Raw genomic sequence first — 72,089 nt, 5'->3', positions numbered from 1 at the left:
TGAAGAGGGTGCTACAAGGAGAGTGTATTCTACAGTGCTGATTGCTATTTAGAGTTCAAAAAAGAAGAAAATTGAAAATCTCCTTTGGATTTTCTGACCTCCTTGTGACCTTAGTGAGAGTAGTCTTGTGTACATAAAGAGGATGGGAGCCAGATTAGAAAAAGTGGTCAAGAAAGTAAGTGGGGAAATGTACAAAGTAAGTGGGAATGTGTTGCAGGAGAAGGAAATATCACATCCTGGGACCCATGTGAGTCCCCAGGACAGACCTCCAAGTGAGAGTCCTTGGCTTCACGCAGGAAAGATTTCAAGAGCAATCCAAAGTAAAGTGAAAGCAAGTTTATTTAGAGAGATACACATTCCACAGGTAAAATGCAGACCATGTAAGAAAGTGAGATTGACCCCAGAGCATGGGATTGTTGGTTTCTATGGGTTGAATAATTTCATATGCTAACAAACAGGAAGAATATCCCTGCTATTTCTGGTAAGGGTGGGGATTTCCAGGAATTGGGCCACTGCCCACTTTTGCCCAGATTTGGGGGAACTGATCAATCATTTAATTCTACAGGCATCCAGAAAAAGGATAAATGTAATTTATTATACTTTGTTTAAGATAGTATTATTTATTCACAATTCTTCCTTCCCTGTCCTTGCTATAGCTTTTTTAAGGACAGAGCATGCTTTCCTATGCTATTGATTTTAGGGCTTCAGGTGACTCGCTTTGATAAATGGCATGTGCTCAGATGTGATAGAGTGCTAGTTCTGAGAGGACACCTTAAGATTCATTGCAAATGTCCACTTGAGATTGTGCTCAGTACTCTGCACAAGAGTAACAAGAGCATCACCCACATAGATGCTCTAGAATAAGAATATAGGCACAGAAGGTTTAACCTACCCCACAGTCTGGAGCTAATCCCTTGCAAATGTAACCAACCCACAGCCAATCTGTAATCAACTTGTAGACTGTGAGTGGGAATTGTTTTATATCATTATTGATGCAGTGACTGGACAAATCACTGCTTGTTGATTATTTCACTCTGAGTTTATGAAGAGATAATCTATGGGGTTTAGGGTTGCCTTAAAAATTCTTTTAGAAAAAATAATCCAAATGCCTTCGTCCCAGCATAAAAGCCAAGAGAATAGACTTAGTCTCTTCTGTTCTGCCCTATAGTATGAATTTCAGGAAGGTAGATATGAGGGAAATACCTCAGGAGTTTGGTGACATTAATGGCAAAAGAAAATTGCTAAAATGAAAAGTTCCTTCTAAGAACATCAGTGTATTCTAATCTTATATTCATATTAAACAAATTGGAAAATGAAAAGAATCACTTAAGATGGAAACAGTTTTGTTATTTTCTTAAGCAACTATCTAATCATGCATACTAAAATATAGCTGCAGTTTTAATCAAGCATTGGTCACATGACTTCACTGAAATTCCTACCGACTCATGAATGAAGACAAAAAATATGTCACTAGGGGCTTCCCTGGTGGTGCAGTGGTTGAGAATCTGCCTGCTAATGCAGGGGACACGGGTTTGAGCCCTGGTCTTGGAGGATCCCACATGCCACGGAGCAACTAGGCCTGTGAGCCACAACTACTGAACCTGCACATCTGGAGCCTTTGCGTCTGGAGCCTGTGCTCTAAAACAAGAGAGACCACGATAGTGAGAGGCCCGTGCACCATGATGAAGAGTGGCACCCGCTTGCCACAACTAGAGAAAGCCCTCACACAGAAATGAAGACCCAACACAGCAAAAAAAAAAAAAAAATTCAATAATTAATTAATAAACTCCTACCCCCAACATCTTCTTTAAAGAAAAAAAAAAGTCACTAAAAGAAGGTTTCAAAAAGTGTCCACACTAAAGATTTTAAAATTAAAATATAACACTGAATCTTGGTTCAGGTAGGCACTGTATGATTATAAATGAAATATTTTTTTATTTGTGATGATAATCACCTCTTGTCAGTTTTCCTCCAAAACTTATTATACACTTTTATTATCATTTATTTTAATTTATATTATTATTTTCTATAGTCTCAACTTCTATCTTTGTCTTTATCCACATTTCATATATTTCAAGAACAAGTTTTGTTTTTTCAGTGTTTTTATTTGCTTGTTTTTGTTTATTATCCATAATTGACAACTCTTACTGGATTGCAAATGTAAATTGAATCTCTTCAAGTCTCCAGCAAATGTCTTACTGGTGCTGGTCTATCCTTGGGCTCCCATAGTCGGGAAATAATTTATCACCATATGATTCCTAGGTTGTAGAAAAACAAACAAACAAATAAGTAATAAATAATACAGAGAATTAGCAGCCACAGTTTGAAATAATTTGGTAGTGTACCTTTTAATAGAGGTACTTGTTTATGAAATGAGAACATACCATCTCATCATAGATTGTCTATTTGGCTAGGTATTAGAACTGAGGAGAAATGTACCTAAAAATTCCCTTTTAAGTTTGTTTTTGAGGAAGAAAAAGAAGACAATACTACAGAAGGGAAACTATCTATGCCTTTTTTAATCTATACATTTCACCACTTTACTATGTTATTTTTTATTATTCTACAATGTGGCCCATTTCCACAAAAAGAGAACAAAAACAATGGTGAAATAACATATGCACTGTGAGTTTGGTTAGAAAATGGCTAAAATTCCTTCACACTCCTGTTTTATCATCTCCAAAATGGGGCTAAAATTGCTTCTTTGGTAAATCATTGTGAGGACTTAATAAGAAGAAAACATCTAAGATGGAGTCTGATACATAGCAGGCCTCACAAATTGTGGCTGCTTTTATTTACATAATTTTACTTGAATTATTATTAAAAATGGGAGCACAATCAGACACATATGTTTGCAGAAACAAGTTATTAACTGCTTGAAAAAAAGAATTCTGTAGTTAAAGGAGCTATTTAATGTTGAATTGGATCAACAGTGATAGAAATATTCTTAGCAATAAGTGACATTATTGCTGTTAGGATGACTACTGCTCTGTGAGAAACACAAGTTTCTGCAGAATTGTGATGGAAATTCCAAATCATCACAACCTCAATAAACTACATCTAATGTTTACTTTATGTTTTACATGTAACTGAAGCCAAAAGCTATAATATATAGTGTTATAATGTTAGTAGTACTGGGCATATTTTGACAGTCACAACATTCAATGTTCAGACCATTCCAAGTGGTAGAATCTGGACAGAGTTTATTATTAAGGAATAAAGAATGAAAAATTTGTAAAAGAAGATTTCCTGTTGAATAAACTGGACTGAGCATTTCATCTATTTCCGCTTCCCTTTGAACTTTCACTAAAACAACAGTAAAGAATACAAAGGCTGAAACCCACAAAGACAAAGGATAAAAATTAAAAAAAAAAAGAAAAGAAAAAAACAGACAAGGTGGATGAGGGATTCCACAAATTCTGGAAAAATGGATAGTTTGTACTCTCTTTTGATTAGAGACTCTCATTCATAGCTTTATGTAGAGTAATTAAATTACATGGACTTTTTAAAAAATTGTATGAAAAGAGTGTGTGTATGTGTATGTGAGAAAGAGAGAAAGAGAGTGTGTGTATGTGTGTGTGTGTGTGTTTGTGTGTGTATGTGTTGTGTGCTGGTTACCCAAAGAAATAGAGTGGTAGTCAAAAGTGTAATTTTATTTCTTTTTTTGGTTATACTCAAGATACCGTAACTCAATAAATAATTGTTGCTAATAAAACCCACAGAAAATTAGGAGTTGCATCACTAGGCATGTTAATTCTTTTCACAATGAAACTTTATTGGATAATGTGTTTCTAAATTTCTCTGAGAAGCTAGATGTCTATATAAGTCATGGCAATGTTAAAGTGTATATTACTTATGATGTAACAAATGAGGCAATTAATTTGGATTTGTTTCTACAGGATAAGCCATTTTATATTTCTGTACTTTTTGTGGCAGATTAGTTTTGATCATGGTAGATTATTATATTCTTTCTGAGTCATTAAGAGCTATTACTGACATGTACCAAACTGTGTTTTGAAGCATTGCCATTATGTTTAAAACATATAATTTGTAGATAAAAGCAAAAGCATGAAGCCTGTCAAATATTCTTTTATTTCATATTGGAAAGAGTAAGAAAATTTTTCACTTCAATGTTGAATTATTACAAGGTAGGGAAATCAGTGTAAAAATTTATATTTAAAATAGAAAATGTTATCTCAATATTTGCAAGGGAACTGTGATAAAGTTTACTAATGTTTTTTAAATCTGATTATTCTCTCCTTCCTGACAGCACAGGAAGAATCTGCTTCCCAGATGCCTTTGCAGTTAGGCAGGGCCATGTGACTAGTTCTAGCCAGTGGGATATAAGTGAAATTAATGCATCTTATTATCAGCTGAAGCTTTTAAGAGCAAGTATGCCACTTCCATCATCCCTCTTGCCCTTTGGCAGTGCCCATGAAAGCCATTTATTTAAGTGATCATGCTTAAAAGCAGCTCTGGAAAGACATTTGACTGACATCAGGCTTTGTGTGTGAGAGAAATAAATTTTATTGTTTAAGATATTTTTGCTGCAGCTAGTGGTTAAAATAGGAATGTTTCATTATGCAAAATCTATGTATAGATTTTAATTTTATTAAACAGAAATATATTTTCATAGAACAGAGATGTTTACTATTTAAAAATACTCCAAGGTACATGCACCTTTAATCAAAAAAATTGTTAAGTGTAAATAAGCACCACTTAATTCACATGATTTTAACTGATTAATCAGATCATAAAATTATATGATTAAAAATTAAGAGGTTATGGGTATGAATTTTACTCTTTATTGTTCAGTAATAGAGCTGTGTGTGTGTGTGTTTCTGTGTGTGTAGAAAGGCAAATACTTCTACGTAGCAAGATATTTTGAGCCATTAAATTAGGTCATATACATGAGGAAAAGTTATAAGCTGAAAAGTATCATAAAATATAAAGAAATTAGTAGCATAAACACCATGATTATCATCACCATTAAAATCTTGCTACATTAAGAGTCTCAGGGCTGGTCATGCACTTAGGAGGGGTCTACATATATTTCTCCACTGGATGGTATAATAAGCTAGTTATTTAGTCAATCAACTAATGTTTGTGCTACGTGGTACTGAGCAACCTATTTAACTGATTTGCATGTTAATTGACAGTTCATTACCTTGACTGATATAGTAAGTTGTTTTGGTTTCATGCAGAATCTTAGACAGTTACAAATTATTGTCTAAGAAGTTAAGCCCAAGCTCCAAATGCCAAGTTGGACACTCTGATGCAGAACTCAGTCTCACCAGAGGGGACATTCAAAGATACCAAGTAGACTGGCAACGGCTCTGCCCAGAGCATTGGCCATGTGTATATGTGAGTATATGTGTGTGTGTGTGTGCACACGCATAGCACACATGTGCCCTCCCCACAGTTTTTCATATAGCATTTTTTAAACATCCTGTTCTCACCAGACCTATTTGTCTCATCAGGTACATCTAAGTAATTTAGGCTAAAATTAAATTCTGCTGTGGGATTATCTTTTTGTTTGTTTGTTGTAGAGAAACAGTAGTCCTTGTATCTCCTATAATTTTATCTCATCTATTCCTTTTTTTCCTTATGTGCATGCTCCACCAATTATCACCTCTCTCTTCTGAAGCTTCAACTTCTTTCCCTCAACTACCTCCCTTATAGCTTCATGAAGTCCTCAGGTCTCCCAAATATCTTCCATCCACTGCATATACATATATATGTGCATACATTAGATTTGTTTTCTATTTCCTTTTGTATTATCCTGCAATTGTGATGTTAGGGACATACGAGCTTTATAAAATGAATTGAGGATCTTTCCCTCTTTTTCTATTCTCAAAAATGGTATATATCATATAGTAGTTATCTGTTTCTTGGAGTGTTGGAAAGATGTATTTAAAATCTGCTGGGCTTAGTATATCTTTTTGTGCAGGAAAAGAAGATTGATTACTAATCATTTCTTTAATGGTTACTGGTTTATTAAGGCATTCATTTCTTATCTTGTAAATATTAGTAAAATATATTTTTCCTAAAAATTGACCATTTCATCTTGGTTTCAAAATTATTAGGATAATCATATATGTTTCAAATTTTAAAATATCATTTGTATCTGTAGATACATCTAGTTTTCTGTTCCTGTTATTATTTATTTATGACTTTTCTCTTTCCAATTGGCAAGTTTTTCCAGGTATTTATTTTATTAGGTTTTTTCCTTCCAAAGAAAATGTTTGTTTTTGCTGATCCTCTCTATTTATTTTCTATTTCATTAATATATCTTCTCATTTTATTGTTGATATTTCTTTATTTCCTCTTTATTTAGGTTTATGATATTCTAATCTGGCTAGTATGACAGTGACTTCAAGATTTTAATAAACTCACTGAATTTTACAGAAGGGAAAATTGTCAATTTTAGGGCATGGATTCTGACCTTCTGAATTCAAGGCCAGGACACTGTCTATTAGACCCACAACTTCCATCAGAAAGAAAAAAAAAAAGAACAAAACAGTTCAGTGCTGTAAGCTATCTTAATAAAATGTTACATTTTGCTCTTTGGCTTACCTAGCATTAATTGTCATGCTCAGTGTGTGAGATAATTCTATGTTCATATTCTCCATACTGTAATTCAATTGTCTCAATCATGTTTACATAAAAAATATGCTTTACTTTTCTGTCTTTTTAGATTTCTATTTTCATTTTCAAGCAGATGGAAAGGAAAATTAGTTATGAACATTTATGATAATGGGATACTAACAGAAGGATTGGAAATTCCTTGTATTTCTTCCCTGTTTACTCAGATGCCCTTAATGTCATCCTTGTCCTAAATTTCTAGCTGCTGAAGAAGTGTGTTTATCTTCAGGGACAATCCATTTTTAAACTTGGTATTAAATTAAATTAAATGTATTTAGTAATCTCTGTCAGTATAGGGAACATACTATAGAAATGTACTGGTTTTATTATTATTATTTTTACTTGTATAAAGGCTCAGGGGAAAGGGTAATCCTTGGAAAGGGAACTGTGGATGTGAGGGCAAATGTGAGTGGGGCAGGCAAGGCCTTGACCAGCAGTAGAAGCATAGAGCCCCTGAGGTTGGGGACTGTTTCATTCACTCGGCTCTGCAAGCCTGGTCCATGGCCCCATACCTGATACACAACATCCAGTCAACAAGCATGTATGAAATGAATGAATACAACAGATAATGCATCAAGTGTGATATCAGAGGCATAAAAAAGATGAAATATGTTTTTAAATAAAGTCAAAATCAGTTACCAGAATATATTTAAATAGAAGAGACAGAGGTCCTTGAAAGGAATAAAATATTGGCATTTTGGAAAAGAAAAAAGTAAATAATTCTCTCTGTTTTCACTTATTCTTACAGAAAGAAATTGTTTCTTCCCCTCAGAGACGTTTTCTTCATTGGCATCAAGTGGTGGCAATAAAATGAGATCCAGGAGCTTGGCTTTGTTGGTACTTAGTGTACCAGTTGGGCAACGTAACTGCTATCGAGTCCATGTTTGTACTGATCACTGTACTATAGGCCAATAAATCTAGAGAAAAGGTGTTGGGGCAAGAGGTAGCAACTTTATTTGGGAAGCTGGCAGATCAACAGGATAGTGAGCAAGAAAAAGAACCATCTTACCCAAGTTAGAATTCAGGCTTCTTGTGTTCTTGCAGCTGTCCATGTAGGTCTGCTAATGATGTTCCTGTAAACCTCCAACAAGACGAATGTTCTCTGTTCTGCAACTTTTTATCTGTATATGAATGAAAAATGTTGTACCTTTAAAGGTTGAGCCTGGGAGAAAGAGCCTGGAGAAGAGCTCTTATGTATATTCCAGGCTATAGGCAACATTCTTTTACTGATTGACCAGATAGTGGTGCAGAGCCAGCAGGACTAAGGACGGGCAACAGAGTACAAAGGTTAGAGCTAAAGGAATAGATCCAACATGGTGTCAGATTTGTTCTTCTCTCTTATATAACTGCATTGTAATTCTATTGTTGGAAACACCTACAGACAACCTTTTCCTTGTAGAATAGTTAGGGACTTTAGGTTTCTTATACAATGAATTACCCAAATGGAAAAGATAGGAAATTAGAAAGAAAGATAATCTGTTCTCTATTTCAAAGTAGAATCACCACCACCCACCTCCTTGACTTTCACCTATATCTGGAACCTTCTTTGCATCAGCCAATGACAAAGTTAATACTCATACAGACTCTTCACTTTCCCCACACAGATCTATTTCACTCTGAACCTGAGGACTAGAATATATTGCTAAAGACATAGAAGATAGAGTTAAATGTATTCTACCATCTTAGCCTGATTGTCAGAGTTTCAGGGCTATCAAAGAAGAGTAATAATAATAATTAATATTTATTGAAATCCTAAAATAGCATTTTATATATATTTATACAATATATATACATACATATAATTGTGTGTTGTATGGATAATATTTTGGTCTTTAAAACAATTTCACCAGGTAGATAAAGCAAGTGTTATTTTCCCCATTTGAAAAAAGAAGCTTAGAATGTTTTGGTGAGTTTCTCAAGGCGAGTCATGTATTGATTGGTGGACCCAGAATTTGAACCCAGGTTCTATGGTCCATGTTCTTTCCACTAGATTTTGCCAACATAAGGATCTGCAATAATAAATACTATAAAAGACACAAAACTAATCAGCTTCTCTTCTCTTACTGTGACAAAAAAACATAGTGGTCCCTGTTTCATTGGCCAGAAGGCTGAGCCCAGAAGCATTCAGACTCTGGGCCTGGGGTCTAGTCAGCATAAGCTATCAGGAAATAGTGCACAGTTTAGCCAAACAAGGACATGGGTGCAGATGTCAGCAAGTGGGCACTGACAAGAACAGCATGACACCAAGCTGTCACATTAAATAACCCAGAGAAACACCCTGTTATTATCTTCTGCCTGGATCCCAGTTCAAAGGCATTGTCTACCACCACTGTAGAGTAAGTTCAACAGAGGCATGTAATTAATTATCTAAACTCCATTTAAAATATTAACAACATCCTTAATTATAGAAAAGGGCCCAAGCCACATGCTATTTTCTAACTCAATGATTTCTAGTTATGCTGAACATTTAAATGTGAAATTGTCTGCCCTGATCTGATTCTCTCATTTGCTATGATGGAATTGGTGTCTAAATTTCTGGAGCAGTATCCACTGACTTTACTCCTTTGCCCCAGCCTTCCCCAGCTTCTCTAATCTGAAAGTTTAGTACTTCATCTTGCCTCTGATACAGTAATTTCTGAGATGAGGAACCTATGGAGCACTTTTGATCCGTCGCATACATGCATTAGAATTAAGTCAACTTGTGCATTCTCCAAAATCTCTTTGTTGTCAAAAATACTTGTGATCCAAGGAAGACCTGGCACCAGTGTTGCCCCCCAGAGCTCCCTTTTTTTTATTGTACCAGTTACCTGTTGCCATATAAAAAATCATCCCTGAACTTAGTGGCTTAAAACAACTGTTGATTAACTTACAATTCTGTAGATTGAAAAATGGGCTTGGATCAGCTGAATAGTAATCTGCTTGTCTCATATGGCTGCACACATGTAACTGCCTGTGGCTGGCAGTTGTTGGCCTCATTCACATGTCGGGCAGGTGACTGCTTCATGGCTGGGGGCTGGCTTACCATTGAATGATACCTAAATTCTCTTCCACGTGGCTGCTCACCCTCCAGCAGACTAGATTGCGTGGTGGTCATAAATATTCATATTTATTCACATGCAAAATATACTCATCTCTGTCTTGGGCTCTTAAAAGACTCATCCAATTACGGAAATAGGCTCAAAACACCACAATCTTGATCCTGTAATTTCCCACATATCTTGGATATGGTTACCATTGATCCAGGAACCTATGATGTAAAAAAACTAGTTATTTGTCACTTACACAGCCAGCATACAGTAGTGACACAAAAACAGTATAACAGAAATAAACTCTTTCATTGGAAAAGGGGAGGAATGGGAAACACATAATCGTCACTGGTTCCTTACAATTCTGGGAAGACTGGAGGTGAGAAAAGCTTTATCTTCTGGAATTCTCTGCTGGTCCAGTAATTAGGACTCCACACTTCCACTGCAGGGTGCACTGGTTCAATCCCTGGTCAGGGAACTGAGATCCTGGATGCCATGTGGTATGGCCAAAAAATTAAAAATTAAAGCTTTATTTTCCAATAAAAATCGTGGCTCCTCTATATTTCTTTTCAACTCTTCTTGCAAACTAACCCGTTATTTAGCTTACCTTTGTATTCTCCTACCTTATTGATCAACCAAAAGATACTTTCTTTATGCTGCCTGGGGTTCTCCTTAACTACATCCAAAATTTCACTAGGTACACTTTCTATTTTCCAAGTTATCACAGACAATAGTTTTTCCAATTGTTTCACAACTGCCTAATGTGAGTCCTCATTTTCCAACATGCTATAACAACTTCCTCAGAGTTTTCTCAGCCTCCACTGTTTTATCACTTTTCCAGACTTCATTAATACTTTTCTTGTAGCCTAGTCTCAGAGACAATGATACATATTTCAGTAAAACATGTTTGGTAAATAAGAATCCCATTTCTAGCTAAAAAATTCTATATAAATCATTTTTGCTAAATAACAGATTAGCTCATAATGGAGTGGCTTAAAACAACAATCATTTATTAGCTAATGATTCTATTGGTTAGCAATGGAGTCTGGGTTCAGCTGGGTAGTTTCTTGCTGGTCTTAACTAGACTCACTCATGCATGTGTGTTCAGTTGGTGGCCAATGGCCTAACTGATTACCCAGCAGTTGACTAGGGCTTCAACCATGTGTCTGTCAACATTCAGCAGGTTAGTCAAAGTGATTGATGTCCTTCCAAAGGCAGCATGAAAGGACAAGCCCAATGCAGAAGAGTTTTTCAAATTTTGTCTTTTGTCACATTTGCTTTTGCCCCATGGACTAAAGAAATTCACACAGTCAAGCTCGTGTCTAAATGAGTGGAAAGGAGCTTCAAAGTCACACAGCAAAGGAGCGTACATCCACGGATGGGAAGATTGTGAGCATTCTGCAATCCATTACACCCTCTCATCTCAGTTTGTTCCAATAGGTGGCTCTTTTTCTTTAGTTCTCGGTCTTAGTTGTCATTGGTCACTTTGATAAGCCCCTCTGCTTTCTGCAGAAAGGGTTTCCTCTAAACCTGTACCCAATGGCTATCTTGCCCTGTGTCCTTTTTGAGAGTAAAATTTCACCCCATGATCCAGGATATCAACTGTGGACTTGCCACACAGGCACAAAACCCTTTTTTCTTCATATCTTTTGTCACATGCCAGACTGTCACATCCACAGCATTCTGTGAGCTTGGTGGAGGGCTAGCAGGGGCAGGTAAACAAACTAGGGAAAAGCAGGCCAGTACTGAACATGGCCCACTGTCCAAATCTCACTAGCCTTGAGGGTCTAATAAATGTAAAGCAAATCTGAGATGGATCAAAGAATGTCAGAAAGTGACATGGAATATTTGTCTATGGATAGAAATAAAACTCTGAGAAGAGCAGTTTCTGTCTTTATTTAAATCAGTACCTTAGGCCAAAATGAAGGTACAGAATCAAGTTCTTGGGGAAAGATCTGGAAGTGGAGGTTGAATATGTAACTTATATAGAATGGATACAGCTGCTTGCTGCATTGTTAGCTTGACCACTATCTGAATCCAGTCCAACTGACTGCATGTCTGAACCCTGTCTTATCAAAAACTCAGGTAATTTTCTCATATCCTGACCTGAATATCCAGGTATCCCCTTGGCCCTCAAGGCAGTTATTTTGAGCTGGGGTAGCCTGAGGTCACAAGCCAGTCATCAATGGCTATAAGTAGATTTTCCCCTTTACCATGGTGTGTGGTACCAATATTAGCATTATTTTATTTTATTTTTCCTTAGAAAAATTTTGAAAGGTGTTGGCAAGAACTGATTTATTAATTTCAACAAAATATATTGGCTATTGTTATAATTTTTTTCATAGCCTTTATTTCTTTTAGCATGTGTGTGTGTGTGTGTGTGTGTGTGTGTGTGTATCATCTTCCCATTAACATGTAAACTCCAAGAGGACACGGGCACTGTCTACGTTATTCACCCCCGTATTCTCAGACTTAAACAGTATGTGACCCTTGCCTGGTACTCATATTTTTGTGAAATGAAGCACTAAGACATGTACTAGAAGTATAATCTTGAAATCTTGAATATAACGTGTCTCTACCCTTGAGAAGCTTGCAGCCAAGAAGAAAAACTTTCAATCTATACCATTTTCTGGCTGCGTATATGTCTGGGAGAAGCTCATTGTTTTCTGTATCCTCACACTCATACTTCTGTGACTAGATGTATGGGTTTTTCCCACACCAACCAATTCTCCAACACCAGCTGGCTAAAATGATTGTCCTTCAATTCAATTCAGTTCTAGCACTTTCTGCCTGGAGTTAGCATCAGATGCCATAAGTTAAGGGCTCAGTCCTACAAGACTGCCCCCACTTCAGATGCCAATTACAAGACCCAGGTTGTCACCTGTACTTCTGACTGACCAGCTATAGATTGATGTTCCCATGCCCCTCTCAGGTTCAGTAATTTTGTAGAATGACTCGTGGAACTCAGGGAAACACTTACTTGTATTTATCAGTTTATTATATAATTAAGGATATGATAAAGGATACAGATGAATAGGCAGATGAAGAAACACATAGGATGAAGTATGGAAGGGTCTTGAACATAGGAGTTTTGTCCCCTGGAGTTGAGGTGTGCCATCTTTCCAGCTATGTGAATGTGTTTAACAACCCAGAAGCTCTCTGAGCCCTGTATTTTGGGATTTTTGGGGAGGCATCATCATGTAGGCATGATCAATTATTAAATCAGTTTGCAACCCCTCTCCTCTCTCCAGAGTATGAGGGGTAGGGATGAAAGTTTCAAGTTTCTAATCATGGGTTGGTCGTTCTGGTGACAACCTCCATCTAGGAGCCCACAAAGAATTGCCTCATTAGGACAAAAGACTCTCCTGTCACCCAGGAAATTCCAAAGGTTTTAGAGTTCTCTGTCAGGCACCAGGGTCAAAGACCAAATATTAGTGGAATCTAGAGACAGAGACATATCTACATACATATATGAATACATATAGATATATCTATATCTTTGGGACATCTGTGTGAGATAGAGCAGGGGATGAGTTTTAGAGTGATTCTCCTGTCACTCCGTGGTGTCCTTAATAGATCTTCAAGATAATTCCCAGGACAAGAAGAGGCTCCTCTTGGCTTTCATGAAGTAGCATTTATGTAGCTTTCTTAAAGGCTCAGCTAGGTGTATAGAAGATGTTCCAGCCTACATGCCTGATGGTCATCCTCTATTGAGTTAAGAAGAATATATCAGGTCTACATTATTAGAGATTGGAAGTTGTACTTTCTCCACCATTACAGAATCATTCACACAGAATCATTTTAGTCAGGCCAATTGCCTGCCAAGTAGAATGCCTGGGACTGACCGATCTGAGCAGAAATTATGGTCTATAGTATTTTTTCTGCTTCATGTGCAGAAACAGCCTCCAGCTGGATCTAGTTGAGTCAGACTAAATTGCATTTGATTCATTGACTTTGCTGCAATTGGTTTGTATAACAGTATGGCAGGGACCCAGAACTGCAATCCTTTTGTTCACATGGCATTAAAATGGTATGTAGTAAGTTCGACAGACTCAATCTTTTGGTATCATTTGCTCAGATAAAAATGATAGGACTTTCAAATCATAGGAATACTGTTTCACATGCACACACACACATCCACCCACAAACACACATCAAGGAATTTTCACACTTTCTAAACAGGTTGAATCACAGCATCATCTTTAGAGACTGTTTTATCTAAAGTTTATTTTGTTCATTAGATTATAATAGTGGTATATTAAATAATGTGATTACTGTGTGTCATATTTATGCTACATGATTTCAAACCATTAGTTTTTAGATCTCACAGAAAACCTCTCAAAGTAGGTACTATTATCATCATCCTCATTAACAGCTGATGGCCCTGGAATTGGGAAGGTTAAGTAACCAGCCTATTGTCATACAGCTACTAAGTTGTAGCTGGGATTTGAGGACAAACAGTCAGAATCTACAACTTGTGCTGCTACCCATCCCACCTTACTGTCTCCTCCCTCCCTCCCTCCCTTTTTTCCTTTCTTCTAAATTCAATTGGCGTCCCTTGAGTACCTATTCTTTATATGAACTTCAATACAAAGAAGCATATATTTCAGGCTCTTAGAGGTTTTACAGATGAATGAGGAAAAGAATTCTGTAAAGATAATTTACATCAAAAATGGTGAATGCTCTAATAGATTAGACTATCATTCTAATATAAGTCTCAAATATAATACATAAGGTATTACAGGATTAGAACAATAAATCTTCATGAGGTCATTGTTAATGTTAGTTCTGTTCACCTCTCTAATCCTACACTGAAGACTCTACTTCAAAAATGTCAGGTGTTCAAAAAATACTTGATTGAGGGCTTCCCTGGTGGTGCAGTGGTTGAGAGTCCGTCTGCCGATGCAGGGGACACGGGTTCGTGCCCCGGTCCGGGAGGATCCCACATGCTGCGGAGCGGCTGGGCCCATGAGCCATGGCCACTGAGCCTGCATGTCCGGAGCCTGTGCTCCGCAACGGGAGAGGCCACAACAGTGAGAGGCCCGTGTAACGCAAAAAAAAAAAAAAAAAAAAAAGAAACAAACAAACAAAAAACAACAACAAAAAACTTGAGTCCCTGAGAGCAGTCTCACAAAGGAGATGGCATTTGACTTGACCCTAGCCTTTTATAATGAATTTCTGAACATGTCAAGTGTTTAACTTAATTATAAACACTTATCTAGGATAGGGCTTTATCATGTGCCAAATATTCTTTTAAGCACTTTGCAAATATGAAAATCAATAATCCTCATAACAATTGTCAGCCCTATTTTCCAGATGAGAACAAAGATCTGCAGAGACATTGAGTGACTTGCTGCAGCTAGAATGTGGTAGAACCAGGACTCCAACACCTGCAGTCTGGCTCCAGGATGTGTGCTCCCTACTCCCACCCCTTGCTTTTTCTTAAGGGACATGGGCATTCCAGGCCACATTTTTCAGCCACTTGACATTCAAAACACACGTTTCTCTTCTCTTTCTAAATGTTCTTTCCTTTTATATTGACGTATATGAAGAGGAATTTTCATTTCAATTTCATTAGATATGGAAAATCGGAATTCATGTCATTTGGGGTATAATCTATATAAACAAGAAAATAGGTTTTATTTGCTTTTGACAAACATCTGTCAAGTTGTGTACATATGTGCACACAAAACTGTTTTGTGTACTCAGGAATGTACAGTTCTTTTATTCCTACTTGGCTTTCACTTATCTTTGTAATTTTTTCAGCTTGTCCATTTAAATTTCCACCTGTAACTTCATACACATTAGAACAAACTCAGGCATTAGGCACAGGAATTGGAAGTGCTTCTCAGCTCATAGTTTATTATCCCAGCGTTGAATCAAGTGCAACCTGGCTTTAAGACCTAGTGGTTCTGAGCAAAACATGTGGATTCAGGAGACCTTTGTTTGAACACAGGATTTTCTAATTTTAAGTATGTAACTGTGGGCAAATTACTTAAACTCTAGATATCAGTTTCTTTATCAGCATAACAAGAGACAATCATATTTGCTATATAAGGTTTCATGAGTCACTCTATATAAAGTGCTTGGCAATACACCTGGCTAAGTAAATGGCAGTTATTTTATTAAAATCGTTCTAACCATGGAGACTTAATGTCCTACTTCTGGACTCACATTTCCTCATGTCTCATCTTAGCAAACTGCACCTGGCTTTGCTGCTAAGGTTCCTACCTCCCTCTGTCTTGGGCTTTCTAAGAGTGTTTTCTAGAACTGGCTTCTCAGCTCTTAGCCACTTCAGCCCTCATGTCAAAAATGCTATGACATTAGCCCATCTTATGATGCTCACCAAAAGAAGGAAAAATATCTCAGCCTGAATGTCATAGCTTGCTGTATTCACCTACCTCAACATATTTTATTCTGACATACTCCCTTTTCTCCAACGAGACAAAACTCACTTTTCTTTATCCTAAAATATACGTAGTATTTTCTCTCTCATTTAGAGATGTCCCATCTTGTCCTTTGCAATTATTTCTTTCAAATTTTGATTTAAAATCAATCTCCTAAGCTAGGTTTTCTCCAGTATTTTTAGCTCATTTTTATTAATTTTGTACCAATCATTTGTATCATTGGGATTTTATCAGAAAAACTGGGAAAAGCTGTGAATGATACAGAATATGTATCCCTGTTATTTATTACTTGTCTTCCACAAGTAATAAGTAAGATAGGAGTGGAGTGAGGGAAGCAGGGATGATAGAACCCATCAGCACAAGCAAGAATCCTCGTAGGTCTCTCACCACCTACAAGCTCCAACTTTGATGACAGCAGTGACCTGAAGGAAAGCTGGCACTTCATCACAGAGCTAAACATGCACCTGGCTAGGATTTACAGAAACATGTACAGAGAGTCAGTGGGTGCTAGAGAAGTTGTGAACCTGACTGCTACAACTCACCAACAAGGTGAGCCAGATCAGTGAAAACAAGTGTGAGTGGCACCAGAGCCTAAGGCCAGATTGACCAACTGTTTCAACACTGCTTCTGAAATCTCATGCATAAGTTCTTTGTGGTGTTGGGACCCAGGGTAGTCCACTCCAAATAGGCCTCAGTTAGTTACTTTCAATTAAAGTTATTTGATTATTTTGATTAAGGTTACTTAAGAAACAGTCAATGAAAGAGGGACATTCTGACCTTCCTCTCCATCTCCTTGAAAGCAGGAAATAAACTTCCCATGTGAAAGGTGCCCTCCCTGTGTCTGGAGGTAGAGGGACACCCTTATCCCCAGAGATAGGGAATTTGGGCTAAGAAGCCTGTATAAACAAAGCTTGTTACTTCTTTAATTTACTACCCCAAAGCCAAACTCTGTTTAGATTCTTCACTAAATAAGCACCCAAAGCCTAAGTTTCTTTGTCCTGTCAATTCCTTACAAATTTACTGTTTCTTTGTCTATAAAGTGTAAAAGCTCACTGCTTTGGCCACTTCTTAGGTCCCATTTCTTCTTTTCTTTTTCTTTTCTTTTCTTTTTTTTTTTTTTTTTTTTGCGGTACGCGGGCCTCTCACTGTTGTGGCCTCTCCCATTGCGGAGCACAGTCTCCGGACGCGCAAGCTCAGCTGGCCATGGCTTACGGGCCCAGTCGCTCCGCGGCATGTGGGATCTTCCCGGACCGGGGCACGAACCCCTGTCCCCTGCATTGGCAGGCGTACTCTCAACTACTGCGCCACCAGGGAAGCCCCTGGTCCCCTTTCTATAATTCCCATTCGGCCACTTGTTAGGTCCCATTTCTATAATATAAAAATGTGCATGATTTAAAATTAGTTTATCTTTCTCCTGTTAATCTGTCTTCTGTCAAATGTATTATTAGTCCAGCCACAAGAGCTCAAAAAGGGTGAAGGGGGAAATTTATTCCTCCCCAACAGTGGCTCACACTAACCAGGAGCCTTGGTGGTAAGGGAATTCTGTGGAGTGCATTTGCACCTTAGGTAAATTGGTACAGCACAAATACATTGCCCTACCCCTTGCAATGTGACATTCATATATATATATTTTTAACCATTCTTAATATCACTTCCAAATTGAGACAATGGCAAATAATGCTTCTGTATAACACGATATAGCTATCCATTCTACAATTGAAAACACTCTTTTCCATAAGAAAATACAAATTCCTTCTTTGTCTTCTAGCAGAAACATTGATATTTCCCCTTTGTTAGTCTGTAACTTGAAAACTTACATTTAAGATTAATTGCTATGAACGCTTCCGCTTCCTTCTTTTAGATGATAGAAGAGGAGAAGAAAAATGCTTAATGTATACCTAAATATATTCTGAAATCCAGACATCTTTTTCCTTACTACCCATTGTGGACTGGCAGCCCAATTTCTCCTGGATGGTCAGAATTTGTCACCAATAAAACTAAAGCTACACATTCTTTTTGATACATATCATTTATTTTTGATCACATGATTTTGATTCACATCAACTATTCATTCATAACATGAGGAGCCCAATGTGTGCAGGTAGCAGTCTCAAATTTCAGTGTAATAAAATATTTACTGTATCATCTAGTGCGAAACTCTATTCTTTTTTCTTTTTCTTTTTTTTTCTAATACAGCAGGTTCTTATTAGTTATCCATTTAATACATATTAGTGTATACATGTCAATCTCAATCTCCCAGTTCATCCCACCACCACCCCCACCCCACTCCCCACTGCTTTCCCCCCTTGGTGTCCATACGTTTGTCCTCTACATCTGTGTCTCTATTTCTGCCCTGCAAACCGGTTCAACTGTATCATTTTTCTAGGTTCCACATATATGCGTTAATATACAATATTTGTTTTTCTCTTTCTGACTTACTTCACTCTCAATGACAGTCTCTAGATTCATCCATGTCTCTACAAATGACCCAATTTCATTCCTTTTTATGGCTGAGTAATATTCCATTGTACATATGTACCACATCTTCTTTAACCATTTTTCTGTCGATGGGCATTTAGGTTGCTTCTATGTCCTGGCTATTGTAAATAGTGCTGCAATGAACATTGGGGTGCATGTGTCTTTTTGAATTATTGTTTCTCTGGATATATGCCCAGTAGTGGGATTACTGGGTCGTATGTTAGTTCTATTTGTAGTTTTTTAAGGAACCTTCATGCTGTTCTCCATAGTGGCTGTATCAATTTACATTCCCACCAATAGTGCAAGAGGGTTCCCTGTTCTCCACACCCTCTCCAGCATTTATTGTTTGTAGATTTTCTGATGATGCCCATTCTAACTGGTGTGAGGTGATACCTCATTGTAGCTTTGATTTGCATTTCTCTAATAAGTAGTGATGTTGAGCAGCTTTTCATGTGCTTCTTGGCCATCTGTATGTCTTCTTTGGAGAAATGTCTATTTAGGTCTTCTGCCTATTTTTGGAGTGGGTTGTTTGTTTCTTTAATATTGAGCTGCATGAGCTGTTTATATATTTTGGAGATTAATCCTCTGTCCGTTGATTCATTTGCAAATATCTTCTCCTGTTCTGAGGGTTGTCTTTTTGTCTTGTTTATGGTTTCCTTTGCTGGGCAAAAGCTTTTAAGTTTCATTAGGTCCCATTTGCATATTTTTGTTTTTATTTCCATTACTCTAGGAGGTGGATCAAAAAGGATCTTGCTGCGATTTATGCAACTTACCTGTGTTTGCAGAAATTGATGGAGCTCAATCTCATATGCTACTGTGATCTCCCAAGATTATGGATGAGTCAGACAACACCCTGTTGGGTAATTCAGGTCATATTATAATTTTGGTTATGTAAGTATGGTTAGGTGTTGGGTTCCTATTAAGCCTGTTTAGCAAGTCAGAAATGTTTTTCAAAAGGAGAAAAATTGTCTGCCAAAGGAGGTATAGATTTGCTTCAAAATCCTAAAGATCTGCTCTGTGAATCACTTATAAGGATGGCCAAAAGTTCCATGCAGTCTTCTTATCTGACAAGGGCACTTCGAGCACTGTCGTATCTTATAGATCATGTAGCTCAGAATGGTAGAACAGCTTGCTTGACATCTTGTTTATGTTGCAGGGTTTCCTCTTGTTCTGGACCTTCATCAAAACTAAAAGCTTTCTGAGTTACTAGGTAAATGGGTCAGAATAGCACATCCAAATGAGGTACCTTTTATATCCAACATTTTAAGATACAATTAATACTCTTTATTTATTGGTGGGAAGAGTCAGATGCAGTAAGTTGTCCTTAATTTTTTTTTTTTTTTTTTTGCGGTACGCGGGCCTCTCACTGTTGTGGCCTCTCCCGTTGCGGAGCACAGGCTCCAGACACGCAGGCTCAGCGGCCATGGCTCACGGGCCCAGCCGCTCTGCGGCATGTGGGATCTTCCCGGACCGGGGCACGAACCCGTGTCCCCTGCATCAGCAGGCGGACTCTCAACCACTGCACCACCAGGGAAGCCCTGTCCTTAATTTTGAAAGGGATATCTTGACTTGTCTGGGAGGATTGGATCCCTAGAAATTTCATTAGGTGGCCAACTTCTGAATTTTTGTGGAATATGCTTCCTACCCACTGGCTCAGACGTTTCTAGATAATGCCTAAACTTGTTGCTATTATTTTCACATCCTTCCTGATGAGTTAAATATTACAGATAAAATTGATCATCAAGATAGCTTACTGAAGAATGGACAGGCAATTAAGACCCCTGCAGAGCAGATTATGACATAAGACTGCAGAATCAATATAGCCCTGGGTAGGGTAGTGATGATGTATTGTTGGCTCAGACAGCTGAATGCAAACTGCTTCTGATAGTCTTTATTAACAGGTAGGGAGCAAAGAGCATTTGCCAGATCAATAGTCCCATACCATATGCCAGGAAATATGTTGATTTGCTCTAGTAACAAAACTACATTTGAAAGAGCAACTGCAATTGGCATCACCATCTGGTTAAGTTTATGGAAACCTACTGTCATTCTCCAAAATCCATCTGTCTTCCACAGAGGCCAAATAGAAAAGTCAAATGGGATGTGGTAGAAATCACTACCCCTGCATCTTTCAAGTCTTTAATGGTGGCATGAATCTCTACAATCTGTCTAGGAACACAATATTGGTTTTGGTTTATTATCTAGGCAGTTCTAGTGGCTCTCACTTGGCTTTACCTAAAACAATAGCCTTTACTCCATAGGTTAGGAAATGGAAGTGGGAATTCTACCAGTTTCTAGGCATGTCTATTATAATCATGCATTATGGAATCTGGGAAAACATGCATTCTGGAATCTGGGTGAGTTTGGAGGCTCACTGGTTCACTGTGAGTTAGACTCAAGCCAAAGTTCCGTTGATCACAGACCTCTATCAATCTTTACTATGACTGGTATATCACAGTGAAATTTTTCATTTCCCAGAATTAGTTTAAGTTTACAAATTAGTTTAAGTCTCTAACAATCCCTCAAAAGTCTGATTAATTCCTCTTCTACAATGCTCAACTACCCTGGTAAAAAGCTGTATGCTCCTTTGGGGGAAGGCTGACAGATTTACATTCTTAGTTTTCACCTGGAATATGGTTCCTCCTCAAAGGCACCTGGCTTTCCTTTCATTTAAGGGGTTCTGGGTATGTGAACTAGTTCATATTTGAGAATTTGTTAAGGGACAAGATTTCTCAATTATAATAATTTGTCAGGCTTCTACTCACTAGACCTAGAGTTTTATGTGTATACAGGCAAGTAAGACTTTAGTATGCTGCCCATCTATTTCAGTTCTAGGAACACCATGATTGACTAGCCCATTTGGACCCCTGCTTTGACTCAGCTGTGCAATTATGGGATCGGTTAAACTGTTTATATACAGCTATTGCTTCTGTGTCTGATTTTGGCCTGAAGATAGAAGGGAAGGCAGTAAAACAACAAATAATAGACCTAAAGTGGGGGTAGCAAGGACAAACTGAAATCCATAAGGACAAGCTGGAACATACATCTGTCTCTCACCACCTCTAACCAAGCCTCCAACATCAGTGATGCCAGTAACCAGCCAAAGAAGCTGGTGCCCAGGATTTGGAGAGCTTAAGGAGTTCTGACAGGAGTCTGAGGACCTGCGGTCCTAGCTGCTGTCCCACTTGCAGCAAACCCTAACTATGGATTTATTAACACTAAAGGAGATTCAACAGGGCTGGAGGAGTTGTAGACCTAGCTGCTGTCACACAACAATGAAATGAGTCAGCAGATCAGAGACAAATGTTCGTAAGCCACAATATCATTTGTTGCCCTGCACAGACCTGAGTGTAAAGAGAATGTGGCTGCTGCCTTCCAGTGTCATGTAAAATGTCCCTTATGGTTCACGCTAATAAGGAAATATTCAGGTGTCAAAGCAAAAACTGCACCAAACACTGTTGAATAGGTAACGAAGACTTTATTCAAGGCTATTGCAATAGGAGAGAGCTATCAGAACTCAGTCTGAGCTCAACTCCACTAAAATAAACACAGAAGTTTTAACAGCTAAGGTTGGGGGAGGGGGGTCACAGGTCATCTGTGTTTCTTAACTGACCTTCTCCAAAGGAATAAACTTTCTCTTATCCTCATGACAAGAGGTAATTTTACAACTCCCACAGGGCTGTTATCTTTCCTGATGATTACTTTTCAAAAGGATAGCTCCCAAGTCCTTGGGAAAGACAGTCTGAGGTTGTAAAACTGGCAGGAGGCCTTTAAAAATATTTATATCTCAAAGAGTCAGAGAAAGAATTTACAATTACAAGTTTTCCCAAAATAAGTGCTCTAAGAAAAGGGAGGTCAAGGGCCTAGAGTCAGGAAAAAGCCTATCTAAAACTTAGTCAAGCTGAGGGAAACATTAAAGCCCTCTTGGTCTCAGGGAAGGAAATTCTAGGAAACGTAGTAGTTTTCCCGTAGCTAAGTCGATACAATACAGATTCAGCACGGTTCTCTGCTCTGAGCTCGTATTGTTCTGATAGCCTCATTTAGTACTTATTCGTTCTGTTAAGAAAAACTAAAATTGAGAAATAACATAAAAGAATGACTGCATGACCTTTAAGTGTCATGTTAGAACATTGAAATAAGCCTTTCGGGGGATTATTTAATTCTAGCTGTTGTAGCTAAAAAATGGCCATAAACCTGCATGAATGGATGAGTGTGCCTGTGTTCCAGTAAACTTTATTTCCAAAAAAACAGGTAATGGGTCAGATTTGGCTCACTGGTTGTAGTTTGCTAACTCCCACTCTAAAGGAATGTAGTTTTGTTTGATTTCCTAATTACCGTGGATTAGCACCTAGGTTCTGTGTAGTGAAATATTCATTTATGAATTTGTATATTGTAAATGATTTTGTCCAAAAAGGATGTAATAGTTTTCTAACCAGTAGAGAAGATAACCCCAAATGTTACAGTTTAATTGCACCATAAAACACTAAATATCTTTATATTTTACACTGCAATTTTATTTCAGGATTCTGTCTTTCATTAACTATAAATACTTCCATCTCTTCTATGTGCTTTTGAACCAGCTTTACCTACCAATTTTCCCTTTCCCTCATTATTGCCTTAAATAAATATTTGATGCATGTTAACTATGTATTTGCAGTAGACTCATTTTTTTAATGTTTGAAAATTATGCTTTGAGAGTTCTATAATTATTTTAAGCACTGGGCATTCTAAGCCTTTCTCAGAAGGGCACAGCCTGCCCTGCTAAGCTCAAAGGAAAAGAAGAAACAATGGAGCTGAACCTGTTCCATAATTTTCCCCAAAAGATCAATTAGTCTTCCTCCTTTGGGGAAGAGAGAGTTAGGGTGTGAGCATGGCCAGGAATATCCCACTAGCTCTGTAGTTCTCTTTGTGTGGTCCCCAGTCTAGCAGCATCAGCACCCTTTGACAGTTATTAAAATTTTCAACTCATGGGTCCTCCCAGATCTACTGAATCCCACAATCTGCAATTTGAGGAACATTCCAAGTGATTTTAATGCAAGCTAAAATTTGAGAATCTCTGCTCAAAAGATGTCCAGTGGGGAATTCAAGTACCTCCTTCTCAAATAGGCATTTGTACATAAAGCTTGGCCTCTTTCTACTGGGTGAAAGCCTATCTTCAACCCTTCACACTGCTGCTAAAGGGCGAAATTCAAGTTTGTCTTATTTTATAAGTGTGACTTGCTTATTCTTAATGATTTACTATTTAAATGGCAAGTTAAATTTCATTTTACTACAGGATTTATTTTTTAAAAGGAAGATAAAAGTTAATTTGGGAAAGTGGTATGGGTGGACCAGGTACTTTCCCTCTTGCCCTCTTGTTACTATAACTTAGAGTTGTTTTCATATAGACGAAGATTTAAAATGCATTTCCACATTATCTTTGATTCCTCTTCTTTTATAATTCATTTCCATTCAGGCAGATGACCTGAAGGGAGAAAAGTACAGTAATAAAATCATAATGCAGTGTCAGAATGTGACACAGAGATTGTGCTGCGCAGAGCATTTCATTCAGTGACTTCAAAAGCCATTGTGGACTTTCTAGAAATGTTTGCTTCCTAATAATCCATTGGGTATGTCTCAACTCAAGCTGAAGAGTAAGTGAACAAATAAGACAAGCAATAATAAAGTAGACAGCCTATGGGGCTTTTTTGATACAGATCACTACTTGGGTGAAGCCTTTTCTATAATCATAATTATTCCAAATAGAGCCTAATAAGTTGCCATAGGAAGTGCTCACTGTGATGGCATATTTTTCATCCTGTAGGACTAGGCTTGAATGCTGATCCAGGCTACTGGGAAAACCACTTTTAGTCACATTGACTCATTCTGACACATGAAGGTCAGGGGAGTTGAATTTGTGGCCTGGCTCATTACTATAACACCACTGGATGTCCCAGAGCTGCCAGCCTTGTCATAGAAGTGCAGCCTCATCCCCAGCTTAGAGCTTGGATTTGCACTGGCACAGGGAGAGTTTCCTCATGAGATCATTTTTTTCTACCATCAGGACTACTATCTTCATAAAGCATCAAACACATATGGAAGCAGGAGGCCCTGTGGAATAAGTATTTCAGTAATCAACATCTTGCTACAACAATCTGCTTTGGTCACTTGGGGAGTTATCTCTAAGGTAATTCTGGATTTATCATGGCTTCCAGAATATCCCTGAGAATTCTATAAAATTTTTTCTGTCAATTTAAGCAGGACATATCAGACCAAGGCAGAGGGCAGCCCTTGACTGGTCTTTCAGCCAATTGTCATAATGGGTGCCACCTAGGAGAGTTTGACCCAGAATTCACTGGTCCCAGGGGACTGTTCTGGATTCTCTGCTTTCTGTTTCTAGGGTAAGAGTTTACAAACATTAATTTTGTTAGTATGTAAGAGGCAGATCAGGCTCTAGATATTTCAATCTAAATAAAATGAACAAAAAATGATAGCTTATTTATTAATTTGCAGGAAAATATAATCTACTCATATCATAATTTATAAAGTATAAAGATATTTATACTCATTGTTTGATGAATATTAGATTGACATTACTATTAAATGTTCTTATTAATACAAATGATTATTATTTTAAAAATAACAATAAGAGGGATTTGTTGAATGCATAACATATTCCAGGGACTATTCTGGCAAATGTAATGTGAGATGTTTTGAAAATTATTGATGTGCATATCTCTTTTGTCTTTCTGAGCACCTGACCCTTATCCAAGTGTGCCTACAGATTCAGAGTAGATATGATAATTTGTTCTCCAAAAAGAATACTACGAGAGAGATTCCAACATCCAAAAATATAATCTACAGCAATAGTCTTAAAAACTTTGAACATCTTGAAAAAATAATCTTTATCTTTCTTTATCTTACACTTTAGCAACTCAATAGTCAAAATTAGCAGCTTAGACCTAAAGCTTTACCTAAAAAAAAGAGGAAGAGTATAATGGAGATAGAGGAAAAAGATCAGAGGGTTATACTTGCAATTGATTAGTGAAGGTTGTACCAAGGGAAGTAAGGAACTCTGGTTGCTTCATCTTAAAAAGCTATGGAAAGAGTTAGAGCTTGGGTTTCCTCAATCTAAGAAGCAACCACACCAATCCTGGGTCACACAACAGGGGATCCTGAAGTTAGCTTTCCTGATCCATGCTTGGGTCACGTGGGTGGTGTAACTAGGACACAGAAGGAGCTGAACATTTGGTGGGGGAGTGGGGAGGTGTTGTAAGGTGATTCTCAAACACGACTGCAGAGTGAACTGCCAGAGTCAGGCCAGACAGAAGATACAATCAGAGAAATAAGATTTGAATCTAGTTTTCTTGGACTCTTAGCTTGTGCTTCAGCAGTGGGACATTCTTAAGAGAGATTACCCAGCCATAAAAAGAAACGAAATTGAGTTATTTGTAATGAGGTGGATGGACCTAGAGTCTGTCATACAGAGTGAAGTAAGTCAGAAAGAGAAAGACAAATACCGTATGCTAACACATATATATGGAATTTAAGAAAAAAAATGTCATGAAGAACCTAGGGGTAAGACAGGAATAAAGACACAGACCTACTAGAGAATGGACTTGAGGATATGGGGAGGGGGAAGTGTAAGCTGTGACAAAGCGAGAGAGTGGCATGGACATATATACACTACCAAACGTAAAATAGATAGCTAGTGGGAAGCAGCCGCATAGCACAGGGAGATCAGCTTGGTGCTTTGTGACCACCTAGAGGGGTGGGATAGGGAGAGTGGGAGGGAGGGAGACGCAAGAGGGAAGAGATATGGGGATATATGTATATGTATAACTGATTTACTTTGTTATAAAGCAGAAACTAACACACAAGTGTAAAGCAATTATACTCCAATAAAGATGTAAAAAAAAAAAAAAAGATTACCTTTATGTTGGGATAATCTGGGTAGTCACTTCTCCACTGCATGCCTTATTGCCATTAAGAATGGAAAAATGGCCCATTGGTCTGATGGTCCTCCTTCCCTTCCCTTCAGAGTACTGAACATTCCTCCCTTTCTCCTGTTTTCATTAATCACACCGTTTTTCTTACTACACTTGTTTTTATAACATCTCTTCATTTCAGTATAATTTCAATAGTGTTATAACCACATTTGTATAGATTTACCATTTACTCTATTTAAGGCCTGCTTCTTCTGAATGGCATACAAGAAGACATCTTTTTCCTCTTCATTTGTAAAATGATTCATAATTATGCAGTAGAATAAGTAACTTCTGGGAAGGTTTTCATGCTCAACAAAAATGTCCCAGTCTCATCCAGGGCATGCGATTTCTTGCTGACTACAACCATGGTGGGCAGGTAGACCTATTCTATCTTGTTCATATAGTATGCTTCCTGATCTTGTTCCTCCTCATCTTTTTTTTTTTTCTCAAATTCTAGGCTTCATGTTCTTTTGAGGTCTGAATTTCTGTGTCCACTGGCTGTATAGATGACGTAGACATTTAATAATCATCATTCTTGAAAAGTCCTTTACAATCATTTGCATTATTTCTCTTATAAGTCCTAATGAGGAAAAATATTAGATTTTCTTCTCTCTTTTTTTTTTTCCATTGTAAAGGAGGGAAATTTGGAGGTTAAATGGTGTTAGCCAGGAAAACTGAAGGTATATCGACAGCAGAAGTACCCAAGACCTTTAAAATCATCTATCTGCCTTACTTGACACTTCCTTTAAAATTTTATCACTGGAACCGTGATGAATAAAACATGAGGTTTATATTCAAGCCATTTACATATCTCTTTGCTCTGAGGAAAATGCAATCACCCAGATTTCTCTCTTCTGGCTCCAGTGTATTTCAGGGACTAGCAGACAAAACTGAGATGATAAATGAGATTCCATTGTTGATAGGAGTGAAGTGGTAACCCACTGACCCAGGGCTCCCTCCAACTGGACTGGCTCAGCCCCCAGGCTAATAGTTCAATTTGCTATAAAATGAAGGCAGGGATCTAAAGAGCTTGATTCAGCCTTCATTCACTTTTGTTTTGTTTATGATCTTTGCCCTAATGCTGAGATTTTTCTGCTATGACCTTTTTTCCCCCTTGGTGTCTTGGACTTTTATTTTAGATTTTGGGCTACTTTCATTAAACTTTTTCTTTAATCCTTAGTTTTAATTCTTCATGGAACTAGAATATTATTGCTATATTCTCATCATTACGAGTCTTAATTTCTCTATTTAAAACATGAGAATAAACAATAGCTGCCCATCTCACATCTTTGTTTATAGAGTCCAATAAGATATCCAAATTATTTTTTATAAAATAATCAAGTTGATTAAAATTAATATTACTGCTGCTACTTCAACCACCAGCAGCACCACTACTACCACTCTTACTATATTTACAACTGATAAAATGTCTTTATATCCAACATGCAGCAATATTTGACACTTAGCAGGTGCTCAGTACTTGTAGTTGAATTATATCAAACTGTACTCTGGCAGTGGCTACTTAACCTCCTATTCTGATTCTTTTGAACCAATTTCTTTTTTCCCCCATATTGTTTGCTCTTATTAACATTTACAACAGAATGTATGGTTAGAAACCCTGAGAGAAATATCTTTTCTTCATTTTATTTCCCATGATTTTTTTCCTCACACTGAGTTTTGTTGTTCTTTTGACAGTTGAGACAATTGTGGGTAGGCCCAAGGATCACTCATGGGCATGAATCAGATTCAGTGAATCTTAGATGTTAGTGTCACCATAAATTTTCATCTTATTTAGATTGTTCAATAATTATTGATTCCCTATCATAAACAAGACATTAGTGGGGCCAGTAGTACAAGGGGCTGTTGTAGAAGGACAGCATCACTGAGGATAAAATAAAAATTACAGTCCTGGAAGGCTATCTGTGTGTCTTCTAAATATTTACTTTGGATTATATTGTATTGATGAGTAAACTAATTCTGTTAATCCATCAATTTATATACACATTTTGATTAATTAGTTTATTGAATGTAACAAATCAACTGGTTGATTGGGACATTATGAAAAATCAGTACATTGAAGCCAGGCTCAGGGCTAATGTGAGGTGAACCTCTCCTTGACATTATATGAAGAGTATCTTAGTTGCCAGGAACATAATGCCCAGGAATGGCGGCAGTGATGACAAGGAGTGAGCTTTAGAAGAGCTACTTTGAAAAAAAAAAGCAATAAAGTTTATAATTAACACAAGAGCATTTTAAAAGTATTAGTGTCAAATAATTTATGGTCAGACCCATTTTCAAGTTAATATTTTACATGTCTTTAAATATGGATACTTTGGTGATAAAAGTAACCACACAGTGGAGTATAATGCCTGAGCTAACAAATTGTCCTTTTCTTAAATTTCTTTCTATGTTAAACATTTACACAAATTTGAAATATCTCTTTGTAGTAGAGATTAATTATACTCTACCTTCATATTATCATACTTGGGGTGAAGTTCATACTTCAGCTTCTTTCTATCTTTTACTCATTTTTATCCAAGGAAAGATAAATGACTCTTCCATGGACAGATCATCTTTCATGGTTATACTTTCAGGATAGTATCAAAATCTGGATTGCAGCTTTCCATTCAACTTGTGTTCTCCATATTGTTTTTTTTTTTTTTTTTTTTTTGCGGTATGAGGGCCTCTCACTGTTGTGGCCTCTCCCGTTGCGGAGCACAGGCTCCGGACGCGCAGGCCCAGCGGCCATGGCTCACGGGCCCAGCCGCTCTGCGGCATATGGGATCCTCCCGGACCGGGGCACGAACCCGCATCCCCTGCATCGGCAGGCGGACTCTCAACCACTGCGCCACCAGGGAGGCCCCTCCATATTGTTTTTTTAAAACAATAATAAAATGTATATTTATCTTATTTTTATCTGTTGACTACTACTTTTTCTTCTTGAATGGTTTCTAATTCAGAAATATAGTAAGATAAGTATAATTAGTTATAACATCAAACCCAAAATGTCTGTATTCCTGATGACATCTTTTCACAAGGAAATTGTAAGATACTGTATACACAATCAAAATACTGTAATTAAACTTATCCTGACTGCATATATTTTCAATGGGAGAAAAATTGATACCAAGTTATTGCTACTCAAACTAACTGGTATTCACTTAACAGTTTTTGTAGGTTTTTAGTTAACACATTTATAAAGCATATTTTAATGGATACTTCTGACTATTTATTTCCACATATTCTTATTCAGTTGATTCAAATGCCTTTGGCAAAATAGTCTTGTCCTTTGATTTATGTGTGTGTGTGTGTGTGTGTGTGTGTGTGTGTGTGTGTGTGTTGATACCATAAATCTGTTATAGGTAAACTTTTTGGTGATTCATTTTACACGTAAAAATTTACAATATTCCCATCTCCTTATTCAAATCCCCTCATGTGACTACTGGTCACCTATTAGAATCACCTGGGGATCTTTGAGAAAATACTCATTACTGGGTTTCTCTTCTAGAGATTCTGATTTAGTTATTCTGGAGAAGTATCTGGGTGTGAATCATTTTTAAAGTTTCCATGTATTCTGTATATGCCAAGGTTGAAAACACTACACTGGGCAATAGTCCTAGAAAGCAATTTTCTGGATTATGTGTCAAATTCACCTAAGAGCAGAAATATACAAAAATACAGACTCAGGGCTCTAATCCTCAGGATTATAATTCAGTACATCTTGGGTGTGGTGTTTTTGGTGATTCCAAAGTGTGGTCAGGTTTGGGAACCTTGACCTCCATCACTTCTCTCTTCTCTTAGTTACTTACTTTATAGCACCATGGACAGCACCCTTGACTTAAAAATCATGAGCTGGAATGTTAGAATTCCACAGTTTTTGAATGAAAGGGATCTTTGAGATTAAAAACAAACAAAAAAAAAGTACCATGTTTTCCAAGTGAGAAAAGTAATCATCTACAAATTTTAAAATATTTTACAAAACTCACACAATAAGGGTGAACAGTGCTGACAGTCTTATTGTTCATCATTTTTCTCAATTCTTCATTTACACTGGATTTATTTTGTGCAACACACATTGTCCATCCCCTAGATCCCACTTGTTTTGTAAACGTCTTCTCCTCACCAGGTTCAAGTGACACTTCCTCATGAAGTCATCTCTGATTTCCCAGACTAAGTCATTTATGGTTATCATATACTTTTATAGATTCTTTTTTGTACACTTAATATTTTTATATAAATATGTAATTAAACAATAAGCAGTGTGATTATTAGAATAAAGTTCTCTTCTACCAGACTGTCAACTCCAAAGTCTGTGACTATTTTTGCTTATTGTTGTGTCCTTTACCCTAGCACAATGTCCAGTATGTAATAGACATATAATAAATATGTTTATTGAATTGAATTTATTAGCAACCATAACGTGATGGAATTTTATTTGTCCTAATTTAAAATCTAATGAAATGTCTTGCTCATGCCATTTACTTTTGACTTCAGTGTGCTGTTTATGACCAATACTAACATGTGCAAGAGGATCTTTTACTATCACATAAAAGTTGTTTATGACAGTAAGCTGTTTGCTATTTTCAATTATTTATGAGTTATAAGGAAAAATGTACTGGCTTGTCAAAAAGAAGAGATATTCTAGGGTGTCTACTGAGGAAGCTGCAAGATACATTTTCTTTTTTTTTCCTGCAGTTATATATAGCACTCTCTGTGGAGAGATAGATGATAGATAGATAGAGAGATATAGAGGTATACACAGCTATAGATATATGGTGTGCTATTTTTCCAATTCAGCAACACTCACTGTATGAAAACTGATGAGATTCAAATATTATTAATATGCTAACAGAAACATATTCCAATAATTACATTTAGTCATTAGGTTATCTCATACAGTTACTTGCATAGCTCTACATATCACTGTTTTGATGATGACAAGGAAATAAGTATCTCTAGTCTTCTAGCCTTTCCCTTGAACTCCAAGCTGCTATATTATCTTCCTGAATACTCAGCTTCCCCACATGGATGTCTAATAGGAATCTGTAACTTAAGTAAACCTGACGTCTTCTAATCTCCAAATTTCTCATTCTCCCCTACCCCCCGCCCAATCTTTCCCACTTCAGTAAATAGCACTTTAATTCATTGAGCTGCTCAGGGCCAAAAAAGGTGTATATATATATATATATATATATATATATATATATATACCAAAAAATAGTGGTCATTTAAAATTCCTCTCTCTTCCTCAGCTTTCCTTTCTAATCAAGCTATGTCAGCAGCACCTTCAAAATATTTCCTGTATCTTGCCACCTCTTACCATTTCCACTGCTCTCAACTCAGTCCAAGCTGAACTAATCTTCTCACTGTCCTCTGTGTCTACTCTTGGCGCTGACTTAGCAACCAAAGTGAGTAAATAAATCAGGCCACGTGGCTCCTATGCACTAACTCTCCAATAACTCCGCAACTCACACAGCACAAATGCCATGCCTGCAAAGCTAATATGATGTGTCTCCCTGCACCCTTTTTGATCTTAACTTTTGTTCTTCCCCCCTAGACCCCTCCCAGCTCACTCTGCTCTAGTTCACTTGCTTTCTTGTCAGGCAATATTCAAGAACATTCCTGCCTCAGACTCTTTGGACAGTCTGTTCCTTCTGACTGAAACATGTTCCTCCCAGTTCACCAGAGTGGCTTCCCTCATTTCATTCAATTTTCTTTTCACTGGTTATGTCTCTGGATCAAAGCCTTCTTTCCTAGGAAACTTTTTGAAATTAGCCTATATGTTCTTTTTTACTCCTCTATCATGGTTTATTTTATTTTCAAAATACTTGAAACTACCTAACATTTTATTATCTGACAAATTAAGTTGAACAAATTCTAGTAAATGGAATTCCAAAGGAGATATGGGCCTTAGTTATGTGCAGTTACCTTTAAGACCTTGAGGGTGTTGAATGATGTGGGTATTTCTAAGGCCTGCATAAGGGATTCTCATTGGGAATATAAAGAGGAGTACCAATGACTATATAGGCAATTTATTGAAAAGCAAAGAATGCAGTGTGTAGACTGGGAATAGTAGCAAAGTTATCAGACAAAAGCAATTCTATGAGTCTTTGCCTTTAATGGGATGATTAAGGCATTACTATGTTATTCATATATTTCTCAACTTAATTTCCCATGGAATTCAGTGATATTTTGGTGTTCTTTTTTGTGTCGTTATTGTTTCTTTCAAACTTTGAAACTGGTACTTTTTCCATGTAGTACCCAAATACCCAAGTAGTTGATATCAACAACTACTAAGAAAAGTTTTACTGAAGAAAAGTTATTGTTCCTGATTAAGTAAAGGATACAAAACTGAATAAGAAAAATAACAAATCCTGTATGATTCTATTTAAGTACCTAAAGTAGTTAAAATTACAGAGACTGAAAGTAAAATGGTGGTTACCAGGGGCGGGGGGAAGAGGAGAATGAGTTGTTTAATTGGTGCATAGATTAAGTTTTGCAATATGAAAAAGAGTTCTGGAGATGGGTAGTGAATGTATTTAATGCCACAGAATTTTACACTTCAAAATGGTTAAAATGGTAAGTTTTATGTTACATGTATTTTATAATAATAATAATAATAATAATAAAAATAAATTAAATAAACTGTCTGTGCCTTCAAAGAGCTTTTAATCTAGTTAGAATGACATGTGAACAGCAAAGACAGTTTATGGGCCAGACTTAAGATGTTGGTGAGGGTATAAGACGGCCACTGTGTTCAGTTCTGTCAGATCAGTGCTGTGCCAATTGGAAGTCATAGCCTTGACTCAAAAATGGAGGTATCTGCTAAATCAGGCAACTTAATTCAGCTAAATGTGCCTTGATAAAATGACTCAGCAGAATGTGCTTGGACGTCAGTTCTCCTCTGTTCAGCAAGAAGGGAATGCTGAGTTTTGCCCAGTAAGTATTGCTCATGGCTTGGGTAGAATGCTGACAAAGTTTGAAATTGTCCTCTTGCTGTTTTAGAGGTTCTGGATTTCCTGTCTTTTCTAGTCTGATCCTGTAGTTCACCCAGACTAGTGCTGATCACGCTTTTGTCTGTCAGTGAATGTGGAGAGCCTTGGAAAATAATTCTATCAGTCTTTGGTTTTTTTCTTTGTTTTGATAATTTTTCAAAATTTAGTTGAGGCAGAGAGCTTTGCAAAAACTCTTCAGGTAACATGACTCTTGGTTATTGTTCTAATCCTGCTAGGGTTACCATGAATGACTAGAAAAGAGACATGATGGCAGGGAGGGTTGAGGATGAAATATATGTGTGTAGGCATAAGACTGATATGGGAGAATTATTAAAAGGCAGATGGTAGGGTTACATCAGGATAGATTCTAATTTAATAAGGCTTAAGCGGTGCCCAAGAATCTTCACGTTGAAAAAGAACCCCAGGTTCTTTTATAGAAACTTTGAAATAACATAAAAATAAAATCAAACAGCTTAAGCTGAATGTTTGGCAGTAGAGTATATTGGCAAACAAGCTAGCAACAAGACTAGAGATTTAAGTTTTCATTTAAGCTCCCTCACTGTAGGTGAAAGATGTAAACTGTACCTAAAAGTGGCAATAGCAATGGGGCAAAAAGAGAAAAGTCAGTAACACAGTAATTTATTTCATTCAGATAATTGGATTAGGGATCTTTAATTAAAATTGACTGAATTTTTATTGAACAGTGGTCAATTACATCTATTGATCGAATTAATTGATAGAATTAGTAGGCTGTTTCAGCGTCACTGAAACAGTGTTTTTAATCCCTGTTTCTTGGCCTCTGTTATGTCAGACATTTTTTTTTTTAATTACTGGTAAGGTCACTGAGGGGCTTTGAAAGGCAGTATGATACAGGAAAAAAATAGACAGAATTAGGGCTGAATCCAGAGTCTGTTCTTTATTTTTGTGCTGCTACTACTGCCATTACTACCATGACTATCACTGTTATCTCTCCTATTTTTGAGTACCACTAGACACAAGGATTTATTCTGATATTCAGAGCTACTTCTAGCCAGCAGTTTTCACTCTCTTTTTCAGATGAGTGTGCTACAGCTCAGAGAGGTTGTGACTTGCCTAAGATCACATAGCTTGTAAATGACAACACAGATCAAAGTTTCTTCTGACAAATAGAGGACTTCCCATCTACTCCCAACTCTAGATGGATAACCTTAGAATAATTTATTGTCTGGATTTTAATTTTCTCATTTTCTAAGTAGAAATAATACCTCACAGTGTCATTGTGAGGATTAACTAAGACAGCGACTGATTTGTAGGTTATAAAGAACTTTAGTACTAGAGTGTCACAGGTTTACTAGTCTTCTCCCAATACTCATGTTCTATTCCTTTCATAGCATAGGAAAGACATTTTTGTTGGATACATGGACTCCCAAATTTAGCTTGCCCACTACCTCAATGCTTCTGTACCTCCTTGCTGCTAAGTATGGCCAGGTACCAATGAGATGAATGCAGAAGCGTGTGGCTTGTGCAATTTTCCTTTTATAAGAAGCAGATGCTAAGTGTCCCTTTTTCCACTGCTCTATTCCTTTCTTCCATCCACCTGCCTAAGGATGGCAGAGCCGTGAGGAGAAGAGGAGAGGTTGGATCCCAAAGGATCCCATTGAGAAGAGCTACATACTAGCCTTAGGCTGCCCAACTCCAGACATTTACATGAAAGTGAAATAAATTTTATTCCTCCTCAAAATCTTAAATAATATAATATACATGATAAAAATTGTTAGTTATTTAATATTGTAATGTTATGTCTAATACTATATTAGAATAATAATATTATATATTTTATAAAATACATTATATATAGATACAGGTAATCTATACATCTATATACACTGAGAGAGATATAGAGATTTGTTTTGAAAGGGGAAATGGAAGCAAAAGTATTCATTTCATTAGAAAATTGATTTTAGACTATAAAAATAAAAAAAGTATATATTTTAGACACTTTGCTATAAAGAAGAAAAATCTAATCCATAGTTGCATGAGCTTAGGGCTACAACTATTTTAAGTTCACACATGTTATTCTATTTTTTAAATATGATTTCTTAAAATCTAGTCTTCATAAAAATGTGTTCCTGAGAACACTAAATATTCCCATGGGATGTTAATCAGTGCTATAAGGAAAAGGGGTTTGGTAAATATACCATTACTAGTGGGGGTTCATTGAAAATCTTGTTTGCAAATACCATTAGTGAGTTTTCCAATTCATATAACGCTTTTGAAAAGCAGTTTGGCAATATGTATTAGGGACCAAGAAAATACGTATACATCTTCACCCAGTGTCCTATCTCCAGAAATACACCCTAAAATAATCCAAAATATAACAAACTTCACACAGGTAAAACAGTGTGAATTTTTCACATTATTCAGAAAGATAAATTAACAGTGAATTTTTTTTCTTTTTCAAAAGAAATTATGACATTATGAAGAGACATCTAGAATGAACTAATTACATACATCTAGAAAGTTTCCAAAACACAAAAGGAAAGATTTTTCATTTTTACAAATTAGACTTTTATATAAATTTCAGATTTTTCAATTTCATCCTTCTCTTATGGCAATTTTCATTCTAATGTGACTTTGAAAGACATTGCTATTTTAACTTTTAGCTTGGGAGACATGAAAACAATGATATCATATGACCTCTTGGCCTTGCTAACTCATCTGGTTGGTTCCCTGTCCAGAATGACTTGTTGGCATTAGAGAGAAGCAGAGTGGCTCTCCACATATAGAGTTTTACCAAGAAAATTTCTGCAAGGTCCTTTCCTTTAACTATCACACCAGCTACCTCCCCCTGCCTGCCCAGAGTACATTGGGCTTAAGTATCTGGGTATTCTTGGGGCCTTAGATATTAGTGCTACAATCATGTATTTTGTTTGTACCTTTTAATTAAGTCAAATATAGTTAAAGAATTTTAAAAAATGCTCGTCTTATCTTTCTGAATAATGTGAAAAATATACAACAGTAAAAAGTTGATCAAACAAAATCTTTGACTTTTAGTTCAATGATTAAGTATTTTATATTATATACATTAAATTGAAGAGTTTGCCTCCTCTTTGCCTCCTTCTCTGCTTAAACTGCTCCCTCTACGTGGAGAACACTGTTCTAATCCTCTTTCACCAAGACCACTTCTTTTTGACCCTCACATCTTAACTTAGACATCACTTCCTCCAGAATATCTGTCCGAATGCTCCACTCCTGTGTTAGGAATTCTTCTTATGAATTATAAAAAATCTTCTTTGTCTCATTATAGCGCTTGCCAAATTACATTGAAAAGGCCCCATTTACTTCACGTATACTCACAAATAAGTAGTTAGCAGCTTGCAGAAAAGGATCAAGTCTTTATGATTATTTCAGAATCTAGCACAATGCTTAATATTGAATTGTACTTATGGTTGAATTCCACTGGTAAAACATTCATGTTGAAGGCATATTAAAAAGCAGTATATAAACTTTACATACTATAATAACAACTGCTTCATATACTGTTTCCAAAAGTATATCCAATAAAGCACTAGTTATAGGACACATTCTATGGTCAAGGAAGTCAAATTTGTTGGGAATATTCTGTGCATTCTATTCATCCTCTTAAGGGTTCTCCATTTATATCAGCATAACAGAAGCACAGTGAGAACCTGTACAAAAGAATCCTGTTACCCTTTAACTCATTATTTTTCAAATGTATTTAACACCAACATCCTCTTTCCTTGTAGAATTGATTAACACCCTAAGGAAATAGTATTCTCAGGAATAAATTTTGAGGGAGGCTAGACTTAAAATTAAAAAAAAAAAATTATAGTTCTAGGCTTATGTAATTTGGGGTTAGTTTTTCTCTTTATGCCAAACTTTTTATTATATATACTGTTAATTCTGGTATATTGTTACATTATTTTTATAATCTAAAAGCAATTTTTAAATGAAACCCATTACACTTACAAAATGACTCAATATGCAAATAAGTGTGAGTGCTCATAGACAATTTGTTCTTGAAAACATGCAGCTTTTTCACAATTTTTTATTGTGGTAAAATACATCTAAGATTTTTACCATTTTAATCATATTTAACTGTACAATTAAATGGTGTTAAGTACGTTCATATTGTTGTGCAACCATCACCACCATCCACCTCAAGAAATATTTTTGTCGTATAAAACTGAAACTCTATATGCATTAAATAGTAACTCCCTTTCCCCCTCTCTTCCCAGCTCCTGGCAACCAATATTCTACCTTCTATTTTATGATTTTGACTACTCTAAATTCTTCACATGAATGGAATCATAGGCTAATTTTCTTTCTGTGATTGGCTTCTTTCATTTAGCATAGTGTTCTCAAGGTTGTAGGAGATGTCAAAATTTCCTTCCTTCTTAAAGCTAAATAATTTTTCATTGTATATATTGTTGTATGGGTTACTATTTACATGGAATCCCTTTTTACATCCTTTCATTTTCAACCTATTTCTGTCTTTGGATTCAAAGTGATATTCACTTATAGAAAGCATATTGCTGGATCATTTTTTTTTCATTTTTTTTTTAATCCACTCTGCCAATCTCTATGCTTTGATTGGAGAGTTTAATTAATTTCTTTTAAAGTAATTACTGACAAGGAAAAACTTACTTCGATCATTTACTATTTATATTATCTATGCCTACAAAATTTTTGTCCTTCATTTCCTGTATTACATCTTATTTTGTGGGGTTTTTTTTTTTTGTGTGTGTGTACTGAAACATTTTAAAATTTCCTTCTCAGTTTTTTTGTGTATAGTTTATAGCTATTTTCTTTGTGATCAACATGAGGACTGTATGTAACATCTAAAGTTATAATACTCTAATTTGAATTTATACCAGCTTCACTTCAATAACATAAAAAAAGGTTCTACTCCTTTAGAGCTCCATCCCCACCTTTTTAGTTGTTGGTGTCACAAAATTACATCTTTACACATTATGTGCCCCAAAACATAAACTAGTGATATTTTAAAGCATTATTCTCTTAAATTATGTAGAAAACAAAATGTGGAGTTATAAATCAAAGTTACAATAATACTAGCTCTTGTAATTGTCCATGCATTACCTTTACTGTGAACTTTATTTCTTTATACAGCTTCGAGTTGCTGTCTAGTGTTCTTTTATTTCAATCTGCACAACTCTTTTTAGCATTTCTTGCAAGGCAAGTCCAGTGACAATGAACTTCCTCACCTTTTGTTTATCTGGGCATGTCTTAATTTTCCCTTACTTTTGAAGGACAATTTTGCTGGATACAGAATTCTTGGTTAACATTTTTTTTCTTTTATTACTTTAAATATGTTAAACCACTGCCTTCTGGACTCCAAAGTTTCTGATGTGAAATCTACTGATAATTGTATTGAACATTCCCTGTGTGTGATGAGTCACTTCTCTATTGCTGCTTTCAAGCTTTCCTCAAACTGCTTTGGCTTTCAGCAGTTTGATTATAATGTGTTTTGGTGTGAACCTTTTTGAGTTTATCCTATTTGAACTTTGTACAACTTTTTCAATGTTTATACTCAATTTTAATCAAATTTGAGAAATTTTCAGCCATTATATCTTCAAATATCCTCTCTGACCTTTTCTGTCTTTCCTATCCTTCTGAGACTCCTACCACTTGATAGCGTTCCACAGATCCCTTAGGCTTTGCTTAATTTTCTTTGATTTTTACTTTTTCCTGTCCTCAGATTTAAAACTTTGAATTATCCTATCTTCAAGTTCACTGATTCTTTCTTCAAATCTGATTTTGAATCACTCTAGTGAATTTTCATTTCAGTTATTGCACTTTTCAGCTCCAAAATTTCTTTTTGGTTTCTTTTTAGATTTTCTATCTCTTTATTGGTATTTCTATTTTGTTCATACATCATTTGCTTTTTGACTGTCTTTACATATTCCTTTAGGTTTTTGGACATCTTTAAGACAGTTTAAAATTCCTTGTCTAGTAGATGTACCATCAAGTCTTTTTCAGGAATCTTTTCTGTTATTTATGTATTTTTAAATTGTTTTGAATGGGCCATATTTTCCTGTTTCTTTGTATGCCTTGTGTTTTTTTTTGTTGTTTTTGCTGAAAACTGCACATTTGAATCTAATAATGCAGTGACTCTAGAAATCAGATTCTCTCCATTTCCCAGAGTTTTCTGTTTTTCTGTTTGTTTCTGTGTTTGGTTTTGATTTCTGTAGGCTATCTCTGTGCTGAGGATCAGCCTATAGTATAAACTTAAGTTTAAGGTATAAACCTAAGTTCTTTTCAGATCTTCCCAAGCCTGTGCCTTTCCCTAGGCATATGACTTTATACGTACAGTTGCTTTTGAATATTTGGCTCCCACAAGGGGGAAAAAAATTAAAAATGGATGGAGTGAAATGTTCTAGTCCTTTAAGTTCCCTAGAAGTCACTTCAGCTAGAGGGGGAGGGGCCTACAACAGTGGGGGGAAGTGCAACAACAATGACTGTCTGCCTCTGTGTCTGCCATTCTATGCTCTGAAGCAGCAGTCAGAGATCAGAACACAGATCCCCAATATTTGTTGGACAAGGTGCTTGCTGTCTACTGTGGCTCCTAAAAGCTGTATGTAAGCTGCTTCTGGAACATATGCACAACTGTCTGCCACCTGGCTGGGGGTAGGGGATAGGTGGTTCCTGTAGTGGTAAGAGCTGACAAAAATGTATTGCAATTTACTATGCGAGCTTTCCCCTAGAAGTAACAAACCTTCAGTAGACTTAGAGTTCCAATATAGTTGCACCAGACAGATTCTGCCAGTGTAATTGTTGTTGAGTGGGAAGCTACCTACTCTACCATCTTCTCATAATCCTCTAACATTAAGCTTTTTAAGGGTCTTTTTAAATTTTCTTTTGTATGTCTTTTGTCATATTCTATTGCCAAGGGACAGGAAACCTATAATTACAGATATGACAATGAAATCCTGGGTCCATAGTATACACCATACTGGCTCTTATCTGGGACTATCTTAAAGAATCCCAATGGCCCTTAGCTGAAGTACAACTAGCCAAGGTCCCTTAAAGGAAATATAGCTTTGGTCAGAATCTTTCTCCCTACCATGATTTCTTCTGGTGAAGTGAAACAGAGCAGAGGGAGGCATTAGTAGGTCTGCTATTGTTGTAAGAACAATAGTTTTATTTTATTATTAAGCACATCTTACCTGGACTTCATATGAAATCTTTGAAACTAGAAGTTATGTTGTCTGAAGATGTGGACAATGCTGAACATCTTCTGTTTTTCCCTCTGCTATTTTCTTTTTCTTCTTAAAAGTCTTTTCTTTTTTTTTTTTTTTTTTTTTTTTTTTTGCTGTACACGGGCCTCTCACTGTTGTGGTCTCTCCCATTGTGGAGCACAGGCTCTGGATGCACAGGCTCAGCGGCCATGGCTCACAGGCCTAGCTGTTCCACGGCATGTGGGATCTTCCCGGATTGGGGCATGAACCTGTGTCCCCTGCATCGGCAGGCGATCTCTCAACCACTGCACCACCAGGGAAGCCCAAAGTTTTTTCATTTTTAATGCTAATGGAAAATAAACGCTCTTTAGATTTCCACTCAGTTATACTGGAAGTGAAGGTGTGATTTTAAGTAAAGTGAGTCAATTTAGATATATATCTTTACCAGAGCTAATTTCTTCAGTATTCTACAATTTTTCACATCTCATGTTTTCTTATTTGGGGATAATGGGAAAAATATTAGTCTACACCAATATGTCAAGAATACTTTTATCGATGCTAACTGGCATGTGTTTGAGGTGATTAGATAAATCTGTAATGAATATTATGCATTAAATATAGACTGTAGACAGGGCACTGTGACAGGCACTTTGTAAAGATCCCCAATAATGAAAGATGTGTTGCTTAATTTTATAAAGTATACCACTAACTGGAAGAATGACAATGATTGGCATTATGCTAACAAACTGTCAGTTGATGGAGAGAAGTTCTCTACACTCAGTTCATCAATTTTGGTATCATCTTTCTACTGCTAATTTGGGTTTGCAAGATACCTTAACTTGCTATTCAAGGCCCTTTGTTTTTATGGCTCAAGCCCATATTTCAAACATGAGCTTTCATTGCACTCTGAGTATATTTTTCACTTCGTCACACTGGTTTTCTCACTCTCTCTATTCACACCTCTGGTTTCTCCTCATTGCATTTTAATTAACTCAAGTTGTTTCTCTTTCCCTAATTCTTCCTAATCAAATTCTTTTCAACCTTTAAAACCAAACCCAATGCTATTTTTCTGTCAAGTGAGTCCTTCCTCCTCTAACTTCTAATAATTCTTTTGTCTATATCAGCCATTTAGGAAGTATTCCACTGCTGACTTGTGACATTTCCTTTTTTTTTTTTTTAACCTAGTACTGACATTTTAAAGTTTATGAATACCATACATCAGAAAATTCTGTATTTAATTAGTTATTCTTTGATAGCTACTAAAGGATAGGCTTTTATCTTGTTAAATACATTCCTCCAAAAGTGTTACCACTATAAATTAAATATTGTTATTTTCTTTACATCTATACAGAAAAAGAGGTTCATAAACATTTATACATTTTAAATAAAATTGTATTTAGTTACAATAACTAAAATACGTTTTCTAGCCCTAATAATGTGTTCAGCTTTTTTATATTTCTCTGAAATATTTATCATTTTCTAGTATTGTGTTTATTTTATTTATATAAATATCTCCCTAAATCATTTAGACTCTCAATAAGCATTACTTTTCTAACACTATGATCACTATATTATATATTAGTATGTTTACTTATTTATTATCTTTCTTTGCACTCTAGAAATAAAGTCCCTGAAAACAGTTGTCTGTCCATTTGCTCCCCTGCTCTTTCATCAACATTAAAAGAAATTTGTGTATTAAAATGTCTGTTGAATTAGTAAATTAATAAAATGACAAAACTAAAATTTGAACCGAAGGTTTTCTTTACAGACACACTGTTTTAAGAATTACGGTTATCATTATGCCAAGAAAATGGGAATTTAGGGATTTAGATCCTTTCAGGAGCAGGAGGAATATTAGATGTAGTAAATACTAGCTGTGGTTACAAATAAACCTTAAATAATTCCAAGAGGTTTAACACTGTAGAAGTTTATTTATTGCTAAGAATTCTTTAATACGACTGTTCTGGCAGACTGGCAGACATCTATAAAGTCATTCAGGAATGGAGGCTTCCTCCAACTTGTGTTTCCACCATCCCCTAGGACTTCAGTGTCCTTGACTAGCAGACAGGGTAAGGAGTAAGTGGAAGTTTGTGTGAGGTTTCCAATCTCAGAGGGGGCATGCATCATTTCCTTCTCAAATCCACTAACCAGAACCTAGGCACATGGCCACAGATAAGTATAAAATGATTTGGAAAATATATTCCAGGTACGTGCTCCAAAGGAGAGGGGGAAAGGTAAAATGACAACTTGTGTCTGCCACAGAAAACATCAGATTAAGAATACATCTGTATTCCTGCAAGGCTGTGAAGGGTTGTTAATGTCTATTAAATTTCTTTGTATATCCCACAGCTTTGAACACATGTTTATGAAGTAGATAAACAAATGACTACATTGTAAGCACAATATTGGTGGAGAGACCATTTATATTCGTCCTTGAACATTCTGCAATGCCTGGTACAGTTAGCTACTATTCATCAAATTGTATTACTTAAATTCAATTAATACAAAATTTTTCATCAACTTATTGTAACCACGAGAAGTAAACAGGTTTGACTGGCTTCTTAGTGGTTATGTAGCCATGATTATCTCTGTTCCTACTTAGAGAGACATGTCTGTTGAATTCTCTTTTTCTTCAGGAGTGATAGCCATGGCTCAAGTAAGAGAAGTTTAGTCATATAGTATAAGGTAGAACTGTATATATTTATAAAAACAAGAAATACTAAGCAACTACTTTGGATTACTATTAGGGAGAGACAGCGCAGAAAATGAGAGAGGAGCATGTGCATAGTTATATTTTAGGTCTGGTTAAGTGATAGATTTAGGGGTATTTATTGTAGTATTAAGTTTAAATGAGTAAGTAGGAATGAGATACTTCTTTACACCCATTAGGATGGCTACTATCAAAAAAGAAGGAAATAAGTGCCAATGAGGACATGGAGAATATGGAACACTTGTGCACTCCTAGTAGGAATGTAAAATAGTGCAGCTGCTATGGAAAACAGTATGGAGATTCCTCAAAAAATTAAAAATAGGATTATCCTATGATCCCACTTCTGGGTATATCTCCAAAAGAACTGAAAACAGGAACATGAAAAGATACTTGCATGCCCATGTTTATAGCAGCGTTAATCAAGTAGTCAAAAAATGGAAGCAATCCATGGATGTGTCCATTGTTGGATGAATGGATAAGCAAAATGCGATAAATACCTACAGTGAATATTATTTAGCCTTAAAAAGGAAGGAAATTTTGACATATGCTACAAGGATGAAACTTAAGGATATTGTGATAAGTGAAATAAGCCAGTCACAAAAAGACAAATGCTGTATGATTGCACTCATATGAGGTCAGATTCATAAAGACAGAAAATAGAAGAATGGTAGTTGCCAGGACCTCAGAGAAAGAAGAGTGGGGAGTTCTTAATAGGCACAGAGTTTCAGTGTTGCAAGATGAAAAAGTTCTGTGCAGGATTGTGGTGATAGCTGTAAAACAATGTCAATTACTTAATGCTACTAAACTATATACATTAAAATATTTTAAATGGTAAATTGTAAATCATGGTTACCACAATTTTTAAAAAGCTAAATAATTTGGAAAAGTAAATGAATAAAAGAATGAATGAAAGTGGACTGTTCACAGACCAAGGATGACTATGCACTATGAACCAAAGATTATGATTAATTTATTTTTGTTTACATGGATTACTAAAGGAAAAACAAAGCAAAGGAAAGAGTCAATGTTTTTGAATATATAATACCAAAATAATTAGTCCACAGGCTCAATTCCTTCATTAAGTTAAAGACAAAACAAAATGTTGCTTACAATATGTGTCCAAGTAATTTATTAAATAAATATTTTATTTTTCAAGTGGTAGCCTTTGCAAGTCAACAATCTTTGATATTCTAAGCTTGTGATTAAAGACCTGATTTTTCAACTCACTGTTTAACAATTGTTATTCCCCTTTGCTTACCCCACTTCACTTCATGCTAGTGTTTAATGTCCCCTTAATGTTAACACATCTTTTGGGAATTGTTTACTAAATGTGGAGAGTATTCATGCTCATTCCGGTGCCTAGTCATCTCAATTCATCTGAGATTCACTGCTAACATTTCTGGTTTAGTAATAGATGTGTTTACAGTTTACGTGCCAGTCTATTTTACTTTCTCCCAAATTATTTGGTATTATTTCAACATTCAAAAGGAAATAGTTTTGCTGAAATATTTTTCAACAGAGTAACCCACCGTCAACATGTCAAACAAAAGTACCATTGGAAATAAAAACAGATTTTATTGGTATGTGTGTGGCTTTGTTACATAAGCAAAGGAATGTTTCCTTGGGGTGGCTATTTTTTCAAATGTTTTACATTCATTTCCAGTGGTAGTAAAGTCTATTTGTAATTCTAGTGGTATCATATCTAATGTCAGTAGGTTGTATATCATAGTGTAAATGTACTTCAGGGTTGGCCCTAGAAAGACATCTACAATAGGACATTCTTTGTGTGACCCTCTATTTCACAGAATGGTCTGCCTTCATCTCTTTACAGTGGGACTGTTTGGATTTTATTTTCTTTCTCTTTTCTTTCTTTTATTCTATGACGATTCATTGATTTTTTTTTCTTTTATATTTTCTTTTCTCTCCTACTTTCCCTTTCTTTCTTGGCTATATTATAGTTTTTCCATCTTGGCATATTTCTACCTAATGCATTTCCATTTGAAATAATTTGACTTCTTTATTTCCAAACCTCTTTAAATAAGTTGTCATATAAAATATTTATAGAGAGCATTTGTTTTGCTAGATCCAGCACTGAGAAGGTCACTGTGGTTTTAAGGTCAGGATAGTTAACCTCACTTGTTGAAGAAAACTGAGGTTGCCTAATGAGTAAGAAAAATCATACTACAGCAAAATTGTTTCAGTGCATGTCAAGGGGAGTAGATCATGAGAATCATCTGAATTTTACAGCTGGTTTTATTGTTGCATTTTGGCACTTGTTTATAAATATATATGTTGTGTTATGTAGAACAGACCCAGTTTGCAGTGTCAGCCTGCCCTTCCTCACAACCTGGAAGGCCTTAGGCAGCCATTTTCCATTCTAGACTTTGGTTGACTCAGCTATAAACTTGCAGTTTTGAGCTGAATCTTTAAGGTCACTTAGTTTGAGAATTCTGTATATCTTTCTTGATATAATTTATTTGTTATTTTATCTCTTTAAGGGATTGTGTGTGCCATTGCTTCCAAACTATTATAATGATGCTTTGCATAGCTCTTCCTAAAGAAAACACCTAACTGAAAGTCTCTTAATAAATCAATGGTGCTGTGTGGTTATGCATTTTCGGCTGTGTAGCTTCATGATTTAACATATTATGGTATAATCTGCTATTTTATAAAACAGAAGAGTAAAAAGCTGAATATCACTGTAATTTTTTAAAATGTCAACAAATGGTACAGAAATATGCCCAGAAGGTCAACAAAAGAATAGACGGGAAAAAATTTATAATTATCATTGGGGAGGGGCTGTACGAGATCTCTGTGGAGAGGAAATAGCTTAGCAACCATTATAACTTAGTCACATGACATGAAATCCACACATAGACTTTAAACACCATGGGAATCATTTGAAGGCTAGAAGCAGTCAGGTTTAATGACACTAAGTGAATAGGTGAGAGCAAACTTCCTGAACCAGTTGAAATGACTTCACCAACAGTCACATTTCTCTGTGATACTTTATGTTTGATAGGCAGACAAGGTTGTTTCCTTTGTGAAAACTGAGAAACTTCATGCCTCAGATTGAAAGCCATCAGTTTAGAATGTGACATTTAAAGACATAAACTAGATGGAGAAATGTAAATTAGAAAACAAATATGCTGAGGGATAAGACAACTGAGCATTTTCACTTGAACTGCTTTGGTAGATTTACTGAAATAGAATGAGATCAGTGAGTGATGAGGAAAGGGAGCTGAGGCCTTGCCATAAAACAAAACAAAACAAAACAAAAAAACTAAGCTGTCTGGTAATATGGACTCCAAAAGATTAAAGGAAATGACCAATAAACCAGGAAAGGGGACAGATTTTTGGCACCAACACAAATTAGATTACACAATAGACTGTTAAAAGTAAAACCAATTTCTATCACATATATTTTGCAGCATACAGTTAGAGCCTCTAATTTCTTTCATAAACTTCCAGCTTTTCTTCCTGCTTCTAAAGTATTGGTAAAAACTATTAGCTATGGCTAAGGAATATTCATCTGTTTTGGTTTGATCTGAAGTTTCTTTTGTAAAAACATAATTAGATTATAATATACAGAACAGCTCAATGAATTGTTACAAAGTAAACACACCCATATAAACAGCACCCAGATAAAGAAATAGAATATTACTAGTGTTGCAGAAGTATTCCCCAGGCACCTTCTACTCATAACAGTCCCATAGGGTACCTCAGGCCATAGATTAGATTTGCTTATTTTTAAATCAATATTATGCTTGTGCAATTCATACATATTGTTGCATGCAGCAGTGGATTATTTTCATTCTCTCTAGTGTTCCACTGTATGAACATATCACAATATATTTATCTACTCTAATGTTGATAAATATTTGGGCTGTTTCACCTGTGGACTGCAATGAATAATGCAGCTGTGGCCATTCATAGGAAGGGGGCAGGGCACAAACTTTAAAAGAATGACATAACCTGAGGACACAACATAAACTAGTTAGAACCAACTAGGTCCAAGATGGCAGATGAGTTGACTTTCATTAGACCTTGAGCCTCAGTATATGTTCATTGTAACACATCAGCAAGCTAAATGACACATCCACAGGCACCGTGACCGTTCCAAGGCTAATCATAAAAGGTCAAAATTTGGGTGGTGGCCCAATTCTGGAAATCCCCACCCCTTCCCCAAAGTAGCTGGAATACTCCTCCCACTCATTAGCCTATGAAATTACTTTCTCCTATAAAAACGACAACCCTGCACCCTGGTACCTCTCACCTTCCGAGATGATGCACACTGTCTATGGAGTGTGTATCTCCCTGAATAAACCTTCTTTCACTTTACTATGGCTCTCACTCTTGAATTCTTTCCTGAGCAAAGCCAAGAACCCACACTCAGTGGCCGTACCAGGGATTCACCTGAAACCTGGGAGGTGACCATCCTCTCCGGCCCCACCTTTCTTTCCTTCAACATTTCCATGTGGCTTTTGAGCTCCCTCACAGTGTGCTGGCTGTGTCCCAAGAGAGAAATAGTAGAAGCAGCTTAAGAATTTCAGAACATCACTTCTGCATTCCATTGTTCAAAGCAGTCAGACACAGCCCAGATTCCAAAGGAGGAGAGAGAAGTTCCTTGAGTGTGTATAGGGAGGGACAGAAATACTTGGGAAAATCACACTAGATGAAACTTCTGAAAGTTCTACTCAATTTCTCAGCCATTTAGTCACCATTCTAGATTACTCAAATGGTTTGCAGACAAAAGTGTTACCTGTTGCTGGCTTCCCTTTTCTTTTGAGATCTTGGCCCCTCAAGCCCTCATGGACTTTCTAATTCTCTGTTATCTTTAAATCAATTTTTTAAACAACTTTTTTCACCTTTTCTAAGTATTCTTGGTTTACACCAGACCAGTTAAATACAGGCAAGGAAAATTTTATTCAAGACTATTGCAATAAGAGAGAGGGATTAAACTCTGCTGAAACAAAAGGCAGGGGATATTTTAAACTGTGGGGTGAGCTAATGGAAAAGTACAGAAGGACAGTAGTGGGGAGACTGGTCAATGTGATTAAGTCTAGCTATGTTTGCTCATTTCCCCTTTTTTAAATTAAGCACCTAGCCTCCTACAGAAAATCGGAGACAAGGGTGCTATCTCCTTCAATGATTACAGTTCAAAAGGATGGTTCCCAGGGTCCTTGAGAAAGACATATCTTGGTTGTGAAGTGATTTACAATTCAAAGGATCAGAGAAAGAATTTACAATTCCAAGTTTTCTTAAGTAAATATTTTAAGAAAAGGGAGGTCAGGGATGTGTAGTCAGGAAGAAAACTGTCCAAGTTTTAATCAAGCACAGAGAAAGGCTAAGGCTGTTTTGGTCACCTTTCAACTTTATCATTTCAGGTCATTTCCTGCCTCTCTCTCTCTCTCTGTCTCTCTCTCTGTCTCTCTCTCTCTCTTTCTCTCTCTCTCTCTCATTCTCTCTCTCTTCCAAGCAGCTCAGCAGGGTGTTCAGATAAGCAATTTTCTCTGTCTTAAACTCTCTTTGCAAATCTCTTTGTCTAGTCTTCTCCTACTCATGATTTATATTTCAATTTTAATATCATTTCCTGGAGAGGTATTCCTTTACCCATCAGTTTAAATTAGGTGTCCCTGTTTTAGATATGGATATAGATGATGTAGATGTAGATATAGATGTATACACAATTAATTGTGAAGTTATTTGGTTAAGTTTCCCTATTCAGTTGTACATTCAATGAGTGCAGGGATCATCATTTGCTCAACATCTAGCATAGTACCTGACACACAGAAGGCACAAAATAATTTTTGAATAAAAAAAGGCTCAAGTCTCATTACCTCAGCCAGATGATCAAGGTCACCATCAACAGTCATGGTAATATGTAGCCTCCATTTGATGTAGTGAGAATGGCACATTCACTTCTGTGGTCTTCATCCCCAGAACTCATTTGAAAACCAGCAGACAAATCTCAATTGAGAAACATTTTAAAAAATATTAGACCAGTATTTTTCAAAATTGTCAAAGTCATCAAAACAGAGAGTGTGAGAAACTGTCATAACCAAGAGGAGCCTAAGGAGGCATGACTACTAACTATAATGTGCTGTGCTGAATGGGATCCCCAAACAGAAAAAGGACATTAGGTTAATACTAAGGAAATCTGAATGAAGAATGAACTTTAGTTAGTAACAAAGTATCAATGTTCACTCAGTTGTAATAAATAGATCAATACTAACATAAGATAATAATAATAGTGGCAACTAGGTATAGGGCGAATGGGAGCTCTCCGTACTAAATTTGAAATCTTTCTGTAAATTTAAAATTATTTCAAAATAAAAAGTTTATTTAAAAAATATTCAAATCTCAATTCTCTTTTCTCTACATAAGTGTTTACTGAGCATATACTATACCCTTGATCTATGGCAAGATTATGAGTTATTTGAGCTAGAATGGAGTTTAAGGGTGTCATGGTCCCCTTTTTTTATTTTATTCATGAAGAACCTAAAGTAAAAGGGCGTTAAGTGATTGCTCAAGATCATATACCCATCAAGTGCAGTATTTAAGACTGGACCCTATCTTTTTAAAATCTCTGTCCAATGTTCTTTCTGACACAGCTTTTAGCTCCTAAAATAAAATATAATACCTTGAAGGAATTAAGTGATTTGATTGGGCCAACTGATAAGACTCTATACATGCAACGACTGTCTAGCAACCTGTATATTTTTTTTCTTTTTTTTTGCCGTACGCGGGCCTCTCACTGCTGTGGCCTCTCCCGTTGTGGAGCACAGGCTCCGGACGCGCAGGCTCAGCGGCCATGGCACACGGGCCCAGCCTCTCCGCAGCATGTGGGATCCTCCCGGACTGGGGCACGAACCCGTGTCCCCTGCATCGGCAGGCAGACTCTCAACCACTGCGCCACCAGAGAAACCCACAACCTGTATTTTTGATAAGCTCTTCAATGTTGATTTTAAGCAGTGTCACCAAAATCCCAAATTAGTTGCTAGGGCCCAGGTTTTGTACTACTCTTTCTATTTCTATATATGTCTCATCTTATGGGTCACTTAATCTCTATAATATGTAAAACTTTTGAACAAAGACCAGCTCCATTTGGAGTATTTGGGGAAGAGGAGGGGAGACAGTGATATTGATTTCAGGGTCTTAGGCTAACTGGTAGTCTGAGTTCATTCTATAATGTAATCTGATGTCTTTTAACATTGTTGCTTATTATATAATTAGAAATGGAAATAATTTATTCAAGAAATAAATATTTATTAGGAGTCCTACTATTTGTCAGACATTATGAAATCAGCGGAGACACACAAATGAAATGATATCTACTTTACCCTCATGGAAGAGGTAGCCATAGGTGGGGAGGTATTCAGTAACCCCCTCCCTTATCTGAGGTTTCATTTTCCACAGTTTCAGTTACCCGAGGTCTATCAAGTTCCAAAAATATCACATGGAAAATTCCAGAAACAAACAATTTGTAAGTTTTTAATTGCATGCATGCCATTCTGAGTATGATGATGAAGTCTTGAACCATCCCTGCTCTGTCCCATCCAGGGATATAATTCATCCCTTTGTCCAGCATATCCAACCCTTTAGTCACTTAGTAGCTGGCTGGGTTATCAGGTTGACTGTCATGGTATTTCAGCAAGGCTGGTATTCAAGTAACCCTTATATTACTTAATGGCCCCTAAGCACAAGAGTAGTGATGTTGGCAATTTAGATATTCTCTTACAGTGCCTAATTTATGAATTAAACTTTATGATAGGTATGTATGGATAGGAAAAAACATAGTATATATAGAGTTTGGTACTATCTTCAGTTTCAGGTATCCACTGGGGATATTGACACATATCCCTCATGAATAAGGGGGGACAACTATATATATTATCAAGTGATTTAGGTCATTTAGGGTTGTGATGATATGATTGGGGGACAGAATTGTAGGGGCACAGAGGATGAAGTGGTCATTTCCCTCAGTGGTCGGGACTGGTTTTACAGAAGAGGTGATAGTCATTGCTTACATATTCTACAATTTTAATATGACTTTTCACAGAAACTGTGTTCAGTTGCAAGAAGTAAATACAATTGATATTTGACACCATACTCTTTCTCAGTATTCCGTGTTACCTGTGAAGACCATTATTTGCCCATTCTTGGTCTGTATGATTCAGAAATGGCACCACTCCTGATTTCAGGGATATATCAGGAGGATTAGTTTGATCACTGACATATTATTGATCCATTATCATAACTCCAATTATCCTGTTCCAACAATGATTGGTGCAGGAATATACATATCTCCCAAATTGATTTGATTCCAATGAATCCCAGGACTTTGATGGATGCCTTTTCCCTTGGACCTACTGGCAGAAAGAAGTAAGCCATGAAGTGTCAGGGACCATCATAAGTAGCCTGAGGATAAACCCAACAAGCAGAAGGCTAAACCAAGAGGTGGAGAGAAAAAATACCTTATGGTATTATTTGAATTCCTGGATTAAGTCTGGCCTAATGTTAAATTTATGCCTGGACTTTCCAGTTATATGAGATAATAAGTTTCCTTCATTGAGAACGTCAGTTTGGGTTTTGTTTTTTCCCATGTGCAGTTGGAAGTACCCTACTATACAATAAAGCAGGCAGTACAGAGACTAATTCACAAAAGCATACTCTGATTCAGAATACATGAGAACTTCATCTACATCAGTGGTTGGCAAATAGTGGCCAATGGACCAAACCCATTCGAAGCCATTTTGGCTGTCAAGAGGAGTTAGAGGAGCTAGCCCAGCATCAAGGCCTGTTTTAAAAGGCTGCTGAAGCATCAGGTAAAAAGATTTAACTTCTGAAGGTAACACAGCAAGTCTTCCCACTGTAGTAGATCTCAAAACCATCTACTTAATCTTGATCTGCATTTGACAGAAGACTGCTTTCCTTTTTATCTAGCATTCTAATCCTCATTGTTGTGCATGCAAATAAGTCTGTTTTGCATTAAAAAAAACAAAAAACTTTATTTACAAAACACCTAAACTCCCACAGGGAGAAGCCTGTTAGCCTGTTATAGAAGCCTGTCTTACATTTGCATATATAGCTATAATTAACTATACAAGTCTCTATAAAAATTACATATATATGTAACTCTATATGTAACTCTATATATGTAACTATATATAAAATTAAAACTAAAACTCTATAATTGTAACTATTTGTTTGTTTATTTATTTATTGTCATTCCAGGACTTTGTGCTAAATAAGCAGAAATACGCTCCTGCTCAAGCATGTTTCAGATCTGGTTGTATTGATATAACAGTGACCTTGAGATAAGACCAAATTTTTCACAATAGACACAATATGTAAATTTAACTCAAATTTAGCTGGGGAGATTAATTCTCTGAGGTGAAATATGAGGAAAAGTCCATTTTTAATAAAAACTGAGCCAATAGAAAAATTCCAGTTAAAGCACTATATTAATAAACCATTATCTCTAGCTCATGAAAACATATTACAATGAAAATTTTGCTGTGAGAGATGAGCTTAATGAAAAGAGTTCTCCAAAAATTAAAATGAATGTAAACACTCTACTTAAGAATATGGGCTCTTCAGCCTAATTGCCTAGGATCAAATGTTATCTCTGGCAATTAATTGCTGTGTATCCTGTGGCAAGTTGCTTAACCTCTCTGTGCTTCTATTTCCTCATCTGCTAAAAAGAGATAATAGTAGTACCTGCCTCAGAGGGTGGTTGTGGATATTAAATGAGATAATACATGTAAAGTGTTTAGTATAGTGCCTGGCACAGAATAAGCCCTCAGTATGTGCTACCTACTATGACCACACTTTAGTTATATATCCACACTTTCTTTTATTGTATTATGCCTACATATTTTCTAGAGCTTAATTTATTTACTGACTAAACTCAAAATTCTTTAAGACATTATTCTTCAGCATATTCAGCATTATTCTTCAGCATAAGAGGAGATCAAAATAAATAATGAATCCTAAAAATAAATCCTAAAAACAATTAAAATTGTTTTTATTCCATGAGTTTCAAGGAGTCAACGTTTTCAGAAGCCAAAAAAAGGATAAAATCATTGGCTTGAAGCACATCTGAGTTAGCTTGTATGGAGTAAAAATTACACTGACAGAATTTGAAAGAGAACTAAATCCATAGGAATGTGCTCCCTGTGGCCCAATCTCCAATTCTGGATACTGTCTAATTGCCAGCATCTCTCGTAGTGCCTTAAAGATGTTAATCATCTCTATATTTTTCATGGGAGAAGATTAGGGGCATTTAGGAATGTGAGATGACTATAACTGAATTAAAATGTATAAATGAATGGGAACGTGGAAATGTAAGACCGCATGGTCATTGTTCATACAGCAGAGGGAATGACAAGCCTGCTCTACAGTCATGGTTTGGAAACCTATTCCAGCCTCTCCACTGGGAGGCCTATTGCTGCTGCCCTGACTAAGTCCTCAGACCCATAGTTTGGGTTAGCAAAATATTTGATGGAGGCTGCTGTCAGCAAAGCATCAAGGGGCTGATGATGAGGTGGGTGGAGTGATGAGAGTCGCTGAAGTTCTCCGATGATTACACAGGAGCTTTGCTAAAAAGATTTTTTGCTCTTGGATCAGGTCCAGACAGACATGAGTCACCATTCCTGCAAGGTACAGTGTGATGGTGGCGGTTAGGAGCTCTGGCTCTGCCTTCAAACTGTCTGGGTTTGATCCTGACTCAATCAACTGCTTCTTACCTGCATAGACCTTAGCAAATCATTTGAAAAGTGTGTGCCTGAATATGTAACCAGGCAGAAACATAATGGGGCCTTCCCAGGATAGTGGTGCTGTACACCAGTGCTGAATCGAATCTTGGAGACAGAGTTTTGGGTGAAATAGAAAAGAATAGCTTATTGCTTCACCAGGCAATGTGGGACACAGCAGGCTAGTGCCCTCAAATACTGTGTGTCCCAACCCCAGAGGGATTTGGTAGGAGTTTTATAGCAATGGTTCAAGGGTGGAGTTGCTGATAAGGTTCATGGTGTGTGCAGGCCCAGCACCCCTTTAATCTGGTCTCAGGTGATCTCCGAGGTTATCAAACTGTGACCTTCTCTCTGGAATGAAGAATGCATCAAGTAGCTAACATCTTCCACTTGTTGGGTGTTTTAGTTCTGCAGAAGAGCTCAAAAATATTGTTATGTGTATATCTTGAGGCGGAACTAGGACCCTGCCCCAAGGCTCCACTATTGTTTTGTTTTTGTTTTTGTTTTTGTTTTTGTTTTTGTTTTTGTTTTTGTGGTACGCGGGCCTCTCACTGTTGAGGCCTCTCCCGTTGCAGAGCACAGGCTCCAAATGCGCAGGCTCAGCGGCCATGGCTCACGGGCCCAGATGCTGCGCGGCATGTAGGATCTTCCCGGACTGGGGTCCGAACCCGCATCCTCTGCATCGGCAGGCGGACTCTCAACCACTGCATCAACAATAGTGGGGAAGCCCCACTATTGTTTTTTGACTGCTCCTCCTTTGTCTCTGCATCCCCTCCCTTCCCTGATGAGCAACTGTCTGATCCTGCCCTTTGGAACTCAGGGAAGGAACTCAAAGAGGCTGAAGCATATTTCCTACAAACACTAAAAGGGGGACACAGAAAGGCTTCCATGCCCAGGAGCCCGACAGTGTCCTTCTCATTTTTTATAGAACCCCCATGTCCTCTGCCTGCCTGTTGTCTGTAGAAAAACTTTAGCCTCCTAGGCCTTCCCCAAGTTCCAAATAATAAATTTAATCAGGGAAATGAGAAAATGCAGAAATGAAGCAAAACACTGAAGCAAGATATAATAATAATTGTTCGGCCATTAAAGTAAAGGCTTTAGTTCCTCCTCAAAGGCTATAGATAATATTCTGGTTTTGAGCTGTTTTGCAGATACTGAAACCCCTACCAGGTGGAAGAAGTTAACTCTATTTTGCCCACAAGTATGTAGACCTCAGACTGGTTGGAACCAGAAGGTTGATGGTGTTGACTCCAGATTATCTCACCACCAACCAGTCAGAAGAAGGTCCACGAGCTGATCACACACCCCACAAACCCCCCTCCCTCATCCTGTCTTAAAAACCTTTCCCTGAAAGCCATCAGGGAGTTCGGGTTTTTTGATCCCTAGCTGCCTGGACTCCATGCATGGTGCCCTGCAATAAATGTGGCACTTTCCTTCACCACAACCCAGTATCAGTGGATTGGCTTTACTGCGTGTGGGTGAGCAGACCCACGTTTGGTTTGATAACAAACATACTCATCTTATTTAAAATATAATACCTACCTAATAGGGTCATTATGATGGATAAGAAAAGTAAGATCCCCCCCACCCCCTGCCCTGCCCTGTACCTATCTGTCGCTGAGACCAATGGCACAAAATAAGCACCTCATATCTATTACCATTATTTTTTATGAAAACTCCCATCACATCTCCATTTCTCCTGGAAACCTCAGAGAAGTCAAGGTTCACTAGGGTCTTAAAAGTCCCCCTCTCTCAGACATGGCAAGCTAAACAAAGTATTGCTGAAGTATCCACTTAAATGGAATCTTTCACAGATCTAATAAAAAGCTGGCCTTTTCAAGTCTGCCTCCATCTGATTCTTTTAATCTACTTTAAAATATTAGACAGAACTATATTTATAACAGGCATTTCATCATTGAGCACTGTAATCAGAAAACCTGAATTGTGTTTAGGCTTCCACTTGACTGCAGCAGCATACTAATTTAGTGAACTCCTCCACCAGGACCATGAGAGAGGGAGAGGAGACAGTGTCCTCATTGGACTAGCTATCCAGTTATTGACTGCACTGTCCAACTTGACCTTTAGGGACCAGACATCAAAGCACTGAGGTACTATTAAGTCTTCTGTTATTTTCCACAAGTGGAATGGTTTTAATGTTTGAAACAGAATCGTCTTGAGAAAGGCCATTCTAGTTGAAGCTTTCTGAAGACAAAGAGGTGGGCGAGGCAGACATGTCAAGAAAGAAGCAAAGTGACTTCGGTTAATACAGATGAGTTGGTTTTGATAATCACATTGTACTTATATTAAAGTAGGAAAATATATGTCTGTTTAACCATATTCAAAATTGGCCAGACTAAACGAGCAGACATTCCTAGTGATAGGCTGCTATTGGCATAAAAAAAAATTCCATAAAACATTTTAAGCTCAAATGATTAGATTTTTAACTTTATAAATATTGAAGACAAGGTAAAGCTTCTAACCACTTAATGCTGTAAATGACTACAATCAATCACCAGAAAGTAGATGGAGGCCATCTGCAAAGAGGCTGGAAAAGATCAATATGGTCTCTGAGCAACAGACCTGCATACTGCAAGATCGTGCAGCCATCTGGGACCTTTTAATCTTTGACATGACCCAATAAACCAAGGTAGGGTCACTCTCTGCATTTCCATAATGCTAACTCAGAGAACATAATTCCCAAAGACAAAGATGTCCATACTTATCAAATAAATATGAGGGGAATGAACACTGAATGCAAGATAGCAAAATAGCGAGTTAATTAAATTATATCTGTGGCAAAGTATATATATATATATATATATATATTAGTTTCTGCTATATAACAAAGTGAATCAGCTATACATATACATATACCCCATATCCCCTCCCACTTGCATCTCCCTCCCACTCTCCCTATCCCACCCCTCCAGGTGGTCACAAAGCACGGAGCTGAACTCCCTGTGCTATGCGAATACTTCCCACTAACAATCTATTTTAAATTTGGTAATGTATGTATATCAATGCCACTCTCTCGCTTTATCTCAGGTTACCCTTCCCCCTCTCCATGTTCTCAAGTCCATTTCTACATCTCTGTCTTTATTCCTCTTCTCCCCCTAGGTTCTTCAGAACCTTTTTTTTTTTTTTTTAGATTCCATATATATGTGTTAGCATATGGTATTTGTTTTCCTCTTTCTCATTTAACTCATTCACTCTGTATGACAGACTATGGGTCCATCCACCTCACTACAAATAACTCAATTTCGTTTCTTATTATGGCAGAGTAATGTTCCTTTGTATATATATGCCACATCTTCTTTATTCATTCATCTGTCAATGGACACTTAGGTTGCTTCCATATCCTGGCTATTGTAAATAGTGTTGCACTGAATATTGTGGTACATGAATTTTTTGAATTATGGTTTTCTCAGGGTATATGCCAGGTAGTGGGATTGCTGGGTCATATGGTAGTTCTATTTTTAACTTTTTAAGGAACCTCCATTTGTTCTCCATAGTGGCTCTATCAATTTACATTCCAACCAATAGTGCAAGAGGGTTCCCTTTTCTCCACAACCTCTCCAGCATTATTGTTTGTAGATTTTTTGATGAAGGCCATTCTGACCGGTGTGAGGTGGTACATAATTGTACTTTTGATTTGCATTTCTCTAATGATTAGTGATGTTGAGCATCCTTTCATGTGTTTGCAATCTATATATCTTCGTTGGAGAAATGTTTATTTAGATGTTTTGCCCACTTTTGGATTGGGTTGTTTGTTTTTTTGAAATTGAGCTGCATGAGCTGCTTGTATACTCTGGAGATTAATTCTTTGTCAGTTGCTTGGTTTGCAAATATCTTCTCCCATTCTGAGGGTTGTCTTTTTGTCTTGTTTATGGTTTCCTTTTCTGTGCAAAAGCTTTTAAGTTTCATTAGGTCCCATTTGTTTATTTTTATTTTTATTTCCATTTCTCTAGGAGGTGGGTCAAAAGGATCTTGCTGTGATTTATGTCATAGAGTGTTCTGCCTATGTTTTCCTCTAAGAGTTTTATAGAGTCTGCCCTAACATTTTAGTCATTAACCCATTTTGAGTTTATTTTTGTGTATGGTGTTAGGGAGTGTTCTAATTTCATTCTTTTACATGTAGCTTTCCAGTTTTCCCAGCACCACTTATTGAAGAGGTTGTCTTTTCTCTATTGTATATTCTTGCCTCCTTTATCAAAGATAGGGTGAACATATGTGTGTGGGTTTATTTCTGGGCTTTCTATCCTGTTCCATTGATCTATATTTCTGTTTTTGTGCCAGTACCATACTGTCTTAATTACTGTACCTTTGCAGTATAGTCTGAAGTCAGGGAACCTGATTCCTCCAGCTCCAACTTTCTTTCTCAAGATTGCTTTGGCTACTCAAGGTCTTTTGTGTTTCCATACAAACTGTGAAATTTTTTGTTCTAGTTCTGTGAAAAATGCCAGTGGTAGTTTGATAGGGGTTTCACTGTATCTGTAGATTGCTTTGGGTAGTACAGTCATTTTCATAATGTTGATTCTTCCAATCCAAGAACATGGTAAATCTCTCTATCTACTTATATCATCTTTAATTACTTTCATCAGGGTCTTATAGTTTTCTGCAAAGAGGTCTTTTTTCTCCTTAGGTAGGTTTATTCCTAAGTATTTTATTCTTTTTGTTGCAATGGTAAATGGGAGTGTTTCTTTAATTTCTCTTTCAGATTTTTCATCATTAGTGTATAGGAATGCAAGAGATTTCTATGCATTAATTTTGTATCCTACTACTTTACCAAATTCATTGATTAACTCTACTAGTTTTCTGGTAGCATATTTAGGATTCTCTATGTATAGTATCATGTCATCTGCAAACAGTGACAGTTTTACTTCTTTTCCTATTTGGATTCTTTTTATTTCTTTTTCTTCTCTGACTGCTGTGGCTAAAACTTCTAGAACTATGTTGAATAATAGTGATGAGAGTAGACAAACTTGTCTTGCTCCTGTTCTTAGAGGAAATGGTTTCAGTTTCTCACCATTGAGAACAATGTTGGCTGTGAGTTTGTCATATATGGCCTTAATTATGTTGAGGTAAGTTCCCTCTACGCCTACTTTCTGGAGAGTTTTTTTTATCATAAATCGGTATTGAATTTTGTCAAAAGCGTTTTCTGTATCTGTTGAGATGATCATATGGTTTGTATCCTTCAATTTGTTAATATAGTGTATCACATTGATTGATTTGTGTATATTGAAGAATACTTGTATTCCTGGGATAAACTCCACTTGATCATGGTGTATGATCCTTTTAATGTTCTGTTGGATTCTCTTTGCTAGTATTTTGTTGAGGATTTTTGCATCTATGATCATCAGTGATATTGCCCTGTAGTTTTCTTTTTTTGTAACATTTTTGTCTGGTTTTGGTATCAGGGTGATGGTGACCTCACAGAATGAGTTTGGGAGTGTTCTTCCCTCTGCTATATTTTAGAAGAGTTTGAGAAGGATAGGTGTTAGCTCTTCTCTAAATGTTTGATAGAATTCACCTGTGAAGCCATCTGGTCCTGGGCTTTTTTTTTGTTGGAAGATTTTTAATCACAGTCTCAATTTCAGTGCTTATGAATGGTCCGTTTATATTTTCTATTTCTTCCTGGTTCAGTCTTGGCAGGTTGTGCATTTCTAAGAATTTGTCCATTTCTTCCAGGTTGTCCATTTTACTGGAATATAGTTGCTTGTAGTAATCTCTCATGATCCTTTGTATTTCTGCAGTGTCAGTTGTTACTTCTTTTTCTTTTTTTTCTTTTTTTTAAAATTTATATTTATTTATTTATTTTTTTTTTTGGCTGTGTTGGGTCTCCGTTTCTGCGCAAGGGCTCCCTCTAGTTGCGGCGAGCGGGGGCTACTCCTCATCGCGGCGCACGGGCCTCTCACCGTCGTGGCCTCTGTTGTTGCAGAGCACAGGCTCCAGATGCGCAGGCTCATTGGCTGTGGCTCACGGGCCCAGTCGCCCCGCGGCACGTGGGATCCTCCCGGACCGGGGCACGAACCCGTGCCCCCTGCATCGGCAGGCAGACCCCCAACCACTGCGCCACCAGGGAAGCCCGTTACTTCTTTTTCATTTCTAATTCTATTGACTTGAGTCTTCTCCCTTTTTATCTTGATGAATCTGGCTAATGGTTTATCAATTTTGTTTATCTCCTCAAAAAAACAGCCTTTAGTTTTGTTGATCTTTGCTATTGTTTTCTTCATTTCTTTTTCACTTATTTCTGATCAGATCTTTATGATTTCTTTCCTTCTGCTAACTTTGGGGTTTCCTTGTTCTTCTTTCTCTAATTGCTTTAGGTGTAAGATTAGCTTGTTTATTTGAGATGTTTCTTGTTCCCTGAGGCAGGATTATTGCTATAAACTTCCCTCTTAGAATTGGTTTTGCTGCATCCCACAGTTTTTGGGTGGCCATGTTTTCATTGTCATTTGTTTCTAGGTATTTTTTGATTTCCTCTTTGATTTCTTCAGTGATCTCTTGGTTCTTAAGTAGTGTATTGTTTAGTCTTCATGTGTTTGTATTTTTTACAGTTTTTTTCCTGTAATTGATATCTAGTCTCCTAGAGTTGTGGTCAGAAAAGATACTTGACATAATTTCAATTTTCTGAAATTTACCAAGGCTTGATTTGTGACCCAAGATATGATCTATAATGGAGAATGTTCCATGAGCACTTGAGAAGAAAGTGTATTCTGTTGTTTTTGAATGGAATGTCCTATAAATATCAATTAATTCCATCTTGTTTGATGTGTCATTTAAAGCTTGTGTTTCCTTATTTATTTTCATTTTGGATGATCCTTCCATTGGTGAATGTGGGGTGTTAAAGTTCCCCACTATGATTGTGTTACTGCTATATATAAAATAGATAATAAGGACCTACTGTATATCACAGGGAACTCTACTCAATACTCTATAATAACCTATATGAGAAAAAAATCTAAAAAATAATGGATAGTGGATATATGTATATGTAAAACTGATTCACTTTGCTATATACCTGAAACTTGCACAACATTGTAAATCAACTATACTCCAATAAAAAAAAAATTAAAAAGCCCTAAACTGCGTTTTTTCTTTAGACCTTTTTCTCTTACATTGTGAATACCCACTCTGAAATCAAAGGAAGTCAGGCTGCATATCAGTGGCTCATGTGTCCTTCCATTCACAGCCAGGAGCCAAGCTTGTACACCCTGAGTCCACAGGAGCTAGGACCCGAAAAAAATGAGAAAATGGTTTCAGTGGGATTAAGAATGAGCCCATCCCAGGCCTTGGCTCAAGGAGGGGCAGCCACATCAGTAGCTCTTACTAACTGTGCTCAGAGATCAGAATCATTTGTTGGAAAGACAAAGGCACCTATCAACATAGTGGAATAGTGGACAGAACTAATTTGGCCTTATCATCAGCAATAAACAGCTTTATTTATTGCTCCAGTCTCTTGGATTAGAAAGAGAATTAACTTAAAGTAAATATTAATAAAACTGAGAATTCTTTTTAATTTTTTTGGATTATCTGATCTGTTACTACAAATGCATAGCAATGTATTAAAACATTAGTCAAAGCACAGACAAGAAATTAGGGTAAATGACACAGACTTTCTTCTCTATCATGGAAAGAATTTTAAGCATGTCAAAATTCAGCAAAGAATTCATCTTTTAATACTTAGCTTAATTAAAGATTCAACATCATTCACAGTAGGAATAGGGAGATAATCTCTTAATGGGATATAGGATTTGTGAGTATATGAAGGATTGTGGTTGGGCATGACCATGAATTTTCTCTAACCATTGAGGTTTTCATAAATTTATGATTCATCTAACTCATTCTTGAACTGCTTAAAGGACCCATATTATATTATTTTCCCTGAAGGGCAAAGACTAATTTCCTATTCATTTATAGTCAATAAATAATCACTGAGATACAGACATTGTATTATTTGGAGGATTTTGTATAACTTGGCATATTTTAGGAGTTTCTGTTAATTCCTATTAGGTAGAATTCTGCACAAGTGAGTTACCCTGTGGCTAGACATACTATCAGGCATTTCAATTTCTGCGATCCTGTCCAGACTTTTTCCGAAGACTGCTGCCTTGATGTAGACCACTTTATTCCTGTCACCTTGAACCCTTGATATTTGATGAAATATTTTTATGATTTTAGATTTCTTACTAACGGAATCACTAGCAATTTATCCATGATGGATTGAGAGATAGTGATTTTGTTGGTAGATAGAGAAGGTGATAGAGTAGCTAGAATTAAAACCCAGCAGGATCCTGTGTGGCTCCTGGGCATGGAAGCCTTTCTGTTCCCTCATTTCTTGTAGGAAACAGACTCTGACCACCATGACTTGCCCTGGGTTTGAAATGGCAGATTCTAACCAACAGGGAAAGGAGGGGGATGCAGGGATGGGGGAGGGGCAGCTAGGAAACAATAATGTGGCCTTGGGACAGGGTCTTTTTGCCACCTCAAGGGATACACATAACAGTGTCTTTAAGCTCTTTAAGATGTCACCATTCTTTATACCAAAGAAGGACCATCTGAGCCTACATTAAAGGAATCAGGGAAGCTCATCAAGAAGATTACGTGAGACCAGATGAGAGGAGTGAAGGCCCCCCCGCACACACCCTAATCTTATCAGGAACCCTGCCCTTGAACATTGCTATACAACTCCTCATTAAATCCTCTCAGGTGGGGACACATAGTTTTTTAGGGCAGGAACCCACTGTGTCCCCCTTTGTCTGGCAAAGCAATAAAGCTCTTCTTTTCTACTTCACCCAAAACTCTGTCTCCGAGATTCGATTTGACACTGGTGCACAGAGGCCGAGCTTTCAGCAACAGAATGAAAAGTGTGACTTATGAATGTAAGACAGACAGGGAAAAAACAAAAACAAAAAACAGTTCTAGGTAAACAAGAGGTAAAAATAATAGTACTATAATCAGAAACACATAGACTACCTAAATCTAAGAGCATGAGAAGGAGGGAGAGAAAGGGAGAGAGGGAAGGAGGTAGAGAAAGTGATAGAAATGCACAAATAGAATTTCCTCTCCTCCTCATTTTAAAACATTTATGTCAACTCTGATTTAATTAGAGTACATTGCAATGTCTCCCTAGCAACAGTCTCTTATTGGTCACCCAGACCGCGTGTGATTCCATGAAATCCAGGTCAACCTTATGCCTAAACACAGAGCTCCACCATCACCCTCATGATAAGATAAGCAGAAACAGCTTAAGGGGACAGCAATAAGACCCATTCCTTTTTCCAATTAGGGCCTAATGATCTTTCCTAAGGGGCTACCTTATCAAATACACCCAGACAGAACCAATCTCTTCTTGCCAATTAAGCTCTCCTTTTTTAAAGTTAGATCAGTAAAAACATTACTGAGTTATTTGTTGCCTCAAATATGAATATAAGCCTGCATAAAAGTAATCCTAAACTGCAGAGACACATCTGGAGAGAATGTCTTGGGGCAAAATCTCCTGAGACCTCCTAAAGAGCCATATTCAAAGTTAAGCAAGACTTGAAACTGTCTCCATTAAGGCTTAGTTGAAAGGACATTTTTAATTTTAAATTACAAAATCAACCATGAGGAGATCCTATAGCATAAAATCAAGGATGGCACCATAGAAATTGTGAAGAGAACAATTTTAATGTCATAATAGGTTGTTAAACTTTACTGAAAAGAAAAGAAAAAGAAAAAGAAAACTCTATCATTCAATAGCAAATTGAAAGATTGTTCAGGATTCAGCACACTTTTTATCCACGTACGGGGGGGATGCCCAAGCTGCTTTAGCTTCTATAAAGTGCTAAAGTGTCTCTGATATTTTAAGTAAGATTTTATTGCCTGGTATGTATCTATACTCTTATTTCTTTGTTCGTTTACTCTCTCAAGACTGCAGGCTTCACAGAAGGAGTCTAGGATAAAAATATATCTTAAGGCAAGTTGTCGATATTAAGTGAAATCTAACATTTCCTTTTATTGTGATGTATGATTTCTCCTAGTATAATGAGTGTCCTCAAATTTGTGCCAAGTGAAGCATTCCTTTTAGCATATCTATCTGGAGATGAGGATAAGCTACACACTGCTATGGTATTTGCTGAATTTCCAAGGAAAAAATGTCCACTGCTGGAAGACACACTCACCACCCACCTACTGGAACATCTGGAATGGGAATTTAGAAGCTACCAAGATGTCATTAAAACTGGGTTGCAGCACTTCTTGTGTTGCCAAATTCTCTTACAAACGCATCTTCCCACAAAAATCCTATGCCACTGCAGACTTAGGATCCAAAGTAAGGGAATTATTTATTTTATTGTTGTTGTACCATACAGATAGTGAAATGTGACACTGTTTCTTTTCCTAGGAACTGACAACAGGGACCAGACCTTAAATCACTTCGCTTTGAATGTAACTTGACTTCCACTTCTCATGGGACACAGTGATAGGAGTCAGCCAGAGTGTGAAGCTTAAGCTGATTAAATGGACAACAGTGAAAGATCTTTGTGTCCTGAAGTCAAGGAGGTTTCAGCCATTCCAAAGATATTCATGTGGAAATGATTTTTGTCTTTACTTCTTTGGTCTGGGTCATAATTCTGTTGGTTTCTGTCAGTTCAATAAACATTGAATATTTATTTTGCTCCAAACATGGCAACAGATACTGGGGGTATAAAGACGAATATTAACTCAGGGCCCTGCCACTGCAGTGTTAACAAGGACCTCAGATTCACTCATTCATAAATTCACTACAACATGGTAAAAGGTAGGAAAAGTCGAGAAAAGGGGTGCTTAGGTTTGGGTGGAGTTGTGAAGCAGGAGGCTGTCTGCTTATTTTTAAGAAGCACTGTAGGAAAGGCTGAAGCTGGGTGTTAAGATCTGTGATTTTTCTTCAGAGAACACATTTACTCGTACCCTTGATATTTACTGAATGACTAGTCTGTGTTCAAATTATCTTGAAGTCTATTTGTGAAGAAAAACAGGTAAACTACTATTACACAATAAGAGAAGTATTGTGATAGAAATGTAAGTAGTTGTGGGTTGAACAGGCTCCTCAAAATTCATGTGTTAAAGTCCTAACCTAGTACATCAGAATGTGACCTTCTGTGGAGATAGAGTCTTTACAGAGATAATTAAATTAAAATTAGATTATTAGCGGTTGACGAAGATGGTGGAAGACTAAGACGCGGAGATCACCTTCCTCCCCACAGATACATCAGAAATACATCTACATGTGGAACAACTCCTAAAGAATACCTACTGAACACTGGCAGAAGACCTCAGACTTCCCAAAAGGCAAGAAACTCCCCACGTACCTGGGTAGGGCAAAAGAAAAAAGAATAAACAGAGACAAAAGGATAGGGATGGAACCTGTACCAGTGGGAGGGAGCCGTGAAGGAGGAAAGGTTTCCACTCACTAGAAGCCCCTTCGCGGGTGGAGACTGCGGGTAGCGGAGGGGGGAAGCTTCGGAGCCACGGAGGAGAGCATAGCAACAGGGGTGCGGAGGGCAAAGCAGAGAGATTCCTGCACAGAGGATCAGTGCCGATCGGCACTCACCAGCCCGAGAGGCTTGTCTGCTCACCCGCCGGGGCGGGCGGCCCTGGGAGCTGAGGCTCGGGCTTCGGTCGGAGCGCAGGGAGCGGACTGGGGTTGGCGGCGTGAACACAGCCTGAAGGGGTTAATGCACCACGGATAGCCGGGAGGGAGTCCGGGAAAAGGCTTGGACCCACCGAAGAGGCAAGAGACTTTCTTGCCTCTTTGTTTCCTGGTGCGCGAGGAGAGGGGATTAAGAGCACCGCTTAAAGGAGCTCCAGAGACGGGCGTGAGCCGCCTCTAACAGCGCGGACCCCAGAGACGGGCATGAGACGCTAAGGTTGCTTCTGCCACCACCAAGTAGCCTGTGTGCGAGCACAGGTCACTGTCCACGCCCCTCTTCCGGGGAGCCTGTGCAGCCCGCCACTGCCAGGGTCCCGTGATTCAGGGACCACTTCGCGGGAGAACGCATGGCGTGCCTCAGGCTGGTGCAACATCACACTGGCCTCTGCCGACGTAGGCTCGCCCCGCACTCCGTACCCCTCCCTCCCCCTGGCCTGAGGGAGCCAGAGCCCCCGAATCAGCTGCTTGTTTAACCCCGTCCTGTCTGAGCGAAGAACAGACGCCCTCCGGCGACCTACATGCAGAGGCGGGGCCAAATCGAAAGCTGAGCCCCGGGAGCTGTGAGAACAAAGAAGAGAAAGGGAAATCTCTCCCAGCAGCCTCAGGAGCAGTGGATTAAATCTCCACAAGCAACTTGATGTACCCTGCATGTGTGGAATACCTGAAAAGAAAACGAATCATCCCAAAATTGAGGAGATGGACTTTGCGAGCAAGATTTATTATTTTTTTCCCCTTTTCTTTTTTGTGAGTGTGTATGTGTATGCTTCTGTGTGAAATTTTGTCTGTATAGCTTTGCTTTCACCATTTGTCCTAGGGTTCTTCTGTCCGTCCTTTTTTTTTTTTTTTTTTTACTTAAAAATGTTTTTTTCTTAATAATTATTTTTTTAATTTTAATTATTTTATTTTATCTTACTTTATTTTATTTTATCCTCTTTCTTTCTTTGTTTCTATTTCTTCTCCCATTTATTCGGAGCCGTGTGGATGAAAGGCTCTTGGTGCTCCAGGCAGGAGTCAGTGTTGTGCCTCTGAGGTGGGAGAGCCAACTTCAGGACACTGGTCCACAAGAGACTTCCCAGTTCCATGTAATATCAAATGACGAAAATGTCCCAGAGATCTCCATCTCAACACCAAGACCCAGCTTCATTCAACGACCAGCAAGTTATAGTACTGGACACGCTATGCCAAACAACTAGCAAGAGAAGAACACAACCCCACCCATTAGCAGAGAGGCTGCCTAAAATCATAATAAGGCCACAGACACCCCAAAACACACCACCAGACGTGGACTTGCCCACCAGAAAGACAAGATCCAGCCTCATCCACCAGAACACAGGCACTAGTCCCCTCCACCAGGAAGCCTACACAACCCACTGAACCAACTTTTGCCACTGGAGACAGACACCAAAAAACAATGGGAACTACAAACCTTCAGCCTGCAAAAAGGAGACCCCAAACACAGTAAGGTATGCAAAATGAGAAGACACAGAAACACACAGCAGATGAAGGAGCAAGGTAAAAACCCACCAGACCTAACAATTGAAGAGAAAATAGGCAGTCTAACTGAAAAAGAGTTCAGAATAATGATAGTAAAGATGATCCAAAATCTTGGAAATAGAATAGAGAAAATGAAAGAAACATTTAACAAGGACCTAGAAGAACTAAAGGGGAAACAAGCAATGATGAAAAACACAATAAATGAAATTAAAAATACTCTAGATGGGATCAATAGCAGAATAACTGAGGCAGAAGAAAGGATAAGTGACCTGGAAGATAAAGTAGTGGAAATAACTGCTGCAGAGCAGAATAAAGAAAAAAGAATGAAAAGAACTGAGGACAGTCTCAGAGACCTCTGGGACAACATTAAATGCACCAACATTCGAATTATAGGGGTCCCAGAAGAAGAAGAGAAAATGAAAGGGACTGAGAATATATTAGAAGAGATTATAGTTGAACACTTCCCTAATATGGGAAAGGAAATAGTTAATCAAGTCCAGAAAGCACAGAGAGTCCCATACAGGATAAATCTAAGGAGAAACACACCAAGACACATAATAATCAAACTATCAAAATTTAAATACAAAGAAAACATATTAAAGAAGCAAAGGAAATAAAACAAATAACACACAAGAGAATCCCCATAAGGTTAACAGCTGATCTTTCAGCAGAAACTCTGCAAGCTAGAAGGGAGTGGCAGGACATATTTAAAGTGATGAAGGAGAAAAACCTACAACCAACATTACTCTACCCAGCAAGGATCTCATTCAGATTTGATGGAGAAATTAAAACCTTTACAGACAAGCAAAAGCTGAGAGAGTTCAGCACCACCAAACCAGCTTTAAAACAAATGCTAAAGGAACTTCTCTAGGCAAGAAACACAAGAGAAGGAAAAGACCTACAATAACAAACCCAAAACAATTAAGAAAATGGGAATAGGAACATACATATCAATAATTACCATAAAGGTAAATGTGTTAAATGCTCCCACCAAAAGACACAGAGTGGCTGAATGGATACAAAAACAAGACCCATATATATGCTGTGTACAAGAAACCCACTTCAGACCTAGGGACTCATACAGACTGAAAGTGAGGGGATGGAAAAAGATATTCCATGCAAATGGAAATCAAAAGAAAACTGGAGTAGCAATTCTCATATCAGACAAAATAGACTTTAAAATAAAGACTATTAGAAGAGACAAAGAAGGACACTACATAATGATCAAGGGATTGATCCAAGAAGAAGATAAAACAATTGTAAATATTTATGCACGCACCTCAATACATAAGGCAAATACTAACAGCCAAAAAGGGGAAATCGACAGTAACACATTCATAGTAGGGGACTTTAACACGCCACTTTCACCAATGGACAGATCATCAAAAATGAAAATAAATAAGGAAACACAAGCTTTAAATGATACATTAAACAAGATGGACTTAATTGATATTTATAGGACATTCCATCCAAAAACAACATAATACACATTTTTCTCAAGTGCTCATGGAACATTCTCCAGGATAGATCATATCTTGGGTCACAAATCAAGTCTTGGTAAATTTAAGAAAATTGAAATTGAATCAAGCATCTTTTCCGACCACAACGCTATGAGACTAGATACTAGATACAACTACCACTGGCATTTTTCACAGAACTAGAACAAAAAATTTCACAATTTGCATGGAAACACAAAAGACACTGAATAGCCAAAGCAATCTTGAGAAAGAAAGTTGGAGCTGGAGGAATCAGGTTCCCTGACTTCAGACTATACTACAAAGGTACAGTAATCAAGACAGTAGGGCACTGGCACAAAAACAGAAATATAGATCAATGGAACAGGATAGAAAGCCCAGAGATAAACCCACGCACGTACGGTCACCTTATCTTTGATAAAGGAGGCAAGAATATACAGTGGAGAAAAGACAACCTCTTCAATAAGTGGTGCTGGGAAAACTGGACAGCTACACATAAAAGTATGAGATTAGAACACTCCCTAACACCATACACAAAAATAAGCTCAAAATGGATTAAAGACCTAAATGTAAAGCCAGACAGTATAAAACTCTTAGAGGAAAACATAGGCAGGACACTCTATGACATAAATCACAGCAAGATCCTTTTTGACCCACCTCCTAGAGAAATGGAAATAAAAACAAAGGTAAACAAATGGGACCTACTGAAAGTTAAAAGCTTTCGCACAGCAAAGGAAACCATAAACAAGACCAAAAAACAACCCTCAGAATGGGAGAAAATATTTGCAAATGAAGCAACTGACAAAGGATTAATCTCCAAAATTTACAAGCAGCTCATGCAGTTCAATATCAAAAAAACAAACAACCCAATCCAAAAATGGGCAGGAGATATAAACAGACATTTCTCCAAAGAAGATATACAGATTGCCAACAAACACATGAAAGAATGCTCAACATCATTAATCATTAGAGAAATGCAAATCAAAACTACAATGAGATATCATCTCACACTGGTCAGAATGGCCATCATCAAAAAATCTAGAAACAATAAATGCTGGAGAGGGTGTGGAGAAAAGGGAACGCTCTTGCACTGCTCATGGGAATGTGAATTGGTACAGCCACTATGGAGAACAGTATGGATGTTCCTTAAAAAACTACAAATAGAACTACCATACGACCCAGCAATCCCACTACTGGGCATATGCCCAGAGAAAACCATAATTCAAAAAGAATCATGTACCAAAGTGTTCATTGCAGCTGTATTTACAATAGCCAGGACATGGAAGCAACCTAAGTGTCCATGATGAGATGAATGGATAAAGAAGATGTGGCACATATATACAATGGAATATTACTCAGCCATAAAAAGAAATGAAATTGATTTATTTGTAGTGAGGTGGATGGACCTAGAGTTTGTCATACAGAGTGAAGTAAGTCAGAAAGAGAAAAACAAGTATCGTATGCTAACACATATATATGGAATTTAAGAAAAAAAAAAAAAGGTCATGAAGAACCTAGGGTTAAGACGGAAATAAAGACTCAGACTTACTAGAGAATGGAATTGAGGAAATGGGGAGAGGGAAGGGTAAGCTGTGACAAAGTGAGAGAGTGGCATGGACATATATACACTACCAAACGTAAAATGGATGGCTAGTGGGAAGTAGCCGTATAGCACAGGGAGATCAGCTCGGTGTTTTGTGACCACCTAGAGGGGTGGGATAGGGAGGGTGGGAGGGAGGGAGAGGCAAGAGGGAAGAGATATGGGAACATATGTATATGTATAACTGATTCACTTTGTTATAAAGCAGAAACTAACACACCATTGTAAAGCAATTATACTCCAATAAAAAATATAAAACTAAAATTAATTAATTAATTAATTAATTAAAATAAAATTAGATTATTGGCATGGACACTAATCCAATATGACTGGTTTATAAAAAGGAAAAATTTGGAAACAGAGACATGCATTGAAAGAGAAATGTTATGTGAACATGAAGATGACCATCTTTGTAGCCAGAGAAAGGCCTAGAATAGATTCTTTCTTCACAATTGCCCTCAGAAACTAACAACTTTGTAAAGCAATTTTACTCCAATTCAAAAAAAAAAAAAAAAGAAAAGGAAAGAACCAATACTACCAACACCTTCATTTTGGACATCTAGCCTCCAGAGCAATTAGACAATAAATTTCTGTTGTTGAAGCCACTCAGTTTGTGGTACTTTGTAACTACAGCTCCAACAAGCTAATACAGGGATTTATTGTGAACACCAAGAAAAGTATAAGAAAGTTCCAACAGTGACCTTTTATATGTCTTGTGTGAAATCCAGTAACTCAATAAGGTCATTTAATTCCCAAATAAGAGTTGTTCATCTATTTAAAAAATATTCATTAAGTATCTACAATGTAAGATATATTTGCTAGGCATTGTGAGTAAAACACAGAGTGATAAGGACCCTCAGGGAGTTTACAACCTGATGGAGAGAGACAAGCAATAAACAAAATTTAAAATTAAGATTATTTCTGATTGAGATAAAGCAATGAAAGAATAAAAAGGATAATATTATAAAACATAGCCAAGGAGATATGCCTAGATAAGCTTGTCAGGAAAGGACCATACAAAGAGATTAAAAAAAAGTTTATTTGGTATTTACTTTTCAAATCAACAAAGTAAAGTTTAAAGGAGTTTCTTCCAGATGGTTACTGGTTTTATTTCAAATTCATGTGCTGAACAATTAATTTGAATGCATCATTGGGAATTGCCCTTGTAATACCAGGGAATGCCCTTCTTCATAATACTTCTGGGGATTGTAATGTTTATAAAAATATTTGACGCACATGATGGTGAACTACAAAGGATTCTGGTCCCTTTAGATTTTGGGACATGTCTCACAAGAAACAGAGGGGCAGGTAGACATTAGAATCAATTTTAGCAAGTAACATAAAAAAGTAAAAATCCTTTGGGAAAGCTAAAGATTTGGGGCCCCAGAGTGTATGTTGGGTGTTAGGGAACCTATAGCGAGGTCACATAATTAGTTGGGTGAAAGCTTTCTCTTTACACCCTTGTCTGTTATCCACATAACCTGGGTAGACCATCACTGCACCTGCACCATCACTCCCAAGGGTCAGGAAAGCTACTGATCCAGACCAGGGCTAACAATTGTATAAACGTATATCAGTGCAGCCCAAGAATTGGGTGAACCAATTATTACAGTGATCTCAGACTGTTCAGCACAGCCTGGAGCCTCCTCTGCCTCCAAAGTCACC

The sequence above is a fragment of the Mesoplodon bidens genome, assembly GCF_964165515.1.
Source record: "Mesoplodon bidens genome assembly, chromosome: 16".
In the NCBI taxonomy this organism is placed as follows: domain Eukaryota; kingdom Metazoa; phylum Chordata; class Mammalia; order Artiodactyla; family Ziphiidae; genus Mesoplodon; species Mesoplodon bidens.
Note: the sequence above shows the minus strand (reverse complement) of the source record.